The sequence below is a fragment of the Quercus robur genome, chromosome 4 (assembly GCF_932294415.1).
Source record: "Quercus robur chromosome 4, dhQueRobu3.1, whole genome shotgun sequence".
NCBI classification, from domain to species: domain Eukaryota; kingdom Viridiplantae; phylum Streptophyta; class Magnoliopsida; order Fagales; family Fagaceae; genus Quercus; species Quercus robur.
This window is the reverse complement of record NC_065537.1, coordinates 68,548,099-68,620,187: the sequence shown is the minus strand read 5'-3', so window position 1 is coordinate 68,620,187 and position 72,089 is coordinate 68,548,099. Positions and strand designations below refer to the sequence as shown.

Here is a 72,089-nt window from a genome sequence, read left to right as displayed (position 1 = left end):
AAACCACTTTTAGTCTTTTTACTTCAAATGTTGCTCTCTTTGAATGACTTGCCATTAACGACAAGATAGATACTTTGCTTCTTATACTCTCTAGAAATAGAGTCCTTCCTCTTTCCCTTTCTAAGTTAGCAAGATTTGAATTTATTCTCTAATTAGATTGCGCATGCCTCATAATTTAAGTTGATTCTAGATACATACTTGTCATGAGGACATTGTTTTAGTGTTATGTAAATGTAAGTTATAATTTGCCTTTTCGAGTCTTGTATTAGAGTTAGTAAAAGCATTGTTATTGTTAAGCTATTTCTTGAATATATATATTTCAAACAAGTAATAAATAAATAAAAATAATCAATAAATAGTTATCAATATATGAAGTTAATAAATCAATCTACGAATAAGATATTCAAACAAATTATTCTAATACTTGAAAATGAATGGAAAATGAATAAATTTAAAAGTATTAACAATATGATTATACACATGAAAATTTAAAATATTCTATGCATGTCTTGATTATTTCTTAAAAATATCATTGTTTGTAAGTTGATTGCGAAAGAACTTAAAAAGTACATAGCATTGTAATAGTTTTTTTTTTTGTTTTTGTTTTACAATATATAAAATTAGGCATATTGGTTAGGAGATATTGCGATAATATACTATGTTAAGATTTATTTATTATATCTTGACTACATTAAGAGAGAAAAAAGCTATTTTCAATTAAGTAATTTTGATTTTCGAATGTTAAAAAGAATTGAAATATATGTTTTATTTAAATAATGTGTAGCGGAGGGGGCCTTGGATGGGGTCAATCGGGGCACAATTCCCCTCCAATTATCTACCAAACTCAAATAATTCCATAATTAGAGGAGAGGGATTTTAATTATGGATGTTTCCATTAGGAACACTAAGAGGGGTAAGTTGAATTACAAGCTTTTTAGCACCAGTTGCTTTTTATAACTGGAGAATGTTCGTAAAATACAAAGGTTCTGATCCTCTTTATTTGATTCTTGACAAAGTACAAATGCTGTCGCCTTTGCTTTGCATGAAGGAAAATAAAAGGGAAGCATAACAGTTGTTACAATATTCTTCCAAAATACTTCACGGCTTGATCAATTATTCGCCTAAGCTCTAGCTTTTCTGTGGCTCTTAGATTGTTCCTTTCGCCAATTAGGAAGGAATGATCTAAGGAATCCTGTTTGGCGTTGCGCAGAAGATTATTTTTAAGCATTTCTTTAGAGAACTCTCTTTACCCTTGTCGGTTAAAGCTTATCCAGATAGACAGACCCTCACCCTCCCTTCAACCATCCGTATCTCAGTAGAAGTGTCTCTAATCATCACAAACTCTGATCTGATCCGTGCTGCAGATCAGTTGTGGCTTCTTTGGTCCATCTATCAGTGTTGCTACATGCTGTTTGTGAACACAGCTCATATTCTCTGCACGCTGCTGGAGATATTCAGAGCATTGATTGGTGAAAAACGAATTCAATAATTTCAAGGCCTTATCACTCCTCTCGGTAAGTTTTTCTATGCAATTTTTTTGTTTTTTTGTTTTTTTTTTTGTTTGGGGGGAGGGACTTTGCTTTTGGGTACATGAAGAAACTCACCGCATGGTGCATCTGTATGGTGAACATCTTTGTTGGACAAAAATAATACAACTTTGGCCAAGTAGAAAACAAGAAAATAAAAACAAAACAAAACAAACATAAGGGGTCGCATGCTTAAAACACCCCAGCTACTTTGGGAAATTTATGCTAGCAAGTGTTGAACGAAAGTGGAACACAAGTTTATAAATCAAAATTAAGACTTGTGAAGCTTTTTGCCAAAGACATGTTCATCGCTTCTCTTCCACTTTGTAGAACATTTCTAAATTGAGTCCCACAACATTATGTTACGTACTATAGACCCTCTAAGGTTCTAATATTTATGAGAAAAAAGCTGCATGACACTGGTTATGGTGTGGGATATGAGGGGTTGTATTTGTAATGCTACTCCTTTTCGCTTCTGCTTATTAATAATCCCATTTATACGATAAACAAATTTCTTTCTTTTGCTAATATTATTTTTCTGACTTATATCATAGATCAGTGGCTCTTTAAGACGATTTTCCAATAGTATTCCTTTATGGAATGTGGATTTTCTATCATGTTGTCATTGAGCATGGCCTTACGGCTTACACCTTCTGTTTTGAGCAGTCCAAAGGAAATAAATAAGACTCTGATTCTAAGCCACAACCATCCATTGGTGCATTAAAAGGAAAATTACCATGACATTAAATACATAACTAATCATAGATGATTTTTGCAATTTGAAAGAATAACTACAAGTTCAATTTTGATATATCATGTATGATTGAGTAAAATTTATTAAAAAATAATTATTTTATATTTTGTTAATATTACCAGTTTTATTTCTTATATTAATTTAGTTTGGAATTTTAGTATATTTCTTAATCTTGAATATTCGATTTAAAAAAAAAAAAATATATATATATATATATGTAAGGACTCAATTTATAACGACCCAAAATGATACTGGGTTCGCACGTAAAAAGACCCAAACAATATCATTTGTAGAGCATAGGTTTGAAAAGCTAGACCTTGGTCACCGGACAGTGGTTAGTCGTGATGTTTATACAGAATTAAACCGTGCTCGCTCGAGGAGTCCTTCTCCTTGAGGTGGTCTGGGAGGCCCTGGTTCTTGGCCTTTTTTCCCAGCCCCTTTTTTTTTCGGATTGCTTGCTTTTCCTTTTATATTAGCCTATATCCCTTATTCTACGTCCACGTGTAGGTTCGGCTTTCCAGGACTGATACTTGTCCCATCAGCCCATACCCAAAGTGGTTGGGGGTGGTTGTAAAAGCTGAAGAGCATGGCTCTATCAGGTGCAGAGTATTCAATGGCAGTAATGGCAGCTTTCCCTTTGTCTTTGGTCGTTATACTATCCAGTGTCCCTTTCCCTATCAACATAGATATTTTAGGCTTTTCCCAAAACTGTTCCTATACCGCTCTTACTCTTTCTTTCAGGGGGACCTCGGATATGTCGAGGACAGAATTGTCCTCGGTTATGTCTTAGGACTACTTGGATTTTTATTATACGTCCTCGGCTATACCCCTCTTCGGCTCGGGCCTTGGGCCCCAATGTAAAAACGGGCCAGGGCCACAACTTCTTGGGCCCTACAATATATATATATATATATATATATGGCCTTGAAATGCAAAGCCGACTAGGTTAATAACTAACCTTAACATTATGAATAAAACAACACCTAGATTGACACTATCAGTGGCAGAGTCAAGATTTCAATTTAAGGGGCGACCAGATTAAAAAATACTATTGAAATCAAAATTAAGTTAAAAATATTAATAGTACTAACAAAATAAAGAAACAGTGGTTAATCAAAGTAATCAATTATGTGTTTCATATCGTTAATATAACAATCGAATAAGTGATTAATCTGGGTTGCGCTGGTGGGTGGATGTTAGTTTTGGGTCGATTTCTTCGCTTCTTCTTGGGTTGATTTCTCCGCAATCTAAGTTTGATGAATTTGATGATTTACATGGATTTGTAATTTTGTATATGAGTTTAATGAGTTTGCGATCTTAGACTAGAATGGGTTTGATGAATTTGATGATTTGTATGGATTTTTAGAGAGAGAAGAAGACATGTTGCTAGGATTCAAGAGGAGATAAAGAAAGAAGAGAGACTCGGGGGGGGGGGGGGGAGAATCTAATGAGAGAAAGAAATATTAAAATAATAAAATACAATGTTACAGTAGCTATATATATTTAACAACAATGTAAATTTACACACTTTTAGATTGATTGATATGAGTGACTTTGGGCTTAATTCACCACTTATACTATTTTACACAAACTAATGAAAGTGCTTTATGTGTCCCTTTGTTTAAAGGCAAAAGTTTTTGTTTTTTTTGCTTTTTTTTTTTTTTTTTTGTCTTTTGTCTCAAGTTTTTCTTTTTTATTATAAATAATCTAATTTTTAGCTTTTTTAAAATAAAATAAAAAATAACTTTTAGCTTTTGTCACACACTTAATATAAAAATTATCAAAAACTATACATTTTGATAAAAATTATGGAAATAAGATACCATAGGGTACCTAAGATTGTAAAAAGGATTAGTTGTACCCTTTGACAAAGCAATTGTAAGACTCCCAAATAAAACAAGGTCTCATAGTTTTGGCCATATAGTACAATACTATGCTTATGTAGCAACTTAAAATTAAGGAAAAATTACAGTAAACCCACTTATAATTTGGTTCAAAATCACTTTACCTACCCGTGATTTAAAAAAATGTTATTTTACCCATCTGAGATTTACTCCGTTTTTCTCCTGTAACCCACTTCTGTTAAAAAAAAAGGAGTAAATATGTATTTTTACTTCCCTTTTATGTTTTTAAATATGTATTTTTACTTCCTTTTTATGTCTTCCTCCTCTAAAAAAAGAGCAAAAAAAAAAAAAAAAAAATACAAAGATAAGTGAACAAGATAAAAATTAAATAAAAAAAAAGTGTTTCTGGTAAGAAATTGAAGAGGAACAAAAAATTAATCCAAAATTCCTATCAAAATAGGAAATTTGTCAAACACATTTAACCAAGTATTTAGATTTTTAACTACATATTCATTCTAGTACGTATTCTACCAAAAATTCTATATAACACCACAAATACTTTCAAATGATACATTCTAAACCATGAATCTTCAAAACTTTTTACCCACCAAATCAACCAAAAACTAAAAACTAAACCAAAAAATCAGAATAATGAGTATCCCCACACTTTGACACAGTGGCAATATCACTATAATTTGTTATTACAGAAAAATCAGTATAATAGTAATTGGTTTGTTGCACTGTTGAAATCCTAAACTCAGTTTTGGAGAAGGTTCGTCAACGAAAGTTGGGGATTTAAAAAAGTGAGTAGTTTAGTTTTGGTTTATACTTAAGTACATATTAGTCAATGTATTTATGCATGGTTTGTGTGTGGCAGATCTATTGCCATAAACAACATGCCTTTTCTTGATGATAATGGCGATGGTGGTTGTAAGGGAGGTTGTGTTAAAACATCAAGCACTGCCTCTCTCTCTTTCTCTAGAAATTTCTAGGCATCACTTTGTAGAGCCACAATTTGACTATTGTTCTAGAAGTTGTTTTGGACAAGAAATAAATAAGCTTGAACCTAGAAGATTGAAGAACCAAAACTATAGAGAGGAAGAAGAGGGACAAAATGGGCTTCTGCCCTTTTCAGTCAAATTAATTAGCCTTTTGCTTTTCTTCCCAAACTAAATAGGGAAATGCCCCTCTTTTGAAACTCGACTTTCTCAAAATCGAGTTAAAAAAAAAAAAAAAAAATTCTGGAGCCCTATAGTGATGTTTTTAAGGACCTATAGTGACGTTTTAAGAACCTATAGTGACTTTATATCAAGTTACAAAACGCCACTATAGGTCCTTAAAAACGTCACTATAAGTCCTTAAAAACGTCACTATAGGGCTTAACTCGATTTTGAAAAAGTCGAGTTTCAAAAGAGAGGCATTTTCCTATTTAGTTTGGGAAGAAGGGGAAAAAGCTAATTAATTTGGCTGAAAAGGGCAGAAGCCCATTTTGTCCGGAAGAAGAGTCTAGAAGGATGGTACTTACTGTTAGTAAAAAGAATGGTCTAAGATTTCAAAGTCAGTTTGCTAACCGACATAAATCTAGTATAAATAGATGTGATGGTGCCCATGCCGTGTGGTGTGTGTCATAAGCCAGGTGTGAAGTGTGGTGTATGTCATAAGCCAAGTGTGAAGTGTGGTGTGAAGCAAAGTTGAAAATAAGTCTTGGCTGGTGTCAGTATCTAGGTGTCTAGAAGTGAGGTGTGTGCAGGTATATTTATGTGTGTTGATATGTCTTGTAAAAGGTCAAGTGGTGGAGAAGTGCAAAGGCAAAAATAAAGTGCCGTGTGTGCACTGGTGTAATAGAAGTGCTTGTAAAGTGTTGTGTTTTCTTTAAAAGAGTTATTTTCTAAAGTATTTTGTGCTTCTCATTGCGTGTTTTGTTCAATAATTTGGTATTAGAGCTTCCGCTAACCCGACAAGTTGACTTAGGAATGGCAAAATTTGTCCAACCCGTGGGTACTCAACCCGACTCTAATGGGGCGAGTTTTACCCAATCCATGAAGCAAATGGGGCGGGTGTGGGTGTTAGTATTCCCCCCTCCCCCCCGGAACCTGACCCTTATACATATATAATATTAGAAAAATTTTAAAAATCCTAATTTCCTAAGTATAAATATCTAAACTTTCTCTCCATTTTCATTTTTCCTAACCCTAACTCAGCTACCCTCTCCCTATCCATCTCTCAGCTCTCACTCACAATGCCACAAGCACAACTCTCTCATCTCCGGTTCTTCCTCGCCCATCTCGCTCAACCCATATCCCTCACCCATCTTGCACCAATACCCACCCTTCTCTCTTTTTTTCTCTCGCACCATCCCTTGGGTTTGATTGATGAGCAGCAATCATAGGGTTTTGGTGGCTACTCTAATCTCACCTATGCTGGGTTTTGGTGGTTCTTTATTTGGGTTTTTTTTTTTTTTTTTGGGTTTCTTGTCTCGCCTTTGCTAGGTTTTAGTGGTCCTTTATTCAGGGTGTTTTTTGGGTTTTTGATCTAGGTTCGTGGAGGTTTATTTTGGCTTTTAGATCTATATTTTTGGTTGTTAGTGGTCGTTTGGTTGGTGGTGGCTAGTGGTGTTTTGGAGGGGTAGGGCCGGGGGGGGGGGGGGGCATACGGGCGAGTATGAGGGCAAAAATCCCCCCCCCCCCCCCGTTTTGTAAATGTTATGGGTGCGGATTACGTGGGGTGGGGGGTGGAAATAAGAATACTTGCCCCAAACCCTTCTTGTAACCATTCCTAGTTTTACAAGCATAAACTATTTTAAAAACCTTTTTATAGAAAAATGAAAAAGTGATTAAATTTTTTGACAACCTTTTCAATTTCTCATAAAAATTCTCAAAAATAGATAATTAATGTATACATTAACGAGGATCCATTAAATATATCAGATATTTATATACTATTCTTTTAAGTGTTTTCTTTTAAAGTCCATTTGGTTGGAGAAGTGGAAAAGTGGGAGGATAGAAAAGTGAGGGGAATAGAAAAGATTTGGTTTTTCTTCGTGTGTTTGGTTGGAGGGGAGGAAAAGTGGGAGGGTGGAAAACTTTTTTGTTTGGTTGGAGAGAAAAAGGAGAAGATGGAAAATGTAATTTATATAAATTGACTATTATGTTCTTTTTATATAATAGTGGGAGAGTGAGAGGGGTAGGTGAGTGTAATAAAGTGAGGGTATTTATGTAAAATGCATTTCTCATCACTTTTCCCTCTTTATTTTCCTCTCAATTTGGGAGGATAAAAAAGTGGGTCCAAGAGGGAAAACTTTCTCCCCTATTTTCTGTCTCTTCTATTTTCTTTCCTCAACCAAACAGTGGAAAACAGCATTTTTCACCTTATTTTCCTCTCTCTATTTTCCATCCTCTCTGTTTTCACCCCAACCAAACACACCCTTAAACTCTAAGGGGTTGGTTTGGTGGTTCCCAAGGCTTTATGATATTCATGAGATTTTGAGTTTGAAACATTTTGCCAACATCCAGGTCACCCACTTGGGATTCCTCATTTGTCAAAAAATAAAAAATGTTTGTGTTTACCTAAAAATAAGAAACCCATTTACAATGTTTTTTTTCTTATTTCTCACATGAAAAATTATTTCAGCATCTATCGAGAAAATAGTCTTTTCATATTCCCATCAAACAACACTTCTCAGCCTCACTTCCAAAATAACTCTAGCTACTTATCGTCAATCCATGCATATTCTCTCTCTCTAAAAAGTAAAACTATTTCTTGATAATCAATCACCATATTATAATTTTATAACTCATATTGGTGGTATCTATTATTCCAAGATCTAAAAATTTTAAGAAAAAGTTTTATGAATAGAACAAAATTCCAATTGACATATTAAATTATATATAAATTTTAAAAAAAAATTCTTTTTCAAATGCATGTACCCTTTGACAATATCTGTTAGGGTTTCTTTTAGAAAGAAGTTTTTCAAAATGAAACTTGATAAAATTCTACTTAAAATATATTATGTCACAAGAAAGATAAGAGGATTAATCATGTTTTTCAATTAAAAATGAGGTGTTAAAAAAACTTAAATACAAAATTAAATTGGAAATTTTACAAGTAAGTTATACAAAATAAATACAAAATAAAAAAATTACTATAATTTAGAATAAGTAAGTTAAATAAATACTATTTAATTAATATCTAAATAAAAAACGTTAAAGATACTAAATGTTTTACTACATAAAGTTTAAAAGTTTATAAATTGATGTGACAATGAATGAATGTGATTAGTGGGTTTCAACTAATGCATAAATAAATAATTAAATCATTTATTTATAATTAGTGATCCACCAGTTTATAAGTTCAACATAGGGTGAGTTTGGTTCAGCTTTTTGAATTTGGCTTTTTGAAAAAGTGGAGTTTTCAAAAAGTGTAATATGAAAAAGTGATTTTTCAAAAAGCTGAGTGTTTAGTAAAAACTGTTCAAAAGTGCTTTTTGAAAAAGCTGAGTGTATGGCTAGAACTTTTAAAAGTAGCGGTTTGAGTTGTAAATTACCAAAAATGACAATATATATATAAGGGAGTTTATTTCATACTTAAATCAACTACTTAATAATACTTACTAAAAAAAACTACTCAATAATAATAATAATAATAATAAAAACAATAATAATTTATTGTTAACTAAAATTTGTTGTAAAAATATTTTTATGATATTTTCACACATGGTAAGTTGTTACTGATTTTAATTTGAACACACCACTTAATTTTTTTTTCACTAGTATTAGCTAGTAATTACTAACCACTTAAGATTTATTGTAAAAATATTATAGTAGCATTTCTTAGTTTTAATTTTTAATTTTTAATTTTATTTTTCTCTTTATCTCTTTTTCTTTCATCCACACGTTTATTTATATATTTTTTCATCTTTTTTTCTCCTCCACACACGTATTATTTACTTCTCCCTATCTTCACTTTTGACTTTTCTTTATACTTTTCTTCTTCACCAGAACACACCAGAAGATCAAGTTTCTAGAATTCGTCCACTCTCATTCCAGAACATACCATTTCTCCACTTTTTCTACTTTCTCTACCAGAACATACCATTCCAGAACATACCAGAAGATCACGGCTGCTCTCTACTTTTCTTTATACTTTCTCTATTTTCTCATTCCAGAACATACCATTTCTTTATACTTTCTCTACTTTCCTCCACACATTCAACCACACAGCCCACACCCACGCACTTCTTCATCTTGATCTTCACAGGTAATTTCTCTTAATTTTACCAAAAATCTTCAATACCTCTCTCAGCCCACACCCACGCAAAGTGATCAGTGACTCCATGATTCTCATCAAGAATCAAGACGCAATTCATTTCGGCAGTACCCACTGTAGCAGAGAGATGAGATCTAGTTCTAGAACTGAGAACTGCAGATAGCGTGATCTGCCTTTTGAAACACAGTGGGCAATTTGGGAAGAAGACGAAGAAGAAAGAAGAAGAAGACGAGGAAGATCGGTCTGGATTGGTAACTGAGAACATCTTTTGATTTATCAAAGGGTAAAGTTAGATTTTTAGTAAAATGTGAAGGGTAATTTGGTAATTTCCCAAGATCGTCCAACGGATATATGACAACGCGCATGGACTTTGTTCAAAATGGACCTCTGAGCTCCTTTTATGGCTTGCACATTCTCTTCACAAACCCAAAACGCAACTTTTTCCAAAAAGTTGCATTTTATACTAACCAAACGGGTTTTGGACATTTGCTTTTTTCAAAACAGGCTTTTTGGACTGGAAAAGTTGAAACAAACGGGCACATGGTAAAATTCACAATTTTTTTTTTTTTTTTTGAGAAAATAATAAAACTTATAGTAATTGTAGCAGTGCTAAAAAAATATACATCACTTAAAAGTTATAGCCCTAAACTGTACGTTATTGCTAAAAACTTTTAGCAATACACACCCATGGTAAAGCTCAATTTAACATTTGTTGCTAATATAGCAATTTTCGGGGGTAATGCTAATGATCCAAAGCTGACTATGTTAGTCAAATGTGACAATAGAGTCCAGCATAATTCTCGGCTGTCTTCTCACTTGTCTGCATCTTTCCATTTCACATTGTTCAGTTAACCGTGTCTTCATCTATGGATCCATCTCGACAACCCAATCCTGAAGAAATCTCGACCATTGAGAACATCATCAACATCTTATCCTCCTCGTCTAGTCTTCTCTCTCAAGTCATGGTCACTGCCTCTAAAAGAAGCATCAGGAACAACAGCACTGACAACAATAGTGGCAGTAGTAATTCCAACAACAATGATCATGAATATCTTTTAACTCACAAGCAATTGGATAAGATATGGAGAGATCTCAAACAAATTATAGTGGCTTTCAACAAACTCAGGGAAATTAAAGATGATGCAGTTGGACCAAGTAAGAGCCTTAATAGCAGCCTTGATTACATCCGCGAGGTAGTTGCAGGACCTTCTACGGATTTCTCAATCAAGAAAGTTCAAGCCAATCTTAGCACACTTAAGGATGATGCCATGAAGTTGAAGTCGAACATTCCACTGTGGCAACCCAAAAAGTCTAATAAAAATTCTGGTGTTATTCGATATTCAATATCGAAGTTGAGGAATGAGATCATTATTGAAGTTGATGACTTTTCAAGCTTACGCATGTATGGGCCGTCTAGTCTTAGATGGGTTTTCTCTGAATATCAGGAGTTATTTGAGGAGCTTAGTATTGGGTCGAAACTTTGCTGCTTGTCCTTCACTGTATTTCCGGCGAATGTGGTATTAAAGGGGAGGCTTCTGATAGATTGGTGGGTTGGAGAGCGTTTAGTGGATTTGCAAGATTCTGGTAACGTTCTTACAGAACTTGTGGTGAAGGGATTTATTGAGCCAGTTAAAGAAAGCCACAAACTGGTCGCGGACAGGTTTAAGATGCAGCCTCTAATGCACCATGAGGTTCTAATGTTTGCCACGGCTGAGTTCTCTGTTAAACATTTGAATGGCATTCAAACTGTAAATTCTATACGGTGTAACAGGGCATTTTTAGTGGAGACCGACTATGGAAATTTGGAATTAAGTCAATTAACAAAGGAACTTCATGATTTAGATCAGGAAGAACTGCAAACTATATTTAATATTAATGATCCTTTTCCTGATCAAAGATTTGAGTTGTTTGCAAAGAGGAAAAATGTCAACATTGTGGATTGGTTTTCAAAGATGAAAAATGTCAATGCTCTTTATTTGGGAAGGTGGCAAAGCCAGCATCACATTGAAGTACAAAGCACTGAGTTCTTAAAAGGGTTGAAGAATATGGGCTGTTTAAGGCTTTTAAGCCTACAAGGAATCTCTAGAATCAATGAGCTTCCTAATTCCATTGGCAAGCTAAAAAATTTGAGGATCTTAGATCTCAAAGCCTGCCACAATCTGGAGGTACTTCCGGATGAGATAGTTTCACTCAAGAAGCTGTTACGCTTGGATATTTCAGAATGCTACTTGCTAGATGACATGCCCAAGGGTCTAGCTTCTCTTTCAGAACTCCAAGTCCTTAAGGGGTTATTGGTGATTCGAAAAGCAGAAACTCATGTACTCTTGAAGATTTGGTGGGATTGAAGCAGTTGAGCAAGTTGAGCATTAATACAAGCAGCAAGGCTTTCCCCAGAGAAAAAGAGCTACGTGCTTTAGGAGAGATGAAGGCACTACGGAAGCTAGCAATAGCATGGGGTGGCAAAACTACGGAGAAAGAAAATGCTGAGTTAACTTCAGTGGGTATCATAAAGTCAGATAACATAGGAGATAACAAAAGCCAACACAGCAGTGAAGAAAAATCAACAAGAGGATCAAACCGACTCAGCAGAAAACTGACAATGAATCCTGACGCAGCGGGGCTTCCCACAGGACTAGAGAAACTTGAACTACAGTGCTTTCCTTGCAGTAATATACCCAATTGGCTGATACACGAAAATCTGAAGAGCCTAAAGAAGCTTCACATTAAAGGAGGAAAAAAACTAGAAAATTTAGGTCCTAATGTATGGACAGTAGAGATTTTACGTTTGAAGTACTTACGTAAATTTTATATGTTCCGGGATGAACTTCAGATATCATTCCCAAATTTGCGTTTGTTGGAGAATGTTGAGTGCCCTGAACTCTCTTCCTGCCCACAAGGAGTGTGGCTGAATGAGGAGTGTAAGCTATTCGATATGGATTCACCGCTTTGTTGTTAATTCCCTTTCAGTTTGTTCCTGTGCAATCATGTCTGTATTTTATTGGATTTTACTGAACTATTATTATCTTGCATAGCCTTCTTTACTCCATCTATAATGAGCTATTCAGTTAGTTTGCATCCAACCTATCATCTATGTGATACTCTTTTCAAGTTAATTGCACTATTCAAAGTACAGAGCACAGTATTTTCCCCGCATCTTATTGGCACTAACAAATTGTTGTTCTTAATTTGTCTAGTTTACTGATCCATAAAAAGGTTACATACGAATGAATGAGTGTTTTAATTAAGAAGTAAAGAAAAGAATGATATTGAGAATTGACTAGTGTTGGGAAATTTAGACCCCGGTTGATAGAATTAACAAGTATTAAACCGAAGTTGTTAACTAGATTTATTATGAATAAACCTTGTTAAAATAAATTAACATCAATATCATGTCAATATCATGCACAGCGGAAAAGTAAATAAGACAATATATGATGACATAGGAAAACCAATGAAACAAACTAGTTTCACAGTAAAAAACTTAGGGGGAAACCTTCCAGAAAAGCAATCTACTATAATAAAGAGAAGTTTCAAATCTAGTACAAAACTTTTGTCCCTAGACTCTACAATCCTCGTAGATGAACTTACAGTATAAATCTTTTACCATTTTAGAACTTTTGAACTTTTCAATATATGAACACCACCTTTTTGCGTGGATTATAGTACGTGACTAACTAAAGATGCACGGCTCTCAGTACGTGACTAACTCACCAACTTGAAGAAGATATTATTGGCTGCAAAGTTCTTCACTTCATCAACAATGAAGATCAAGAATCACTTGGGTACAAAATCCTAAGGCGAAAAGACGCAATAGCTTCTTTCAAAGAGAATAAGGCACTTAGTCACTTTTTGCATGTGTTCTCCTTGTATTCTCTTATTTGACGGCCTTTAAAATAAGCCTTATATATGTTTAGGGTTGGAAGAAAAGAAACCCTACACATACATGTCAACATGGGCAAAAAATCAGATCTGAAAATTTTGATTTCATAGATCTCGATAAATATATCTGTCGAGCTTCTGTTGAGATTCATCATTGTTAGGGTACTTTTTTTTTTACACCTAATTTTATTTGAGTACCACCTATTTATTTTCAAACACTACTAATAAGTTATTGAGTTTTCCCAAATATTTTTTGCTCTATTATTATGTTAATCACAAATGTTTCATATCTCATTATCTAAATTAGGTTATGATATAAACTATCAGAAAAAGCCTCAAAACTCATATTTTATCCAATTTTATTATCATATTCTATTTAAAGCCCAAGAATACTTATGCTTGGCAATATTTGAGAAGCCCATGATTCAAGTCCATGGCAAAACAATTTTATCAATGGAATTCAAATCCATGATCACAACCCATGATTTAAACCCATGGCAATTTATTTATCCAAAGCCCAATTTTCATTGGTAACATCAAAACCCAATTCTCATTGGCAATATCAAAACCCAATTTTCATTGGCAACATCAAAACCCAATTCTCATTAGCAATATCAGAAGCCCAACTTACGTTGGCACAATTTAAAACCCAATTTTCATTGGCAATATCAAAGCCTAATTCTCATTGGCAACATCAAAAGCCCAACTTATGTTGGCACTATTTAAAACCCAATTCTCATTGGTAATATCAAAGCCCAATTCTTATTGGAAATATCAAAAGCCCAACTTGCGTTGGTACTATTAAAAACCCAAGCTAACTACTTGGCACTATTCTATCAAAAGCCCGAGGTTATTAAATACTTGGCAAAATACTATATCATAATTATTTCACTTAAAAATCCAATAATAAACAATACTTTAAATTCTTAGACATATTATTACAATATTACAAGCTCATGGAATTTAAGAATTATCTATTCTCAAAACCCATGGCAATCATCTTGTAAAGGCCCATGGAAAGTTATGATTGTTAGACCCATGACATATATTTATTGTTATAAACCCATGAAATACATGGACATCATTTGCATCGTGACATCCATAATATACGCCTTCGACACTCATGGTAAACATTCAAACCCACAAGCTCATCATTTAAGTTATGATGAGATTATTAGAAACCATGAACATTATTGCAACATGGAATTCATCAAAGTAAGTAGTATTTACAAAAGTATTTTGAAACTTGTCGTATTGTTTCAAACATTACAACTAATTGCTCAAAGGCCCATTGCAAGTATTTATAAAAAAACCCAAAAATATTTACTAATAAAATCCATGAGGAATGAAAGTCCATGGCAACATGTGCACACAACCCAGCCCATGTGAGCAAGCCAAGCAAAAAATACAAGTAACTAACCAAAAGGCAACTAGAGACTCATACAAGAGAACCAAGCCTTTGAGAATGGACTAAGGGCTGTCCCATCAATTTTCTGCCACTCTCTGCCTGACGTGAACAGTGCTCAAGGGCTGTCATATCAGCTAAAGTCAAAAGGATGAAGAGACTCCATGATCTTCCTCAAGACTGCACCTCCAGCGAAAGGGGAGCTGAAACCAAATTATCCAAATTTCAACAAATTGATGCTATAAATGTTAAAAACGATCAAGACATGATTCATCTACCAAGCCTATGAATTCTAAAAGGGAAAATTTGGGAACATGTGGTTTGAAGGGTATAAAGGGATCTCCAGTGGAACCCCTTGAAGTAGACTAGAACTTGACACCTGGCTTGGGGTGTTGAAATCTTACTTCTTGGGAGACCAAATCTCAGTTTACAGCATTAGGATTCACTCTTGATACACAATAATTAAGCTCAGCCCCGAAAATCTTGGCATTTAATGCAAAAAGCTCTAAAATCCCATCATTACCCAAAGAAGCAAGACAACCCCTCAAAGTGGATTTTCCTACTTCTGATAAAAAATCTCATGAAAGTTAAACCTTGATTTCGTCACCCCTGATGAGTCATGCATTTTTGGATTCTTGTCAATCAATGCTTCTCTAAAGCTCCATTATAAAAACATACACACCTCAGTCCACTGGAGGAGGAGGAAGCCTCTCTAAGAACTTCTGTCATTGACTACATTCTGCGGAATTTCAACTCCTATTAAGCTTTCTTTAAGCTCCCCAAGCTCTTTTGAGCTCACTCACAATTTTTCTCAGTCTATAGTCACCATAACACCAACATTCACCACCTTGCTTACACCTTCCTACTCCATAAACGTCCCATAACTGACCAGGACAACCACTCCCTCTGAAACCATTGGTTTATTTACTACTTTGCTCGTGGTTTAGCTTTCCTTAAGCTCGCCACTCATTATCTTCAGCCTACACTCATCTAATCCCAGATATTCTTCCCACCCCTTTACACAACTATAGCTCAAAAATGTCCTCCAACTAGACACAAACAGCCCATTACTCACAAAAAGCTTCAATCTCAGTGTTAATCTCATCTCACTCACTCAAACTAGCCCACATTCACCTCATTTATGCCTTATAATTATACACTCACCAAAATCTTAGTTTAACACTTGCTGCACTAAGCTGGGGATCTTTTTCTCCCTTCATTCCATCCTATTTTTCCTCTTTTATTTGTAATTATGGAGACTTTAATCATTATTTATTATTATTATGATGAAGGATATAATGTATTTGTAACAGTTGAAATTTTCCCTCACATTGATGTAATGATGGTTGAAAGTACTATAATTTCCCTTGACCAAGACACGCAAGGACCCCCAAGAGTGAACATTTTCCTAAATTTATTTAATCATTGACTGCTGGACTCTAAGTATAATTTCACCCCTACCGCTAGAGATAATATCGTACTGTTAGAGGACTGATTTGAACTATGACGTCGTAAAAAGACTAATAATATAACAAACTAACAATATTAACGTGTTTATTGGGCTTTATTATTGTCTTGCTGTTAGGGTGCAGCCTCTATCTCTTGCTTGGGTGGACTTACACCACACCGATAGCTTTTGCGCTTTATTTCAAGGGCTCATCGTTGAGTTTTGGCTTGGCTACCCCATATTCTATTTGGGAACATCAGAAATTTTCCCCTCAACAATCATTAAACCTCGATAGATATATCTGTCGAGAATCTGTCTAGCTTCTATCCAGCTTCTGTCCAGCTTTAATAAACAGTTTTTCTTCACTTGTTTCTTGGTTCAGTCTTCATGGCTTCATTACTTGGCTTTGAACTCTTGTTCCTTAAAGTATTAAACACATCCTAAATCTACCAAATTACAAGTAAAGTGCATTTTGTCAAAAGATTAGCCAATTCTAAATGACATATGTCCTAACAATCTCCCCCTTTGGCAATCCGTGACAAAACCACAACAAACAAATGAAGTATGAGAGAAGTCATAAATCACTAAACTCATAATCACTTGTTGAATACAATAAAATCTAACCTTAACACATACTCTTGAAAAACTTTGCAAGAAGAGAGTTCATGGCATGGAAGATTTTGACAACCTGTATTTTTGAAACACTTTAAAAAAAAATAAAAAATAAAAAACTCATCAAAGCATTTTAGTGTGATACAGAAATAAAAGATTGTATACATAAAGAAATATGTGTATAAAGATAAAAAAAAAAACAACACATGTCGAGGTAGGTGAAGAAGACATACATCATATATATATATATATCAAAGAAAGTCACAATGTATATGAAAATGGTCACAAGACCGGTGTACAAGAAGTTAAAAGAAGCTTATAAAACAACAAGGAGGTAAACACTCCCCCTTACAAGATGAAACACAACTCCCCCGTACAAAGGCATGTATTTCTCCCCCTAACATGTAGAATCTTAAAAAGAAATCACATTTTCTCTCCCTTTTTGTCATGATTGACAAAGGGTACAAGAAACTATAAAGCTTCACTTGAGAAACAAAAAGATGATCCATAGGGCATAAGGAATCCATAAGAATGCATGAATAATGAAACAAGATACTATGGATGACAAGATAAAAGAAAAATGCAAAACATGTGAAAAGTAATGCATGCAAGAGGGTCTCGACAGATCGAGAAGCTGTCGAGCTGCTATCGAGCAGAAGCCAGCCTCAATGGATCGAGAATCTATTGAGAATCTATCGGCCAGACAGAAAGTTTCTCAATGGTTAGAGAAGCTATCAAGAAGCTATCGAGACAAAGTCTAGAAAGCTCGATGGATTGAGATTGCGTCAACTTCTGTCAAGACAAGAAGAAAGAGGGGCTCGATAGAAGTGAATCTGTCGAGGATCTATTGAAAAGCTAGAGCTTGAAGAAAACAGGATTTTCAAAGAGAGGAAAAACACGTAGAGAGGAATGCAACAAGTGAGCTACTCAACCATAGATCCAATTAACATATTAAGTTCTCAAAACATCTCTCAACAACAAAATGCAAAGCATTCAAGATCCAAAACACACACATACACTAAACAAGTCTAACCAATTTTATATTTTAAAAACAAGTCAAGACAGTTTAGTGAGCATACATTAACACATGTATTTCTTGTGATGGCCAAATCACATTATACCTGTACATGTATCAAAAGCAACAAAGAATTTGCGTGTTGTATGTGAAAACATTTGCAAGAGTGCATAAATGTCTCATGTTATGACGATTTGAGATATGAAAAAATCAATTTAACTCACACACAATCATAACTGCTTGATGGGGACTATCACTTTTGAGGTACATCCTATAACTCCCATATCTCCTAGAAACACGCTTGCAACCATATTTAAAAGCATTTTGATTCTTTTTGCTTTTGATTTTTCTTTGTATTTTTTTTTCTTTTGAGAACATCATGTATAGGCATATAAGAGAGAGAGAGAGAGAAGAAGAAGAAATACCCAATTATGTTAAGCTAAAATATCACAATTTTTCTATGTCGAAGCATACAGATGTTATTCATGATTAGTAGGCTTTAGTGGTGAAATGGTTATTTATGCCTTACTCTTAAGATTTTCTAGTCCTTCTCATCAAAAAGAGTGATATGAGTGTTAAGTGTAAAAGATTACTTAATCGTATACATCACAAACATGAGCCACAAAACTTACTCACTTAGTTATGCATTGAGATGCTTATCTAAGCTACAAAAGATATAAAGTTTAGAAAGTTTTGTTTCAATGGCCATCCAAGGTACACAAGTACCAATGTATACAAAATACACACTGTTTTGTGTTTTTCTGATTTTTTTTTTTTTTTTTTTTTTTTTTTTTGTTATTTGAAAACAAAACATAATAAAGACTAAACAACTAAACAAAAACAAACAAACAACATGAAAGCATGAAAGAAAGATACAGATGCATGAAAGCATGATTCCAAAAACAAATAAGAAATCAAGCAAGAAAGTCCTATTATAGATAGAAAGAATTAAAGTAGAGGACAAACAGAAAAGACAATTAAATCTTAGGCTCCTTTTTCACCCACACAGCAAGAGTCTTTGGCCGTAAAGATGAAAAGGCACGTGTCCTGGTATGTCTACTAAAGGACATAGAAGAATTAGAATTCTCCTAAAATTAAGTTAAAAAACTCAAAACTTTTAAGAAATCTCCAAACAAAGGTATAGGTCCTTGAGAGGAAACATGTGACCGTTTGAACACTTGTTTTAAAGGATACAACTTAAAGAAATTAGGACGAATGTGTCCAGAAACACCACAATGGTGACAAACATGAGATCTAACAAAGGATTTGGAATTAGTCATATCAGTTTTGGATTTCATATCTTTATCATATTTCTCAGATTGGGGAACAAAGACAGTCTTTGATCCAGAAGCCGTGGGAGAGGAGGGGCCGAAGGAAACAACATATCCTAAGCCAGTCTTATCAAAACTAGGCTTTTGAGCACTCAATACCTCATCAAGCTTTGCACTAGACATCCTCTCTATTTAAGTTCTAGCTTGACTAAGTTCTACCTCAAGATTCTTGACCTTCTCTTCTAATGAGGTGTTCTCCATAACAAGAGTCTCAACTAACCTTGTAGTCTCATCTAGTTTTATTAACAATTCAGCTTTTTCAGTTTTTACCTCATTAGGCTCTTTTCTACAAAGATGAGAAGTCTTTTCAGATTTTATAAATTCAGTGCATAGCTTATCATAGGCTTCCTGAAGGGTCAACTTCTTGAGTATTTCATCATCAGAAGAATCCTCACTGTCACTAGCACTCTCCACAATCACCTTATCGGTTGTGGCAGCAAAACCTATAAAGTGACTAAATTCATTTGCATACTCATCAGAAGAGTCATTCTCAGTATCACTCCAGGTAGCAAGCAACCCTTTATCTTTTGACATCTTGGTCTTTTCCTTCATAAGGTAGTTTGGGCACTCTATCCTCATATGACCAAAACCTTTACAATCATGGCACTAGATAAGGGGCTTCTCACTCTTACCCTTCCTAGAGGATTTATATTTCCTATGAGGTTTGTCCTTATTCTTTTTCCTAAATTGAAGGAGCTTAATAATCTCATTAGCTATGAAGTTTAGATCTTCATCCTCATCATCATTATCATCTTCATCTTCATCTTAAGAGTCATCAATCTCTTCCCCTATACCCTTAAGAGCCAAGTTTCAACTCTTTCCACCTTTTCCTATTAAACCTAATCCCATCTCATAGGTTTGAAGGTTCCCTACAAGCTCAGTCAAAGGAATTTTATCAATGTCCTTCACTTCTTCAATGGCAGTGAACTTGGCATGGAATCTTTCAGGTAAAGACCTAAGGATTTTGGATTCTACTATAGATTCTCCAAGGTTGAAGGCAGATTTCACAACATCCTTGAGTTTAGCATAAAACTCATCAAAGGTCTCATCCTCCTCCATCCTTATTTCTTCAAAACTACTAGTGAGTCATTGAAGCTTCATAGTCTTTACTGCCTTGGTACCTTTATAGGTGGTCTCAAGAATGGTCCATGCTTCCTTGGCAACTTATGATTCGGTTGGACTGAGACAATTCAAGAACACATGATAACCTAGATTAATAAAAGACAATTAAAATCAATAATGTAAATACCGGGGCATCAGGGTGTTTCCCTATATCGATATGAAATTCTTTGTGATCTAAGAAATTATATATTTCATAATTGATTGTTCTTATACAATTAAATACTTATGATTCGGTTGAACTGAGACAATTCAAGAACGCATGATAACCTAGATTAATAATGTGGTTAGAAAAGTTTTTAGAAAAACTTATTCACTTTAGAACCTGATTTCTATTTGAAACTATTAAAAATTCATCTAAATAATAAGAAAAAAATGATTGAACTTATTGAAATCATGGAAGAACTAATACAACAAAATAAATCTAATTGAACAATCAAATATATTGTTGATAAAATCTTAGAAAGAATCACATTGAATATTCATACCGTATAGAAGAAATATAATCCCTAGCCTTTGCAAAGAGTTTAGGTTGCCATTAGAGAAAAGAAAATACAATGTTTTCTCTGCCAAAATTCGTTCTACCAGCCTCCCTTCCAAAACCCTAACGTCTAAGTGTCCAAAGAAAATAAAACTTTTACTATTTTAATTTTCGTCCAGGTTTATAGCAGTAAATTGTGAGTTAATTTCGGCCTTTGAAAATTGAGAATTTTGAAAACTCAAAAATGGAAAGTTGTAGATATTTATGTCACGGTTCCAACCCATCGGCCTTATGTCAATTGGATTTTTGAGGAGAGAGATACGCCCAAAATACTGATCAGTGTTCAAATCAGATTTTTCCTTTTCAAATTCTACCTCTTTGATTTCTTTCCTTATTTAAAGCTTCCAATCATGGTAGACTATCCAAGTACTCCAGCTGCAGCTCCTTAGACATTTAATTCTAGTTTAATTCTAGTTTGGCCTCCATTCTTTCACAAATTCCTGCAAACTCATTTTTCTCACATGATTTCCTGAAAGTAGAAAATTACACACAATGAATGGCATCTTATTCAAGAAATTACGTAAAGATAAATAATAGGGACTAATGCAAATCATGGCTTAATTATACAAATTAAGCATAATAATAAAGAGATAACACCCACATAAATATATAACAAGTATACATTTTAAGGCATTATCAGTACACGAATAACAAAAGACCCTCTAAGCCTAGTATACGCCATGTACTTGAGCCCTCCAAGCTCCTGCTACTAACTGACTTTGCCAAGCCTTGTCTTCTCTATCTCTCCAGATCACGCAATTCAACCCGATTGCATCCACGAAACAAATGGCTTCTTCCAATACTTCCCAGCAACACCAAAACCTCATTTTACACTCGGAATGGGTGTGGTAAGTGTTTGGGCTATCAACCTCTCAAGAATTTGGAAATGGAGAGGTAGGAGTTGAGGAAAACCATAATAGATTATGTAGAGGATTGTGAGTATAATAATCTCTAACTCTCAAGGGTTGTGGCTAGGATTTTCTCTCAGAAAGTACTCCTCACAATATGTGGGTAATATATGTATATATAGTGTGTGTAGAGACCTAATGTATCAGATATGACCAATTGGCAAAACAGAATGTTTCGCGAGTATCTCGCAGGAAGGCCTTACCTACGAGACACTCGCGAAAACTAGCCGTCACCATCTGTAATGCCCCTTTGCATTCCAGTCATGTGCTGAGTATATGCTTCACTTCGTAGGAAGGCTTCTCGTGAGCTACCCACGAAAACTGCTTTACTCTTCACTTTGCCTTGAGTCTTCATACTCTCTCTCACACACAACCCTTACAAAGAAATCTCACATAAAATACATGATACATAAGATTGAACAAAATTACAATCAAATTTGGCACGGAATTAAAGCCAACATAAAATAGTTGTAAATCACAACTTTACAATCTCCCCCTTTGGCTATTCCGTGACAAAACCCCTAAAACAGACTCTAGACTTAAACCTGAGTTTTGGAACAGTGGTAAAACTCACTCACACCTAATCTAGAAGCTATGAAGCACTTGCATGTTGATACCTGTAACCTGAAACACTCATACACAAACAAAACTTTCATTAAGCTTATGACAAGTTGAATACACGGTACGTATATAAGCAAATAAAGTGCAATCAAGGTAATAAATAGTATATAACAATTAAGCATATCTTTATCTCTTTTCGAGATTTGACATTTGTTGAGCTATAATGCAAAAACATAAAAGAATAGTGGGAAGATATATAGGCACAAGTTTATGCAAGTATCAAAACCATCATGACTATTGATCAATCATTCATGACAAGCTTGAAGATCGATTTACAGCAGTCACACATAAATTTTAAGATTTTTCCCACAAAAATAGATGTGCATACATAACAAGCTAAGCTCGTAAATGCACTATGCCATTAGTACGAAGGTACTAGGCCAAACTCACATGTGATATACACAACACAAGTAATCAAAATTTTTGGAGATTTTTCAATTTTTATGGGTTTTTGAATTTGTCAACACACTAAAAAACAGAACATGTAAAGTAAGATCAACACAAAAACAGCAAGTACAAAACAAACTTGAAAAGAAACATGCTAAAAAGTGAAACATAAACAAACAACCAGTCAAAGTCACAACATATAGGAAGAATTGATGCATGGACATGGTCTAATGTTTATGCATGTGTACCCCTCTTCACCCACATGGCACGTGCGTTTGGGGTGATATCCCTAGAGGATTGGATACTCGAGTTGTGATTTTCAAACCTTTGACTGAAGCTTGCCAAACAAGAAGTGATGGTATCAATTATCTTTATCACATCACTAAAGCCGGAATCAGCTTCTCACCCCTTTGTTTGCTTGGCGTTCCAATTCCCCTTTCCTTGTCCTCTTAGCCTTTGAGAATCCGCTTTCTTCAATGCATGAAGTTTATAATAGTTAGGTCTTGTGGTTCCCAAACTCCACAATGGTGGCAAAAGTGTTGAACTTGAGGACCTCTTTAAGACTTTGGGAGAGACTTCCCTTTAGCCTTAGGTTTGACCACAAATGGATTTTGAGGTTTTGTCAAAACCTTTTGAGCAATTCCATTTGGCATCTTCTCCACTTTTGCATTCTCAACACTTGGAGTTGCTACCATTGGTTCCTTAGCTTTAACAAATTTCATCTCCTTGGACACGTTGGCACATGAACTACTCTCTCTGGAATATCCTAAGCCACTTTTGTCAGAAAAATGCTTTTAATGTGCAAGCACTTTGTCAAGTTTCTTGGAGGCAACACGCTCCACCTTGGCATTAGCTCGAATCACTTCAAGCTCAAGAAACTTGATCTTGGAGTAAGCCTCAGTTAGTTCTCCATTCAGCACCTCAACTTCACAGTTTGTTTCTTTGTACCTCATAAGTATGCTCTTGTAGTCTTGCTCAGCTCTTTTTATTTCCCTGATGGCTGCTTTAGCCACTCTAGCATACTCTCCCGTCTTCTCAAGAAGAGAGTTATAGGATTCTTGCAATCCCTTGGTTTTTTCATCTTCATCATCGGATTCTTCCCCAATTCCCATAGACTCTACTTCGGTGTGCTCACCGAGTTCTTCCACTAGAAGGCTCAAATCTTCTGATGAGTCCACAGGTGCAATGGCTATAAATGGGGGGTAATTTCCTTCTCCGTCACAGCTTTCTCCCGAATCGGAATTGGAACCATCCTAGTCACTAAGCGTAGTTGCAAAGACTTTACCCTTTGCCTTCAAATAAGTGGGGCATTCTTTCTTCACATGCCCATGCCCTTTGCACTCAAAGCACGTGACCATTTCAGCCAATGAGGAGTCTCTTGAATCCTTCTTCTTGAAGTCTTTCTTGAACTTTGAGAATTCGCCCTTCTCAAAAGACTTTCCATCTCTTTTGAACTTTAGGAAATTACGAAAGTTCTTAGCAAGGTACGCCACATCCTTTTCAACTTCATCCTCATCTTAGGAGTCTTGAGCTTCCAATCTCTCATTGATGGTCTTGAAAGTAAGAGATTTGCTCTTCCTTTGAGATGGTAGAGACTGCTCATAGGTTTAAAGAGAACCGATGAGTTTTTGAATTTTAATCTCATCAAAATCTTTGCTCTCTTCGATGGCAGTAACCTTTGCATGGAAACTCTCTAGCAATGATCTTAGAATCTTGGAGTCCTCTGTATTTTCTCCCAAGTTGAATTTCCTAATCACCACTTCATTTATCTTTCACTCATCTTTAGCTCCTCGAAGCGTGTGGTAAGCATTTGCAACTTGGTATCCTTCACCTTTTTGGTGCCTTCATAGGTCGTCTCCAAGATTTGCCACGCCTCCTTGGCAATTGTAACATGAGAGATCCTGTGAAATTCATCAGGAGAAACACCACTGGAAATTGTATTTAAAGCCTTGCTATTAGCATTAGCTGTCCCAAGGGCTGCCTTATCCCATGAGGATTTGGCTTCCTCCGATATAGTCCATCCTATCTCGATAACGTCCCAAACACTATCATCAATAGAACATAGGAATGCCCTTATACGGACTTTCCAAAAAGCATAATTGGTCCCATCAAAGTATGGAGCAGCATTAAGCGATTGAGATCGATCCATCTCAAAAAGGGTCTAGGATTACACTTAGGTAATGAAACCACAACAAGTGTACCCGCTCTGATACCAATTGAAAGCTCAAATTTGTGTGAAAACACAAGAGTTGTTTAGACCCCCAAATTAAAATAACGGGTCGGTTGATTTTGTTCTAACGTAAACTAAGTGCGGAATAGAGTAAATACAAGCGGATAAACAAAATAACTACTCTAAGCCATATTCATCAAATCACAGTAGTAAAATGAAAGCTAAAAGATTAGGGAAGAAGAATGCAAACACAAGATAACACGCCGATGTCTTATCGAAGAGGAAACTGAAGAACTCGATGAAAAACCTCTCCGCCGCCCTCCAAGTGGTAAATCGATCCACTAGAAAATAAGTTGGAGTACACGAATAACAAAAGACCTTCCAAGCCTAGTTTACCCTATGTACTCGAGCCCTCTAAGCTCCTACTACTAACTGGCTTTGCCAAGCCTTGTCTTCCCTAGCTCTCTGGATCACGCAATTCAGCCCGATTGCATCCACCAAACAAATGGCTTCTTTCAATGCTTCCCAGCAGCACCAAAACCTCACTTTACACTCAGAATGGGTGTGGTAAGTGTTTGGGCTATCAACCTCTCAAGGATTTGAAAATTGAGAGGTAGGAGTTGAGGAAAACCACAATGGATTGTGTAAAAGATTGTGGGTATAACAATCTCTAACTCTCAAGGGTTGTGGCTAGGGCTTTCTCTCAGAAAGCACTCCTCACAATATGTGGGTAATGTGCGTATATATAATGTGTGTAGAGACCTGGTGTATCAAATATGACAAATTAACAAAACAGAATGTTTCGCGGGTATCTCGTAGGAAGGTCTTACCCACGAGACACTCGTGAAAACCAACTATCATCATCTGCCATGACTCGTCGCATTCCAGTCATGTGTTGAGCATTTCACTTCGCGAAAAGGCTTCTCACAAGCTACTCGCGAAAACTTCTTTACTCTTCACTTTGCCTTGAGTCTTCACACTCTCTCTCACACACAACCCTTACAAAGAAATCCCACATAAAATACATGGTACATAAGATTGAACAAAATTACAATCAAATTAGGCACAGAATTAAAGCCAGCACAAAATAGTTGTAAATCACAACTTTACAAAGTAAATACATGAAATTTTACAATTTTCTTCTATGAGTTTTCAAATTTTGAATTATTGCATGATTGTTTCATTATTAGAGAAGAGGAAAATTTATCCATAGTACTAGCAAATGAATAAAGCAAGTTCTTTCAACATATTCAACTTAGATATTCAACCGTTACATTTATCATGTTCAATAAATATATCACATAAATCCAACAAATTTAGCTAAACACTAAAGTAAGCACTAATAAAATAATAATTAAAATATACCAAATAAATTAAATAATACTACCAAACCACTAACAGTTAAAACACTAATAGATCCCACATGACCCGCTAAGTTCCATTTTTCTTAAAATATACCAAGTTGTATTGTTTTGTTGTTGCATAAAAAAAAATAAAATAAAAAAAGAGAATTGAAATAGTGAAAATTACACTTTGCTTTGGTTGGAGAATGTTGAATGCCCTGAACTCTCCTCCTGCCCACGAGGAGTGTGGCAGAAGCATTGAGGAGTGTCAGCAATACAATATGAAATCACCGGGTTGTTTCTCTTTCAAAGATTGACAATATCAAAATGATATATGTTTGTAGTTAAATTCTCTTTCAGTTTGTTGCTGCGCAATTATGTCTGTATTTTAATTTTTATTGGATTTTAATGAACTATTATTTTCTTGCATAACCAGGATAGCCTTCTTTACTCATCTAGAATGAGCTATACGCCTATACAGTTAGGTAGTTTGCATCGAACCTATTATCCATGTGACTATCTTTTCAAGTTAATTGCACCATTCGGATCGGAGTACAGAGCACAGTTTTTTCCCCACATTTTATTGGCACTACAAATCGTTGTTTCCAAGTTGTCTTGTTTACTGATCCATAAAAGGTTATAAACTTATAATACGAATGAAATGTGTTTCTATAAAGAAGTAAAGAAAAGGATGATACTGAAAAACAGAGAATGGAACGTGATGAAATTCGCTTTGTTCATTGAAATGATGCTACTAATAGCCTAGCATGTATTTAGAACTCCATAATCTATTTTAACGGGTTAATCACTTTCAAACTAAACTACCAATTAGTCTAAACTCTAATGAAAGTGATTAGTCAAGTTTCATATTGCAAGCATAAACAACTAAGAAGTAAAGCATATAAAGAAGCAATATGGAAATACGGAAAGGAAAGCAAATCATGGCTAAATACAAGAGTTTAGGAAGAAAAAAACTCAAGCATCTGGGCGGAAAAACCTCTCCTTTGACCACACCGTTGGAAAATCTCCACTAGATGAATAATTGTAATACAAGAGAAACTATGAACCTTTTAAGCCTATATCCCCCTATGTTACTTATGCCATCCAAGCTCCTACTAGCAACTGATTTCTTGGAGTCTTTTCTTCAATTAGCTTGCAAGAAATACCACCGTTAAGCCACCAATGAAAAGCCACCAATGAGATTGGATTTGAGATGGCACCCTAATGGCCTATTTGGATGTTAAAAAAAGGAGAGGGAGGGGGAGTAATTCAATTACCTTGTTTGGAAGTTTTTTAAGGAATGAGGGGGAGGGGTTTCAACTACCTCTAACCCCTCATTTTTAATTTCCCCAAATTGGAGAAATTTGGAGAGAGAGTAGAGTAGATAAATTATTAACCAAATGAATTTCTCAATTTACCATTTCTAAATTAACAAAATTATAAACCAATTATATAAAATAAATTAATTATAGACCAATATTGCAAGTCCATTTTAAAATAGGGGTAAATTTGTCTATTTAAATCATTTTCTCTCCCCTCTCTCCTAATTTTTAAAACATCCAAACAAGAAGAATGACTAATTAATCCTTTCCCCCTTACTAATTTTAAAAACATCTAAACAAGATAGATGATAACCATTCTCTTCTACTTTCCTCCCCACCACTCTCCTCTCCTCTACTCTCCTCTCTCTCTAAACTTCCAAACATGCCATAAGTTTCCAAACCTTTAACTCATATCTCACAACTCTCCGTTGTAGGTGAACAAGGTGAAGGTAATAAAATTTCTCTCAAAATAATGACAATGGTGAGAGAAACGTAGAAGAGAGGATGAGAATGTATTTAGCTCTTAGGCAAGGGCTCTCTCTTTCTCTACAAGATGAATAGATGAAAATGAGGTTTTCATAATGTAAATATTCAGATCCAAGTCCTCAGGCCACGTCTAGTCAAGTTGGCTATTGGAAAAGGTTGAAAAAGCATATAAGGATAAAACATGACATTTTGTCTGCATGCTATTTGCGACCTAATCAAGTCAAAGAGGTCGAGACATGCCTTGTCACAGCCATCTAGATTTTCTGCCATGTGTAAAATAAAATCTCTGGACTCTCTCTCTAAATAGAAACTGAATTTTATTGATTTTTTTTTTTTTTTGTTTAAAGGAAATATTAATAAACTAGGCAGCCAAAATGGCTAATTTAGCAGCAACATGCCTACTGAATTTTATTGATTATGAATGAATGAAAATATCTAATGCGAATCCTACCTTTATATACAATCTGATACCAAACCAGAAAAATAACTACCTCCCTAGTTTTCAGGGAAGTTTGTTACAAAACAGAAACTACCTACTAATACACGTGTACACTAATTACATCATCACTTGAATTGCATTGATCATCTGATCGTGATGTGGCATTGACTCTATCAGGTCTTCTACACCTCACTTTTACACCTTGTTGTAATTGCATCTTGATTGCTCTGTTGATGATGCAATGCACCCTGAAATGGACTGGATTGCAGCTGCCCCTGATATAGTGATGCATTCTGTGCTGCACCTTACCCTGATGATGTACATCACTCTTCACTGCACACAATTGCAGCTTTTCCCGATGACCAGTGCATGCTGCCTGCTTACCACTTAGCTGTTGTAGAGAACATATATCTTCAACACCACGTGTCACTCGCAAGTTGTGTAGTTCGTATGCAGGTGGCAATAAGGTCGCACATGCAGCTTTGACCACTAATTGACTAAGCTCAAGTATTTTTTACCCAAAAAAAACACATTAAAATGAGAGAAAAAATACATAAAACTTTGTCATTGAATAAATCCAACAAAAATATGGACTTAACATTCCTAATTGAATGAATAACCTTATACAGGAGTACAATCTCCATATATACACAAGAATTGACCAGCTCATGTGGCTCTGAGTGTACTAGATTAATAGCTAGCACGTGAGACTTTTATCCAACTCACCTACAAAATAATCTTGCAAGTTGCAAGTAATCATAACAAATTGCAGTTAAATTAGGATAAAGTTTGGCTATAAATTTAACTGTAGCCAATGACTACAATTTCATTCAATATCTTCTTAATTAGATATGAATTTTGACAAATCTATCATTAAATTACATTTATTCTTATATACTTCATGCTTACAAAATTCTCAGAAAATCAAAGATCAATAGCTATATCATGAATCAAATGTTTAAATTTCATGTTTTTGTAGTCTAAAATTATACATAAAAAATAATTTTATGGATCTAATAGTAAATAACATTTGTTTGACACAAAATTTAACATACGTGTTAAAAATATAAAGAACATACAATCCAACAATTAGATTTCCAAACCATTGAATGTTTTTTCACTCGGTGACGCATGTTTGGTGCAAAAATGAAAAAAGTGTGTGCACATGTGTACAACACTAAGGTGGGTTATGTGCGAGTGAATTTCCTTATTTATATTCATTTTTAGAAGTCACCACCAACCATTGGAATTCTAAGGTGTGATTGGTCACCTATGTCTAATCAATTTTATTTCCTAAATTAACTAAGAAAACCCTAAGGGCTCCTAAGCTAAACTAGAAAATAAAAAGAATATGTCTTGAACCAGAAATCGAAGATTCAGAAGTTCGATTACGTGTGGGGAATATGTTAGGCACCCCACAACACCTATCCAAGAGGATAGTATCTTGTTTCAAATTTAACTTAAATTTCATCATTTAAAGAATAACTTAAAATATTTGACATTTGGTTTTAAAAGAATGATATGCATGTGCATGTGCGTGTGAAATGAAACAATAATCAAACTTATCCTAGGATGACATGTGAGTAATGAATGCCATGTAATCTATCCTAGAATGACAATGACATGTATAATTTATCCTAGGATGACATGTAAAAATGACATGTATCTATCCTAAGATGACATGTGAGAAGTGGCACGTATCTATCCTAAGATGGCATATGAGAAATGACATGTATCTATCCTAGGATGACATTTATAACCTACCCTAAGGTGACATGTGACTTCATGACATGTATAATCTACCTTAGGATGACATGTGAGCATGTAGGCATGTGCAAAATGCATGGACATGTGAACAATTTATTTTAGAAAGTAAGATAAAACAAACATAAACATGTGATTGCATGGCATTTACTAGGAAAGAAATTGCACATTACTTTTAATGAAAGCTTACCTCATTGCATAACATAGCCTAACAAATGCAAACTTGGAAATTCCTTTTTCCAGAGAATTTTATCTCATGTAAAAGAGACACAGAAATACAAAGGTTAAATTTCTATAAAGTCTAATAAAAATGTGGTTTGAAAATTTTATTATTTTAAAAGAAAATATTTTATTTTGGCACAAAATGAGATTGAAAATGCATTTTTGTGGCATAAAGGGTCTATGTGAAAATTTTTAACTTTTAGGGGTAATTTTGGAAAATTTTAGGGGTCAAAAGAGTGATTTGGAAAAGTTTTGGGGTTGAGTTGTAATTTTGCAAAAGCTGAGGAACCAAGATGTGATTTTGGAAAGTTTGGGTTTGAAAATGTAATTTGAAAAAGGTTTGGGTCAAAAATGTAATTTTGGAAAACCAATGACTACTCATTTAAATCATGCCATTAACACCTCTCTCACCCATCTCCCTTCCACGGACCAACAGCAACTGCCACAGCACCGTTGCTCCAATTTCCCCCATCATTCTGGCAACGGCAACCCATGGACCAGACGGCGAAACTAGTACAACTTCAGAGATGCCTGAATGAGAGGAGACCCAAAAAATTCCTTAAAATGTACGAACCACCAACAAGTATCGCTACTCCGCTTTCCCCCTCATTCCGGCAACAACAACTCACGGATCCAACAGATGAGACCCAAAAATTTCCTCCCCACGACAACTAAAACTCACAGATCTAAAGATCCTAAATTTCTCTTTTTCCTTTTCACATCTTCCACTTCCCACACCCCTCTTCTACTCTCTTAAGTCGGCATATAGGAAAAACAACAAACAGTTATGAAGAAAAATGAGTAATTATATTTCATAGCGAATGTGAATTTCTCTTGAATCATCCATCATTACAATAAATCAGATCCACACCAACAAATCTTATAAAAAGAAACCACCAAAACAATCTTAAAAAGTTATTCTCTGTATGTTTTTCTACACTTCGTCAAACGGTGGCTCTGCCTTTTTTCTACACTCTAGTGATATCTCTAGCAGTCATAGGTTGAAGCATTTGGTTCTCAGTTGTGTGTGGAAGCTAAGGCTTTTGGATTTTTGTGAAATTGGGTTTTAGGAAGAATGATTGTGCATGACAGATTTATTTCATTGTCCAGTGAAATGCTGATGTGGCTTTTTATTATTAGAGGGTGGAAAGTGTGAGATTTAAGAAATATTATAAGATCCACATGGTGGATAAATGATGTGGTCCATCATTCTACTAAAAAACTTCCACTTGTTTAAAATTGTTAGTCAGAAAATTTTTTTTAAACAGAAATTAATTACTGACTCAGCAATTTTAAACAAGTGGAAGTTTTTTAGTGGAATGGTGGACAAGTGACGTAGTCCACCAGAGGACTCTATAATTTCTCGAGATTTAGGCCAAGACTGGACAGAATATTTTCTCTTATTTTTATTTGAAGGAAAAAAAGATTCATTTCCATCCAGAACCATTGACAAACTATAACCGAAAAGAAAAACATTTCTATATAAAGAGCATCAAATCCCCTACAAAGGCAACCCATTTAGGCTCTCCAAATGGTTGTTCAAAAAATGCATGAAAAATACCATTAGACCCAATAAAACCAATTTCAATTGACAATTAAAAAAAATAACAAACCTTTATTTATTCTTTATTACTGTTTTCTCAACATCCAAACAAAACAGTTGCATATAACATCTCTTGTTTTTTGGCAAAAACATTAAAAAAAATACAAAACGAAACAAGAGGGTTGCATTACCCCAAGCCCAACCCCAACACCACCAACCCAAAATTGCAAATTTATTTCCACAAGAACCCTCGAACAAATAATTCAAATTGAGAAAGAAGAAAAGAAAAGGCCAAAGCTGATAAAGTACCTGTAGATTTCCTTAAAAGACTGTATTTTCAACAAACAAGTAACACCCATGAGAAATTTTGTAAGATTTTCATACCACATTGGTTTGAGTTGGAGTCTGATAAGCTTGATTTAAAGAACCGAAGATGAGAGAGAGTAAAGGGAGGGCGGTGCCAGTAAGGGACTTGGGGGTGAAAGGTTAAGGGATTGAGGTGGGTGGGAGTAGACATGGCAAAACGGGTCAAAATTTTCTGACCCGACCCGATTGACCCGCAACCCGATTGACTCGCAAACCCGATTGACTCGACCCTCCCGTTTTGCCACGTCTACCAACGTTGAGTAGATTGAGATTGAAGTGTAATTCTTATAAAATATTTACTTATTCTTTTTTACTTAATATGTTATGTGCTCCATTATAGTTTGTCATTCTTTACTTGCCACCTTCATTTTCTCTTCCTACTTTAAACAGATCGAAGATTATACCAAGATTAGCTTCTAAAAAGCTGGAACAAGAGTTGCACCAAATTTGGGTATCAAGTGTTTAGTGGTAATTGGTAAGTGGTAACAGTATCACCAGTGAGAATCTAATCACAATTAAGGAACTCATAAACCATTGAAAGATTGCATTTATTTAAAAAAAAAAATTTGAAAAATACGGGTCAACTCGACCCGCAACCCGTTTGACCCGACTCGAACTTGACCCCACCTGACCCGCCCATTTTGCTACGTCTAGGTGGGAGTGAGAGAGAGAGAGTGAAGGTGAAATTTTGGGAAATTTTGGCTTTTAATTTTTAGGGGAGGGAAGAAACTGAGACTATGAGTCTGAGAGAGAGAGAGAGAGAGAGAGAGAGAGAGAGAGAGATATGATATATATGTATATACACACACATATAAGCTCGATATATTAGGTCAATTATCAACACTCAGCTTTGTGCTGAAACGGGTCTCAAGCCAAATTGGGCCATCAATAGCCAAACAAAAGTAAGAAGCTCACCACCTCTACTTAGTTGTTGGACATGGGCATTTCCTCTGCTACGACTAGCAGCATATGACAGCAATTCCACCCACACTTTGCTCGTTACCTTCCATTTTGCAGAGTCCAATTTTTCAATCTCTTTTGCCAACATGCTTGCATCAAATAGTACAGACTTAGATTGATTTCCCTTCACATAAACAGGTTTGAGTTGTGTTATCACGCCAAGAATCTCTTCATAGAGCTTTCTCTTTTCATTCAGTTCATGTTGGCTAAAGAATCTTTCCGCTTCGGCCCAGTATCCCTGAACCGTTGTTTCGAAATGCCTGACACCTCTGACATCAAACTTGGTTGCTGATATAAAAGATATAACATGTAATCTGATAGGTACTTACTCAACTCACGATCATCACAATTGTCACTAAGATCAGTACTGTTGTAGCAGAGTTCAGTAGCAATGTGCCACAATAGAAGGCTTTCATCATAAGCAACATCCGTGACATAAGGCAATATTGATCCAATTATGCAACCCAAGTTATCGATGAAGACACATTGCCCTAGAACCCATTCACCTCTAGCTGAGCTTATTCTCTTAACATTTTCTGGATCATGCGCATCTTTAGATTTCTCTAACAGCTCGTTGAATATAACTTCCCATAGGCTCTTAGTTAATGGCTTAGCCGACGAGTATTTCGCCTGAATACAGCAATCATTTTTTATCTGATCTATAAAATCCTTAATGTGAAAATATTTAAGCATGCTTGTGTTCATACTTCTGCTTTTTACTTCATATATCCCTTTTGACCTTTCTTCCCAACAATAATCTACGAACACTACAAGAAATTTGGTCTTTTGTGACCAATGTTTTAGCGACGACCAAAAAGTCGTCACTATCACGCATACATTAGCGACGAAAATATATGGTCATCGCTAATAAGTTTATTGTAGCAACGACACTAGGGTAGTCGCTAATAAATCGTCGCTAACGCCATGGAGGGAATTTTATTTACTTTTGGAAAAGGGAGGGAAACTTTTAGCAACAACAATAAATTTTGTTGCGACGACATTTACGTCGCTAAAATAAGGTCTATTTTAACGACGACATCTATCATTGCTAATAATCATATTTAGTGACGACCTTATGTTTCGTCACAGATATGTGGCCAAAAATATATAGTAAATATATTATATATATGCTTTATTTATCAGTGATGACACATTGGTGGTCACTATTAGAAGGTTATTAGCGATGACACAACATGTCGTCGCAAATATATCTACCTAAATATAATGGAGGGTAAAATTTTCACTCTCAAAAAGTGGTGGGAATTATTGGAGGGAAGCAGATTTTATATTAGCAACGAATTAGGTCGTCGCTATAAGGGATCTTTTAATGAAGACAAAGATTGTCGTCACTAATACGTGGCCAAAACAATTTTGATATAATATGATTTTTTTTTCTTTTTTTTTTATCAAATCCTCCAAATGCCTCTTAAAATATTTAAAATGACATAAATTCCTTTAAAATGTTTGAAATGATTAAAATACCATTAACCTCGTCAAAATGACCAAAATACCCCTAAACTTATATAATGACCAAAATAAACTTGAAGCCTCCAAAGTAATTTAAAACTTTCAAATCTGTTAAAAAAAAAAAAAAAAAAGAAGAAAATATGAGACAACGGAGGGCTTGCTTCAAAATACTCTCAAATCATAATGTTACCCACTTGAAACTTGAAATCAATAAAATAATAAAAATTGAGAAAGTTCTGATTCCACTCAAAATACTGACTAATTCTCATAGTTATCAAAATGTGAATCGTATCGTGAATCAATTTTTGATTTTTCTGTATCATGTGTCATAAGAAAGGTATTAGTCAATATTTACCAAACTAATAAATTCATTATAAATATATGAAAGGTATACTCATTATAAATTCATAATATATTCAACTAATAACCAATTCAATCATCAATTATATAATGATATTTACCAAAAGTAAGTAAATAAATAAAATTAAAATATATTTATAACATACATATTCAAATTAATTAAAATCAGAAGTGAAAATACATGATATATGAGCCAAAATAATAAATTTTTCATCATTTTGCCTATTCAATTTTATTTAAGTCAATGTTAATAAGATGTTCACCATCTTTCAAAATTATTTCCTTATTAACATTTGCTAACAACTACTCCAATACCCAATAACCCACTAAAAACCTTCCCACAAAACCAAATTTCACAAAGTCTAGTGGTTTCGAGACCATCTATTAAGTTTAATCGGGTTTGACCAACTTTAACTAAACTTTAACTATGCCTTTCTATAAATCAAATAGTTTGATTGTGACCATAATTTACAAGAATTAAACTTTCATTACACTATTCAAGTCCAACGGTTAGATTTCAAATCTAACTATGGCGTGAGATAGATATGTGTTGTGTATTTGTATGGCTATTTTCTCTCAATCTGACAATTCAATTGGTCTCAAATTTCACCAACACCAATATGTCACCATACTCTTCAATCCTAATGATCAAGATTTGAATATAAATTTCACCAAGTCTAGTGGTCACAGGACTATCTATTAAGTTTAACCGGGTTTGACCAACTTTAACCAAACTTTCACCGCAGATTTCTCTAAATCCAACCATTTGATTGTGAACATAATTTACTAGAATTAACCTTTCATTGCACTCTTCGAATCCAACGGTTAGATTTCAAATCTAAGGATGGCGCGTGATGGACATGTGTTGTGTACCTGTATGGCTATGTTCTCTCAATCTGACCATCCAATTGTTCTCAAATTTCACCAACACCAATATGTCACCATACTCTTCAATCCCAATGATCAAAATTCGAATATGAATTTCACCAAGTCCAGTGGTCTCGGGACCATCTATTAAGTTTGACCAGGTTTGACCAACTTTAACTAAACTTTGACCGCGCTTTTCTCTAAATCCGACCGTTTGATTGTGACCATAATTTACTAGAATTAACCTTTCATTGCACTCTTCGAATCCAACAGTTAGATTTCAAATCTAAGGATGGCACGGGATGGACATGTGTTGTGTACCTGTATGGCTATGTTCTCTCAATCTGACCATCCAATTGTTCTCAAATTTCACCAACACCAATATGTCACCATACTCTTCAATCCCAATGATCAAGATTCGAATATGAATTTCACCAAGTCCAGTGGTCTTGGACCCATCTATTAAGTTTGACCGGGTTTGACCAACTTTAACTAAACTTTGACCGCGCCTTTCTCTAAATCCGACCGTTTGATTGTGACCATAATTTACTAGAATTAACCTTTCATTGCACTCTTCGAATCCAACAGTTAGATTTCAAATCTAAGGATGGCACATGATGGATATGTGTTGTGTACCTATATGGCTATGTTCTCTCAATCTGACTATCCAATTGTTCTCAAATTTCATCAACACCAATATGTCACCATACTCTTCAATCCCAATGATCAATATTCAAATATGAATTTCACCAAGTCCAGTGGTCTTGGACCCATCTATTAAGTTTGACCGGGTTTGACCAACTTTAACTAAACTTTGACCACGCCTTTCTCAAAATCCAACCGTTTGATTGTGACCAATATTTATAAGAATTAACCATTCTTTCCACTCTTTGAATCCAACGGTTAGATTTCAAATCTAATGATGGCACAAGATGGACATATGTTATGTACCTATATGGCTATGTTCTCTCAATCTGACCATCCAATTGTTCTCAAATTTCACCAACACCAATACGTCACCATACTCTTCAATCCCAATGATCAAGATTCGAATATGAATTTCACGAAGTCTAGTGGTCTCGGGACCCTCTATTAAGTTTGACCGGGTTTGACCAACTTTAACTAAACTTTGACCGCGCCTTTCTCTAAATCCAACCGTTTGATTGTGACCATAATTTACTAGAATTAACCTTTTATTCCACTCTTCGAATCCAACAGTTAGATTTCAAATCTAAGGATGGCACGAGATGGACATATGTTGTGTACCTATATGGCTATGTTCTCTCAATCTGACCATCCAATTGTTCTCAAATTTCACCAACACCAATACGTCACCATACTCTTCAATCCCAATGATCAAGATTCGAATATGAATTTCACTAAGTCTAGTGGTCTCGGGACCATCTATTAAGTTTGACCGGGTTTGACAAACTTTAACTAAACTTTGACCACGCCTTTCTCTAAATCCAACCGTTTGATTGTAACCATAATTTACTAGAATTAACCTTTTATTCCACTCTTCGAATCCAACAGTTAGATTTCAAATCTAAGGATGGCGCGTGATGGACATAAGTTGTGTACCTGTATAGCTGTGGTCACTCAATTTGACCATCCAATTGTTTTCAAATTTCACTAACAACAATATGTCACCATACTCTTCAATCCCAATGATCAAGGTTTGAATATGAATTTCACCAAGTACAGTGGTCTCGGGACCATTTATTAAGTTTGACCGGGTTTGACCAACTTTAACTAAACTTTGATCGCGCCTTTCTCTAAATCCAACCGTTTGATTGTGACCATAATTTACTAGAATTAACCTTTCATTCTACTCTTCGAATCCAACGGTTAGATTTCAAATCTAAGGATGGCACGAGATGGACATATGTTGTGTACCTATATGGCTATGTTCTCTCAATCTGACCATCCAATTGTTCTCAAATTTCACCAACACCAATACGTCACCATACTCTTCAATCCCAATGATCAAGATTCGAATATGAATTTCACTAAGTCTAGTGGTCTCGGGACCATCTATTAAGTTTGACCGGGTTTGACAAACTTTAACTAAACTTTGACCACGCCTTTCTCTAAATCCAACCGTTTGATTGTAACCATAATTTACTAGAATTAACCTTTTATTCCACTCTTCGAATCCAACAGTTAGATTTCAAATCTAAGGATGGCGCGTGATGGACATAAGTTGTGTACCTGTATAGCTGTGGTCACTCAATTTGACCATCCAATTGTTTTCAAATTTCACTAACAACAATATGTCACCATACTCTTCAATCCCAATGATCAAGATTTGAATATGAATTTCACCAAGTACAGTGGTCTCAGGACTATCTATTAAGTTTGACCGGGTTTGACCAACTTTAACTAAACTTTGACCGTGCCTTTCTCTAAATCCAACCGTTTGATTGTAACCATAATTTACTAGAATTAACCTTTCATTCCACTCTTCGAATCCAACGGTTAGATTTCAAATCTAAGGATGGCACGAGATGGACATATGTTGTGTACCTATATGACTATATTCTCTCAATCTGACCATCCAATTGTTCTAAAATTTCACCAACACCAATATGTCACCATACTCTTCAATCCCAATGATCAAGATTCGAATATGAATTTCACCAAGTCTAATGGTCTCGGGACCATCTATTAAGTTTGACTGGGTTTGACAAACTTTAACTAAACTTTGACCACGCCTTTCTCTAAATCCAACCGTTTGATTGTAACCATAATTTACTAGAATTAACCTTTCATTCCACTCTTCGAATCCAACGGTTAGATTTCAAATCTAAGGATGGCACGAGATGGACATATGTTGTGTACCTATATGGCTATATTCTCTCAATCTGACCATCCAATTGTTCTAAAATTTCACCAACACCAATATGTCACCATACTCTTCAATCCCAATGATCAAGATTCGAATATGAATTTCACTAAGTCTAATGGTCTCGGGACCATCTATTAAGTTTGACTAACTTTAACTAAACTTTGACCGCACATTTGTCTAAATCCAATCGTTTGATTGTTTCCATAATTTACTAGAATTAACCTTTCATTGCACTCTACGAATCCAGTGATTAGATTTCAAATCTAAGGATGTCGCGTGGTGGATATGTGTTGTGTACCTGTATAGCTATGTTCTCTCAATCTGACCATCCAATTGTTCTCAAATTTCACCACCACCAATATGTCACCATACTCTTCAATCCCAATGATTAAGATTCGAATATGAATTTCACCAAGTTCAGTGGTCTCGGGGCCATCTATTAAGTTTGACCGGGTTTGACCAACTTTAACTAAATTTTGACCGCTCCTTTCTCTAAATCGAACCGTTTGATTGTGACCATAATTTACTAGAATTAACCTTTCATTGCACTTTTCAAAACCGACAGTTAGATTTCAAATCGAAGGATGACGTGTGATGGACATGTGTTTTTTACCTGTATGGATATGTTCTCTCCAATGTTATGAATACCGTTTCGGTTTGTCCAGTAGGAAGAAATATTTCAATACTAGCCAATTTCGGTGTACCATTTCAGGATGTTCCGAATTTCAAATCTATGTTAGTCTTGTGCAAATTCTTTGGAATTTTTATGTAATTTAAAATTTATCAAATTTTCCTATATTTTAGGAATGAGTTTATCCATTAATTCTTCCCTAAAAAATTCACTAGTTTTTAAATTTTTATCTGTTAATTATGAATATTCATTAACTTATCATTTTCTCTTTCTATTTATTTTAATAAAAATACACTATCTAATCTTAATTTAAGATATTATTATTCTAATTCATTAAATTCTTGTTTTGAGGAACATTTTAGTAATTAGTATTTTTTTTAATAAAGCAAAAGTATATCATTAATTATTAATAAAAGACAAACTTATCAAGTTATAATCATTTAGTATACATGTTTCTTTCATAATTAAAAAAAAAAAAAAAAGAGTTCAAAATAAGTCCCATTTTAGTCACAATAAAGCCCCCACTCACCACTTCAAAATTTTCAGCCTCCCACTTAATTTTTTTTTTCAGATTTCCCACTTCTTTTTAGTCTCATTTTCTGCCTCCACCCATATTTTCCTTTCACTCACTCTCTCTCTCTCTCTCTCTTTGCCACAGATATCCCTCACCCGATCTCACCGCCGACATCCACCATCCACACTGCAGCTGTCAGCAACGACGTGGTGGCTTCCCTTCTTCCTTTACCAGCCTTCCCCTTCACCCATCTCCTCTCCAGCTCTTCTTCTTTACTCAAATCTCATCCTCTCTCCTCCAAAATTTCAAACCCCAAACCCCAGCCTCTAGCCAAATTTAGGTAAGTCTCTCTAGCTTTCTTTCTGATTTTGTAGTTATTTTGTGTAGATATTTGTAGTTAAAATTTGTGGTTTTTTATTTTTGATTTTGGTTAAAGTTTGGTTTGGATTATGTGTACTGTAAAAGTTTAATTTGGATTATGGTTTTGGTTTGGATTAAAATTTGATTTGGATTTTGGTTGAGCCTTATAGACATGGAGGCGTGTTCATTGCTAAGGGTAAAGAAGATGCTATTGTTACTAAGAATTTGGTCCCTGGTGAAGCTTTCTACAACGAGAAAAGGATCTCTATCCAGGTCAATTTCTATGTGCTTGATATTTATTTTTTGTGTTCATAGTGTTAAACATCAAGCACTGCCTCTCTCTCTCTTTCTCCAGAAATTTCTAAAATTTCTCACGCAATCTCTTTATCTCCGGAATTCTTTAGAGCTTCCTTGCAAAAGTTAATCTCAGCCGTAACTTTACAAGATGTCTAGAAGGTTGGAGAAAGAGATATTTTTACTATTAGTCAAAGAAAATAAAAGAATGTGCTAGAGAATTCAAGTCGGTGAGGTAACCGACTTTAAGCATGTATAAATATGTAGAATTGGTGCTCAGTTGTGTGAGAGACGTGTAAGGTGAGGTGTGTGAGGTGAAGAGAAGTAAGTGAAGTGAAGAAAGAAATGTCAAGAGTGGTTGTGTCTTATGTCAGTAGGTGTCTAAAGAAGTCAAGTTGTGAGCTAGTGTATTTAAGGATAGTGTGTGTGAATGTAAATTAAAAGAGAAGTGAAGCAAAGTCAACAAAGGAGAGCTAAGTGTCAGTAGGTGTGCATGTGTACGTATTTGGTGAGTGGGTGTTATCTACAAGAATGTCCGTTTGCTAATTTGGCCCCAGATGTCTAGATGTCCTAAACTCATTTATCTATTGACTAATAGGCACCTTGTAATGTACCATAATTATGAAGTAGGTTTTGTCTTTTAAATATTAACTCCTATGCTTTTTTAGTTGATAATCAATTTAACTCCCTGTATTTACTGGTTCGCATTCAATATGGGAGGTTACATTTTACAAATGTTTATTATACCATTGTGATTCTTCATATTTACTTTGAAAATGTTTTGCCTTCTCTTCTTGATGTGAAATGTTCAGAATCTTAAATTGCAAACGAACAACTGGTGCAGGTTTAGCTGGACTTCGTGTGGTATATGGAGCATTTCCTTTGAGTATTATTGAGTATCTTTGGAGAGCAAAGCAACCTTATAATGTTTCAGTTGCTGCTGAAATTTCTGCTTGTCCAGGTTTGCAGAATCCCACATATCTTGAGGTTAATTCTTTTTTTTTTTTTTTTGATAGGTTGAGGTTAATTCTTGTCCTATTGGGATTGTCCATATTTATACTAATAATTTATGTTTAGGCTTGATAAATTAGTATTAATTCCATTCAATGCCATATCTGATATGAATCAACAATCTCTTAACAGAAAGTGAAAGATACGTTAGTACAAGAAAGGGATAGGCTATATAATCTTCCTAAGGAAGTGCCATTTCTCAATCCATATCCGAGCTATTCTAATTTCATTCTTTGTGAGGTTGCATCTGGAATGGATGCTAAGGTGATAAAGGTATGCAATTTTCTCACTTACATCATGAATTTACACTGTTAGATGACTATTGGTTCTGCATCTAATATTTGCCTTGTATTGATAGAGACAGTCCAACACACATACGTCTCTGTGACAAATTATGTGTTTGTGTGTATAGTCTTTCTTCTCTATAGTTTTACATATGATTGTTTGGTTTAGTTGTCAAGATAATGCTCTCTCTCTCTCTCTCTCTCTCTCTCTCTCTCTCTCTATATATATATATATATAGGTTGCAATTAATTTAGGATGAAATTTAGCCAAAAAAAAAAATTTATTTTAGGATGAAGTCACTTTAAGTGTCTGATGTTGCTATTTAGGTTGCAAATTAATTTAGGATGAAGTGCTCTAATTAGAATTATGAGTTGACTTCATAGGAGCTGGGTAGGAAAATGGACTGAAATGTTGATTATGGAGTTTTGGGTTTTTATTTTTTATTTTTTATTTTTTATTTTATAATTTATTAGATGCAATTTTGGTACACGTGTGTGCTAAGATGAAGCACTTCAAGGTCTTTAGTAGAATGCCTTTCCGCAGTCTTTAAACATCTTCATTGAACCATTATCCTGAATTTTGTTCTGTTCTAGCCTGAATGGCCCAAAAATACTGTACTGGTAAGCAAACCCAAATGAGATACCTCCTTGTTCCATCTCGGGAAAAATTTTGGGCCATTCCGGGTAGTTTTGGTTGATTTTGGCGAATACTGGCTGTTATTCAAATTTCAGTTGGTATGGAATTGGTTCCTCTTCTTCCTCTTGTTCAGTTTTTCTGGGTTACTCAGTAGTGGCCCACTTCAATAAAACTATTTAACCCCCATAGCCACTCAAATAGAGTTAATCATATAGCTTTCTTTTTGCTTTTTCATTTTGCTTAACACTTACTTACGTTGTACAGCTAACCCAGTTTTGAGACTACACTCTATAATCATCTAAACATCATTCTAAAATTCGAAATGTATAAAATTTTCAGTCAATATAGGCCTCAAATCACATAGTCCACCTTATTTTCCTTAAAGACAAAGTACTGAGCTAGAACTGATGCTTCACAGGTCTTATTTTCCTTTCCACCGCTCTTGCTTTTTTACATTATCTTTAATTGTATGTCTATTTGTAATTGTTATCACAAATAGTTTGATCTTTGGCATATGTGGGTGTGAGTGTGGTGTTAACTATAAATTTGTGCAAGTAATGTGAGCATGTGTCTTTTGCTTACCAAGTGTTTGATAAATTGTCTTTATGAGTTATGAGTTTTGGTTTCTTAATTTGTTGTTGTGGTTATTGTTTATATGAGATTAAGGGTTTCATTCCTTGTTTTTAATATGCTTTAACACATGGTTTTAATGTGAATAAAGTCTCAAAGCATTTGGGCTAGTATTAAAACTATAGCAATTTTCTTTTGGGATCCTAAATCTATCATGGACAGACTTGAGTCAGCTGCAATACGTGATTTTTAATAAATTATAGAAAAATTATTTTGGACTAAATTTTTTGTTGTGCCTTGTATACATATAGGGCCATGTTCCCTTAAAATTTCAAATCAATCAGACAATGTTTCATGGACCAAACTATTTTTACAAGATGGCTGACCTGCTATGTAGTGAAACTGAAAGTACAACAACCCCTCTCACCTTTGTTTCACTTTGAGTTAATTTTGTGGTTTTTATTTTTGATTTTGGTTAAATTACATTCTAAAGTTTTAATTATTACTATACAGATATATGAGCTTAAAGTGCTTGAATTTGTCAAAATAAATGCAAGCCTTTGAAATTCCTTCTATTTGAATAAAGAATGCCTATTATGAGGCATACAAATTTTATGATGGTAAAGATGTTTAAATTTTGATTCTTAACAAACATGAATGTCCTTATATGTGGATTAACTTGCATGCAGTACAAGTTCTATGTTGATGGAAAATGGGGATATGATGAATTTGAACATCATGTGACTGGTGATTATGAGATTGTGAACACGCTACATCTGTCGACGGATGACATGGATGTTGATAATGATGCCTTTTCAGCATTTGGTGAGTTAGATATACCATATGCTTGAAGTCATGATTACCATGATACTTTGGCCCTTCTTGTTGTCTTTTATATTTTGTTATGATTTTGATGGAAGTCATAATTTTTAGCGATATCTATATGTCTCTATGGGCTTGACTTGAGGAGTTCTTTGAACTTTAGTGTTCTTAATAACCAGCCAAGCTTTGCTCATTTGAAACCTATGAGCCTATGAAGCAAGTTTTTATTTGGTATCTACTTCTTTTTCATTATATTACATTATAATTTCATGTGTTGTATATATTTAATTAGTGTATTAATAAATTTCTTATAAATTAAACTCATCTTTTACAGGCTAAGCATTCTTTGCTGGTGGTGAGTTTTGATTTTTTTTGAAGAGCCGTGTGTTTGGCTTGAGCATAGTAAGTGCTTTCTATTTAAATACTTGTAAAATTCTAATGTGGTTTACATTAGTTTTTCATAACTATTTTGTGGTGGGTTGTTGAGTGTGAGCAAGCGGGTGGCTTGCATGGTATAAGGTGCTTTACATTGATATTAGGAGTGTTGATTGTTTTGTGTATTTTTGAATGACTATTTTGCGCAATTTTGCTTAATAAGCAAGTGTAGAAAAAATGAAAATATTTGGTTCTAAGATCCTTTTTTTGGTTTCCCCCCCTGTTTTGATTTTGTTTATGATATCAAGGCGTCTTGGTTTTTTTGGCTTTAGTTGTTTTACTAGCAAGATCACATACGTTTTGGATTAGTGATATTCCTGTCTTTTCTATCTATTATTTGATAATGCTACATGTTTTATTTAATTATCATGTTCACAGTATTCACCTGCTAGTTCTTTAAAATTGATATATTAAATATGCTAATAGTATATATAATGTTTAAATTTGATGGTGGTGTTGTAGGCTGTTGAAGTGATAAGCATAGTGAATTCACAGTATTTATAACCAGCTAGATCTTTAAAGAAAAATGCTAGTACCACAAATATGCTAATAGAATGCTAGTACCACATTGCTCTTTTTGTCATACTAATCTACTAAATATGCTAATAGAATAATGTTTAAATTTGATGTAGTGCAGTACGCTGTTGAAGTGACAAATAAAGTGAACTCATAGGTTGAAAAGACATGCATTTAACTATATCGGTATATGTTCATTAAAACTGCAGACCACTTTCATTAGAGTATTTCAATAATTTCCTTTGTGGCCAAAATGTACCAAGGGGAAGAGAGTAGTTTAATTTCTTAAATCTTGTGGGGGGGGAGGGGGGGGGGGGGTGAACAATTAAAAAACACAGCTTACTCGAAAAAAGTGGATTAGTTTTATTCTTTCACTCTTGAGTTCTAAATGTAACCACTTCCCATGTCACTCCTCTCTCACAATATTTCCATCTATTTTAGTATGAGTGTGTAGAACTAATAGAGAATTACTTTGAGGTTCTTGTCAATTTCTCCATTTGTAGGTAAAAATATGGTATAGAATCTAATTTTATATTATTTCTTGCTTTTTCGGACATATCTAACTCATGTAATAATTTATTACATTTTTTTGTAGCATTCTATGAACAATAAAGGACTTAAATTGTATATTGAATTGTGTATTGTACATGGTAGGGAAAAAACATTAATTATCTCTCATTTTTTTTGTTTGGGATGTTGGGACTCAACATGTCTATTGTCTCTCTGTTATTCTCCAAAAGAAAGATTCTCCTATGATGCTAGACTATTATCTTTTTGGTTTGGGGAGTAGAAGAAATAATTAGTTTTTTTTTTTTTTCCTATTTATTTTTTGTTTTATTAAAAATCTGTTTGTGTCTCCATTTAAATTCTTTTGCTTTAAGTTCATGATATGGTTCTTAGATGAGTAATATTTTGTATGTATTAATGATTTTTCATTTGCTTTAAATTCTTTTACTTTGATTTCTTTACAAATATCTTTTGATATGTTCTTTGTTATGATTGTTAATTTGGACTTATTTCTTTTGGAGAATGAGTCTTGATGTAGATTAAGTTTTGTTAAATGCATAAAGTTTTCATATCTTCTTAGTTATGTATTTTTGAAAAATATAAATGTTAAAATTTTACTTGGATGTTAAAACTATTTAGTAAGCATTTTTGTCATCTATTTTAGTTGACCTTTACATTGGTTTATGCTCTTTATTTCAGGTCAAAATGTCGCATGCCTTGGGTTATAGATGATGTCTTGGGTTATAGATGATGTCGAGGGGAGATATATTTCTTTGCAACAAGTTTTAGCTTGGTTGCATATCTTCATGAGAAATTCGTTATCATTTGATTAGTATTTGAGTGAATAGATTCGAACTTATATTATGTATATGATATTGAACTTGGGTATTATTTTCCCTCATTAGCAGTTATTGATTGAGTAGCTGTTATGCTTATATGAGTATTTGTGATTGAAAATTTGTGATGTGTATAGGATTGTGGTTTGTTATTTCCTAACAGGTACCCATGTAAAATTCAAAATGTTAATTTTAAAGAAAAAAAAAATGTAAAATGTTATTAGCGACGACAATGTCATCGCTAATAATTTATCATATCATTAGTGATGACAAACAATATCATCGCTAATATGCAATTTTTAGTGATGACATGTTTGTGGTCACTAATATATCATTATCTATAACGACAACAAGCATCATCGCTAGTAATGACATATTAGCGACAATAAAAATGTCGTCGTTAATAATAATCTACTAGCGATGACAAAAAAATTTGTCACTACTAATGAGATAGTAGCGACAACATTTCGTCTTGGGGTCTTGAGTTATTTATGACGACAATTGTCACCATTAGTGACAACTTTGTTGTTGTTAATAGTATTGTATTTGCGACGACATTAATATCGTCACTAAAAAACTTTTTTGTAACCAAATTCATTTAACGAAAGTTAGCGATGACATTTTTCGTCGCCAATATAATTAGCGACGATATTTAAAGCATTAGCGACGACTATATGTCATCGCTAAAGACCAAATTTCTTGTAGTGGAAGTTATATTGTGAGACAGTGAGAGAGTTTTAGACCACCTTTTAAATATTATTGGCGTTGGCCACTGTGGTTGGGAGCGATCATGGCTTCCACCTTGGCTTTTACCTTTTAAAAAGCGGCTGTAGAACCAGTTTATTGTAGTTTCAGCAGTTTGCTTCGACCTGAATTTGGATAGGACGATGAATCTGGATAGTAGGGAATTTTTCTCATACTTTCTAAGTGAAGCAATAGCCCAATCAGAGAACAACCATCAGAGGAGAGTTACCATATGCAGGCCTGAAATACCAAAGAACATGCAAGGTGTAGGTCACTTTAACATCGAACCTCTGAAACCCATGCTTCTCTTCTTTGTAGAAAAGTGAAAAGGCTGAGAAAACTAACCCAATGGATATACACCGAGATATTATTCCTATCTTGGAGGTTGACACTACGATCTCGATATGGATAATATCATAAAAGAAGTTGAGTGTGATCTCTAATATACTCAATGTATCTTCTGCAGTTATTTTAGAGAAGAAGTCTAGACTCTCCTTATGCACACGGGAGCTCAACATGAGATTGACAATGAGTCCCTTGTACATATTTGTGAAATGATAAGCATACTCCACCAAACTACGGCTGTCCAATTTGCCTTCGTTGACTGTATAATTGAATTTGCCGACCTGGGACTCTTTGTCTTCGAGATATTCAAATCTTGTAGGAAGACCGTTATCTATAAAGTTGGAGTATGTTCTCATTAATTTCTCATAGTTTGGACCAGGGTTAGGTTTTGTAAGGATATTCCAAAACTATTCGAACTTGTAAGATACAATGCAGCCGTCCGCTCAGCATACTTGATGATTCCAGCAATCAACAAGAGAAGTGTTGGCAACCATAGTCTGTTTGGATGAAGTGATTGAATAAACACATAACCAGTGGTGAAGACTTGGAGAATGAGTCAAATCAATTGCCTAAGCCACAACTCATTGTCCTCAATGGCGAAAGAAGTTATCCTGTCCTGGCAACCAACGAGTAATAAAAGAAAAGGTGTCCACAACACCATAAGAAGGCCAGTATCATCCACGGTGCCAGGCTCCGAAGTATATGTCATTTCACTGTTAAAGACTAGTCCAATTGCAAATCTCGCAGCCCAGTCCGCAAGAAGGTAAGCTGACCAGATAGTGAAGATTACCAATTTGTTTGCCGTTTTCTTTCTAAGGGATGCAGTAAAAAGCAAAAAAATCTGAAGCAAGAGGCTAAAGAGAATAAAGCCCCTAATATTCCATTCATTCCATACTTTCTTGATGCCTTCAGGGATAAGGACTATCATATTCTCGGCTTGGTTTGTTTTCCTGTAAAGCAATTGTTCAGTCCAGCCCATGATAGGAGAAGTTTAAAGATTTCTCTATTTGTATCAAAATTCCACATCGACTAGAATAATAATGAGGTTCACTAATCATATTAGAAAGGGGGGGTCTCACAATGAAAAGGAAAAAAAAGTATGGAGGCGTACAATCCTCAACGTAGTGGTGTACCTTTGTTGAAGGTGAGTGAGTTAGAAAATCAAGTTTTGTCTTGTACGAGAGTCAAAGAGTAGTCTAGTACCGTATTTCAGTTAGGGGAGATCGACCACCCCTGATGGCAACATGCGTTTGTTCCTTGAACATGCTCTGTTTTATGATTTAATTTGTGGAGTGACTATCAATCATTGGGATTCTAAAGTGTGATTAACCACCAATATCTAATTGATTTTAATTACAAACGTAGGTCAAGGAAATATCATGAAACTTCCTGTCCTAATTAAGTTTGGGTCAAAACCATGTCTCAAACTAAATACATAAATTTGGAAATTTGGTTATACATAGGAAAGGTGTTACCCACCCCACGACTCCCTTCTAACGTTAGCACCTCTTTTTGGCTGACTCTTAGTATTTAGTCAATTGAAAATAAATAAGAAGATTGGCTTCCGATTTCTAGGATGAAAATGGGTTTTGCAAATAGATTTTTAAATTAAAGTACTATAAATATTTTAACATGTTTCAGGACACTTTCCATGCAAGGACGGACCCAAGATTTCAAGCTTGGGGCCGGGGCCGAAGATGAGCGAAAAAAAAAGAATTTCAAATATACATCCATATAGTATTAATAAACTATCAACCAAGACAAATACCCAAAAATTATTGTTTCTTAATATATTAAAATACAATCATCTATCAATAAAAACAAAAGACACAAAACACTATTGTTTCTTAATACAATCATTTAGGAAAAGGGAACTTGACGCTCTTTCAAATCTTCAAAATCATCTATGATTGATTGAATAAGAGGGATAATAACAAGAAAGTATCAACCTAAATAAATAGAAAAATTCTTAAATTACAGCTCTTATTAGAAACAGAAATAAAAGCTGCTACCTGGAAACTACAAAATTTTCAATTTACTTAAAACCCATCACAGTTCAAATGAAAATTAGCAGTAAATATTGATGGAATGATTAAAAAAAAACCATTGTTGAAATGTCATAAGTGCACACTAACAAGTGAAAAACCACTGCTAGACAAAGGTGCATCTCAATTGTTTCAAAACTTGTTTAACTATACTAACTGCAACTTTATCACACCCTTTTTTTTCTCAAAAAAATAAATACATACATACATATATAGATATATATATATATATATATATATACACTACCAATTTACCATACATTATTAAATAAAAAAATAAATTGAAAAAGAAAAACATGACTAATAGAAGGTGGCAAGTACTAGCACAGACCTGTTTGGTTTAAAAGCACAACCAACCAAACTTTTGTGCTTTGATTGGCAAGAAACATAACAGACAGTCATCTGTCACAAGTCTCCTAAGCCCAAAGGCTTAAGCAACTTACAGCAAACTTATAATTGCCAACACAGAGTCACCAAACAAAGAGTAAGAAAGTTCAAACAAAGACTATCATTAAGAATTAAGAACTTGCTATCCAAAATGGGCTCTTGAGTCTTAACTGGGCTGGCCGGCTGGGATAGGGGGGCCCCAAGTCATTTTGATAGGGGGGCCTAAGTCTTTTTTTTTTTTGAAAATTTTAGTTACTATTTTTTTTTTTTTTTTTGGGCCTAGGGCCCCTTAGGCCCCCACCTGGGTCCATCCCTATTTGCATGGATCCATGGCTTAAGCCACTTATGCATGCCAAAAAAAAAAAAAAAAACCTGTCGTCTTGATGCTTTGATCAGATTAGAATTTACCATGTGTGGTGTTTAGGATGATCACAAGGATATTCTAGCCATTTTGATGAAATTTGGGGTCAATTTGATAGTTTCAAGCTTCTAAGGGTATTTTGATAATTTTTCTAGAGTTTAGACGTATATTTGTAATTTCTTTAAGGTTTGAGGGTGTTTTCATAATTTTTCTACATTTTGGGTTTATTTTTTGTAATTTTTCTAGGGTTTGAGTGTATTTCATAATTTTACTAGGGTTTGGGGGTGTTTTAATGATTTGCCTAGGGTTCAGAGGTGTTTTTGTAATTTACCTAGGGTTTGGTAAAAGTGTACGGAAGATGGGTTTTATTTTTCATCACTTCAATTCAAACTAGGAAGTTGCAGTGAGGAAACTACACACAAGCTTTTTATTTTTAAAAGGTGTACGGATGATGGGTTTATTTTATGTTTGGTATTTTATTTTAGAGTAGGCCAATGGGTTTAGTGTATGGGTCAATACTTTCGGGTTGGGCACTACGAAAAGGTAAATGCTAAAGAAATAAAGATATTACAATTAAGATTTTGTTGATGAATGCCCAGTGATTATAAAATAGGAAAAAAAAAAAAAAACAAATACAAAAACCTCACAGTTTAGCTAATTAAGCCTAAAATTCACCTATAAATTATGTAAAGTTTTGTAAAAATATATTGTTGTTACAGTAACTGTGTAAATTTACACTAATACTATTTAATTTGCATTTAGTTTTTTTTTTTTTTTACGTATTTTGAGGATAAAGGAAGAGAGTGAATTGTAATTGTTGTGTATATATATATATATATATATATAAAGAAACAATTAAAAAAAAGTCAAGAAAATTTGATATTTTAATTAAATGTTGTGTAAAATAGATAATTTAATGTAAGATGTTTTGAAAAATGAGTATGTAAAATTTTTTTTTTAAAAAAAGTTCTTATACTAAAATTAAAAAAATTGCACGAGCTAATGTGAATACTCAAGAGTAGTGATTAAGATGCATTTAAAGTTTTGTTAAATACTTAATACTTTTATACATTTTTCAAAAAGTAAAGTCAAACTATACACATATATCCAAAAAAAAGAAAAAAACACATACACACACACAACCACAACGAAATTGTGCTTGTAAGATAATATATCATTAACATGTGTAATTTTTTTTTTTTTTTTAAATGTGCATTACAACTCATAATTGAGTATTTATGAATATTTAACATGTGCCCTTAAAACATTCATTAACAAAACCCTAAAATTTTACTAGCTACATTATTTTTACAAACTAATGTACTACTGAATGTGATTTATAACTTCTCTTTTTTTTCTTTGTGGGGTGCCCCAAAAGTATGAAAATGTTATACACTAAAATTTGTAGTTATATCATAACATCCCTCAACATGCATAGGGACAGTGGAAGGAGTTTGATTGGGCGGCGAAAGTAAAAATAACAAAAAAAATTCATGAAAATTCAATTGATATTCATTTAGTATTAACAAATAATTAATTTAAATCTCGGAAATCATCAATAATAGAATTCATACTAAATGCGGTAATATTTCCCTTTCAATGTATAAAATTAAAGAGTCCTTGAAAAACTCCTAATGTTAAAGAGAAATGACAAATGAACAAATAAAAAGATTCGCATACGCACAAAACATGTACTATGCACACAACACAACATTGCTCTATTACTCCCACAACACTACGACCAACTAATTGTATCAAATTTCTACAACTACGTAAAGATTCAAACCTACTCAGGTTTAAAAGGCACCAAGCACTGTTATCCAAAACAATAAAATAAGACAAGCTACTACATCAAGTTACTAACAAACAACTATCTGTTTTTTAGCTACTCAATTGATAACGATTCTCAAAAAAAAAAAAAAAAAAAGTTGATAATTTTTCTTGTTGGACTTTTTTCCTTTTGTTTAAGAGGGACAAGGATGTTAAGGGAGGGGCCAAGTTTAATTTTATTGGGCCAAACTTCTGAAATCAACCTAGCAATATATACTACTAATTTTTTTTGAAAATAATTTGAGGGGCCCATGCCCCCCAAGACCTATATATAGCTACATCCCACATGCGGTTTAAATGTTGAGTTTTTGTGTTGTGTTTGAACTTCGAACCAAATTTTTTTATTTTTTTATTTTTGAGAAACAACTTTGAACCAGTCAACCAAACAAAACCCAACCGTGTTTGTATATTATAAGTTTTTACATATGCAAAAAAATTTGACAACGACTAAAATTGTAACTAAAACTATAAGTTATTATTGATAGATAAAAAAGAAATATCAATAATAGACTCAAATGAAAACTAGTGAAAACTTGTCAATTCAACTTTTGGAAAAAAAAAAAAGTTTTCATCTATCAAAAATCAATGAGTTATTTTAGTGCTACAATTTTTACCACACCCTTTACCACCACAATTATTCTATGTAGTAAACTATGACGGGTTCTCTATGAAGGAGATCCAATATAAGATAGTTGTGAAATAAAGGGTGTGTGAAGGAGTGTGGTCCTAGAATTATTGGAAATCAAATCTTTCACCCAATAGAAATGCATGCATTTCTTAGAGCATTTTCAATAGAAGAGCTAAAATCAAAATCATAGGCAAAGTAGAAAGTGAAAGCCTTAAAAATCAGCTCCAGAAGTACTTGCAAAATAGGCAATTTCTTTTGCTCATCTACTATCACTCTCTTTGTCTAAAGAGTATTGTAGATGAGCAAAACAAATTTACTGGAAAAAAATATTGAACCACCCAATTTTTTGTTTAATTTTTTTCACTCTCATCCCCCACTCATCTCTCTCTCTTCATCACAGATCTTTGTTTGTTAAATTCTAGACAAAAGAGATTTGAGTGTTGTTGATTGATGAAAATGTAGAAGTGGGGGTTTCTTGGTTGATAAAATGTAGGCAAAATTACTATCTTGAAAAAAAAAATCTCAATTTTAATTGAAAAAAAAAATTACTTTTTCAATTGAAACAATAAAAATAATTTGTAGTAACTTTCCCAACTTTTGTTACAATTCCTTGACAACCAAACACAACATCACAAAAATCAAATCTACCAATCTAATTTCAGCAGACACAAAAATCAACCTAAAACTACTTTACTTAATCAAAAATCCTTTGAATCCCTAAAATCTTAGATCAAAACACTCTCTCTCTCTCTCCGTCTAAACCCATGGTTGAAAACCCAAATCAGTAGTGACTGGGATTTTGAGCGTTGATGAACACAATATAATCGCAACATCAGTGGGGGTAGGTCGTTGGCTGAGTTTGTTGTTGGTGTGGCTCACAGTGGTTGGCTAGGTTTGTTGTTGTTGTGACTTGTGAGTGACAGTGGTCGGCTAGGTTTGTTAGGTCTATTTGCACTTTGATTTGTTACGGTGGTCTGATCTATTGCAGTGGTAGGTTGGATTTATTCTTTGAGATTTATGGGTTTTTTGAGTTTTTGGGTTCCTAGATTTGCTTTTTGATATTTATAAGCTTTTTGAGATTTATGTATTTTTGTATGTTTGGTTGTTAAGAAAATGCAAGAAAAAAAAAATCAAATCATGATTTTTTTTTTCTAGGCAACCAAGCATGTTCTTTGGAAAAAGAACATGAAAAACTTGAATAGTAACGAGGAAGAACACGAAGAACATGAACACAAGCATGTTCTTTTGTTCTTCCAAAAAACTAATTAAAAAAAAAATTGATTAGATTTTTTTATAAAAATTATTTGTTAATAATTTTGTTGTTTAACGTGGCTTTTTTTACTTATGTGAATTTGATGAAGCATTTTTTTACTGTTGTAGATCTGACGTAGATGTGGGGCTGATGACACGTAGAATTAGTTATTTATTTTTTTAATTACAAAGCCTGCCAGCAAAGTATTCTGTCTGCCACGTAGAATTTTTTTTATTAGTGAAATGATAGTAGGGACAAAAATGGCCCAAAATAGATCAAAATGGAAATTAGCCCAAACTGTAGGATCAAAATTGCATTTTTGCCTAAAATGTTTTAGATTTCGGGAAAAATAATAAAAGAAAAGTAAATAAATAATATTTAAATAAAGATAGAAAAATGATGAAGTGTTGGTTGAAAAATATAGGCAAAAATACCATTTTGGTCGGTATATTTTAAGGTCGCAATTAATTTAGTTTTTACATTTTGGTAGTAGTCAATTTAGTTCATATTATTTTCAACTTACAATCAATTTGGTCCTAGAGGTACTACGTCCACAATATTTTCACAATAGATTATAGGTGGTTAGTTATTATTGATTCAAATTTAAACCTAACACTAAGATTAAACCCAACAATAACAACCAGTAACAACCTGCCACTTAAGATTTGTTATAAAAATGTTGTAAACATAGCATTTATCGTTTGGTCCTTACCGTTAACTACTAACAAAAAATGCTTACATGTCGTGTACATTATTATCACATTTCATGCTTATGTGGCTTATAAAATAATATTAATTTTTGTAATTAACATAAAAAAAATTAATTTCATATAAATGTAGATGTGGCAATTTTTTTTATGTTAATTAAAAAAAATTAATATTATGAAATTGCCACATCTACATTTATATGAAATTACAATTTTTTTTAACCCAAAAAAAAAAAAAAATTACAATTTTTTATAAGGAAAAAATAATAAATGAAATGAATAAAAAAATCTGTAAGAATCACACTTCTTTTCTTTTCTTTTTTTTTTTCTTGGCAACCAAACACAATACAAACATTAAAAAATCTCAATACAACCGTTCTGTGGTGGGTTTATTTTTCAATTAAAATGGTTGGGTTTAATTTTTATTCAAATCCATATTCTTCTATCTCTCTTGGAAATATAGAAAACCAAACTAAAAGAGAAGAAACCAAAAACAAGTCCCAAAACTTAAATCATATTGACGACAAATCAAGTAAATGTCCAGATCAGAAATAGCCCAAAAAAAAAAAAAGCTAACTCTTTGTGCTATATAATCATGAGTACAAACAAAGTTCATTATAAACTCTTACTGTGACCAGCGATTTAGGTTAATTAGGGCCGAATTTTTTTATTTTCATTTTCTCACGATTTCTCAGAAACCAAACGGTGGGGTAAGCTTCAACCACCTGTTCCTCTCTCTACCTTGCCGCCGCTCCAACCTAGCCACCATAGAGACCCAAACCTCCATTGTAATGCAGCCCCATTCGCCACCGATTAGCTATCGCATGACCCAAACACCCAACAAGAACTGCAAAAGTCGTTGCCATTGAGGAGTCTCTTCAGGTCGACAGAGATGTGCTGCTGTAGGGGTTGGAGTCCATTGCCACTGCTACTGCTGGGGTTGGTGAAGGCAAAAGAGATGAGTTTCATTTTGGTGATGGTTTGTCTGCTACTGGTGATGGGTTTTGTTTTGGGTTGGAGATGGGTTGTGGCTGCTATTGGTGATGGTTTGGGAACTGGGAATGTTGGTGGGGTTGGATGACTTGTTTGAGTTGTGGCTGCTACTGGTGATGGATTTTGTTTTGAGTCTCAACTTTCAATACATAAATTTGGACGTGGTTTTGTTTTTCTGAGTTGTTTGTGGTTTTACCAGGAGGGAATAGCGTTTGGTTACCCGGAAAATGGAAGAAAAGAAAAGAAAGTTAGAGTGATTTTTAAAAAAATAAATAAGGAATTCATTTTGTCTTTAATTTTTTTTTTTTTTTGGGTGATTTTTTTTAATGCTGATGTAGCAATTCTTTTATGTTAATTAGAATGTGTTATTTCCCGTTACTGGGTTAAAAATAGAAAGTAAATTATGACCGCAGCCAAAATGTAAAAACTAAATTAACTATTACCAATATATAAGAATTAAATTGATTGTCATTCTAAAATATACTAATCAAATGAGACTTGTCACATCACCATCCATTCTGTTTGTTCTTGAGTGTGTGTGGGGTGAGTCCAAATCTTGCTGTTGCATCTTTCTTATTTCACCTCATGCTTTACCAATAAAAATTTGCAATATGTATACCAATTTAATTCAAATTTAATTTTCAACCTTTTATTATTTAGTTTCCTAAAATAAATAAAAAAAAAAAAAAAAAAAAAAAAAGAAAAAGCCAAGCCATCCCACTAGCCACCATCACAATTCTGCCACTACCACCACCAACTTTCGTCGGTGTCACCAAGAGGAGATCACTGACGTCATCAACGATCGACCATTCTTGCCAGCCAACCACCCACCACCACCAGTTGTCAGTTGCCAAAAATTAATTAAAAAAAAAAAAAAAAAAACCAACGCACCACCACCAATCCACCACACTTGTCTGGCACCGCCTAGTAGAGATGGTGACACCATCAACACCGCATCGGCGTCATGTCTAGGTTCCAACAATGGATTTGAAAAAGAAAGGTAGTCATGGCCCATGTGTCACGCCCCAAACCCCAAAGGGTCCAAAGCATGAGAGAGACGTCTCAAGTACCTGTAAATTTTTCCTTTTTGACAATTCAATCCACCAAATTTTTATCAAGTGCCAACAACAAGAATTATCATAATAATCCCATAGAATATACTTTCAGAGTAAGTCAGAGCTCTAAGCATTAATTACAAAGATCATAGGCCACAAAAGAATAGAGGTCTGAATAAAACTATTACATAACAACAGCTTGTCCCATCAGTGGAAATACAGTCATAACCACTATAATATACAAAAGAATGAGTCAGGCCTAGTCTAAGATGTACACCATCTAATATATCCATTACAAAAATTCAGCCTCCATCAGTAGTTAGTCTAACTACTATTAGCCACCAAAAAAGTTGTCTCAAAAGATTGTTGCCTACTCTGAAAAGTTTATAAAAATAATGGAATGAGACAAAGCCCAGTAAGTAGCACAATAATGGGGGTGGGGGAAATGTAAGTTTCATCTTCAATAATAATAATATGACAAGAATGATTACATAATGAAGCACAAAGTTTTTCAAAGTAAATACCTTGAAACTATATACCATAATCTGTGAGTATCAACAATATAATTTCTAAAACCATAATATCTAACATAAGATAAATTATCACAAATCTACCACACTACCACATAGACCGGTCAGGGGATCCACCCATTCACAACTGGCATGATATTATCCTATCTGGTATGCAAACTCTTGGCCCCATGGACAGCAGCCTCACCCACACACAATCAAGGAACCTCTTCCCCCCATGGACAGCAGGGAAGAACGCGTCATCCAAAGTGAAAGGGCACTGACCTAAATTTGATTCCATTGTCACAAAGACTACGGAAATCAAATCGGGTGATCACCGGGAAATCACACATGGCATAGGGCTAAAATCACATAAACTCACAGGTTACCTTACTTTGAAACACATAGTTCATATCCAAATAGTTTCAGAAAACCTTAAATAATCTAACTTCTACAAAGTTTGTAAGGTTTTCAAACTTCATTCTTGTTAAAAGATTTTCTAACAATTTCTCAAATAATACAAGACAAGATAAGAATCTTTAACTTTTCAATACACCATAAAATCAATGATTTTCTTATCAAAGATTAAATAAAAGATGCTCATTTTTCCATATCAACAATTCATGCATTTCCCCAAATGTAATATCAAATATGATGCATTTTTCATATATAGTAAGGGTCACAACACAATACTTTTAAGAAAGCATATATCCATATATATCATTTTCCAAAATGTGTTTGACTCAAAAACAATATTTATAAGATATGGTTATTTTCCAAAAATACCCATTAAAAAGCTACTTACCTCGCAACCGCAAAATCCTAATTCTCCAAGCTCCAAGGGGAGATTAGCTAGAACCTAAACAATGTCAAGCAAATCTATCACAATGAGCACAAAGCTTGAAATTGTATCTAACTACAAATTAGGAATTGCCAAGTAAGAACTCAATTAGGCAAGCCTAGTATTCAACCTCACATGTAATGTATTTTACTTCCAAAATTTCTCAAAACACTTTAATTTGCAAGGCATAGACTCCCATTTATACTCATAAATCTTTTAAGGTGTCATATCTAACATCAAAACCTCCACACTTTACAAGTGCTTCCCACAAGATTTTTATAACATCATCAAGTGACCCATGACACCAAAATCATAATTTTCTCCAAGACAAACAATTTAAATCTTTAACTAGCTCCAAATAATCAATAAAAATTATATTCATCATCTATCATATATTATAACTCAAAACCTCTAAATTTTCACCACAACAAGCCTTAGATAACTATCATTGTAAAAATCATGAACCGACTCATCAAATACATCCACCAAGACCAAAATCCATACATATAAACACATGAATATCATTTCCAAAGTTCTTAAATCACATGAATAACATTATTAAAGCTTGAGTAAAATAACCTCAAACAAGAACATAATACTCATCAAAAAAGATTTGAACTTTTACCTCAAATAAAATGATGAAGATGCTTTGGAGTTCCTAAGTATTTTTCTGGTGATCTTGCCGGAAAAATGATGGTGATATAGTGTGTTTTAGGGTGGAGGCTGGTGGGTGGGTGTGTGTGTGTGTTTCAGTAAAATGAAAAGAAAGAAAATGAAAGAAAGAAAGGAGAGAGCCGACCAAAAGAGAGAAGAGATGTGGGTGAAATTGAGTGGATGAGAATGATGGGTAGTGGGGTTAGGTGGGGGCACATGTGGTCCACAAAAATTCTGACTTACTTTTTTTTTTTTTTTTTTTTTTTTTTTAACTCACGGGATGTTACACCATCGGTACCCACAAACAAGATGTCACAAAACTAATATCAATCATGGATTTGAAGACAAGGAGGTGGTGGTGGATGGCCGTTGATGTCACTGGAGATCTCTTTCTAGTGGTACCGATGAAGGTTGGTGGTGGAGGCTGGTGTGGGTGTGTCAGGTTATTTTTATTTTCTATTTTTTGGGTAATTGACAACCTGTAGTGGTAGGTGGCTAGCCTGCAAGGGTGGGTGGTCGTTGATGACATCAGCCATCTCCTCTTGGTGGCACCAACGAAGGTTGTTGGTGGTGGTGAAGGAATTGTGATGGTGGCTGGTGGGGATGGTTTGGGTTTTTTTATTTATTTTAGGAAACTAAATAATAAAAGGCTTAAAATTATATTTGAATTAAATTGGTGTACATATGGCAAATTTTTATTGGTGAAGTATGGGATGGAACAAGAAAGATAGGACAGAAGATTGGGACTTGTGTGGGGTACGGTGATATGCGTTTATGACCATTAACAGAGGTAATGTGCAAAATAGCAATGCAAAGGAATTGTATATAGTTAGTTAGGCAACGTTTGAAACAATAAAGGAAAGTAGCATCTCGAGTTTTAGAAACTCGAGATCCATACTAGAAAAAGGCCCCATAGATCTCGAGTCTTTAAGACTCGAGTTTCATGCGAAAAAAATTTCACCTATAGTGGCGTTTTTAAGCCTTTCAGTGACATTTTAAAGCTCTATAACGGCGTTTTCCTGGAAAATTTTTTTTCTTAAGTACAGATTTATAAAGTCCTATAGTGGCGTTTTTAAGCCCTATAGTGACGTTTTATAGACCTATAGCGGCGTTTTTATTCAATTTATGGAAATCGAGTCTTTAAAACTCGATTTTCAGCTTAATTTTTTCCCACTTTAAACTAATCCACATACAAATCGAGACTTAAAAACTCGATTTTTATCTTGGAACTCGAGTTTTAGACACTCGAGATGCTAGTTTTCAATATTGTTTTGAAATATGACAATTAATTAAATTTTTTAATATTTATTGTTATTTAGAAAAAAAATTCCCATTAACATGTGTGTTTTATAAAAACATGATAATAAGCACATATACAAAGAGAGAAATGATTAATTTGAGTGTTACCTGGCTTCCTTGCTTTTGTAGCCTTATCCTTGCACCCTTCTCTTATCTTCACGCTTCACTCTTCACTCTTCACTCTTCACTCTTCACTTACTGGTGTTGTTCTATGCTTTCCTTAATTCATTTTGGTCCTGCTTCTGTTGGGTGTTGTGTTGTTGTTGAGTTGGCTATTGTTTCCCACTGTTTGTTCATTCTTTGCTAGCAGTGATATTGGATCTACTTCTTCTCTTTCCTATTTCGGGTTGCTACTTCTTTGTTGTCATTTAATTTTCTAATTTTGGTGTTTTTATTGTTTGCTACTTCTAGCTATGGTGGCTGGAGATGTGGATGATGGTGGTCATGATGTTCCTGTGTATTAATTATTAATGCAATAGGGTTTCGGATGGAAGAGAGAGAGAGAGAGAGAGAGAGATTTCTAGGGTTTTTAGATTTTTGGGTAGATAAGAGAAAGGGAAAGAGGTAACAGCTCGGGGGGTGTTTGGTTTGTTATGTTTTCATCACTTATCACTTAATTTCTATTACTCATCACTTAAATTTCATAGACCCCAACTTTACAAGTGATGTTTTTCTTGATTCTCATCGCTCTAACTCCACATAAATATTTATAAGCCTTGAGGGTAACCTTGTTAATACTTTCCTTGTAATCGTCATCTAATGATGCTTGCACAAAGAATATTAATTCTTCAGGTGAAAGCAATTAATATTACAAAGCCATGCTTATCGGCAAAAGGTAACATGCACAACTTTGGCAATTGTTCCTTCCTTCATGGATGGCGTGAGTGGTTCAAGGTTCTTTTCTTCTTATGCTACCGTTAATTTATTCCAATTCCATTAAATTCTCATCCATTTTTTGTGATCCCTAAGATTATTGGGAAGTAAATCAAGTAAGGAATCAAGTAATGCCTAAGATTAAGTTGAACCATCTAAGGTATTTTTGTTGTTTTCACCGTTTTTAATCATGTTTTTCCTTCTTAATAATAGTGGGCTGTTAAATTAGCTAATGAAAGGGAATAGTAGAAATTTTTGGAAGGGAAAAACTAACTTATTGTGTAGCCAGGATTGTTGGTTGATAAAAAAATGGTGAATGGTGGGATCTATAAAGCAATTACTCCATGTGGGATGCAAGTACTTAAGGCCTTCTATGTAAATATATAAAATATATATAATCCTAGGCAGAGCAAGTAGAAATGCTGAATTAATAGATAGTATAAAGCAAGAATTAAATTAACCAACGTATGAAAGTTCACTTTGGCTTTTGCTATATTCAATTTGAAGGCTTCTTAGGATGGACTTCCATAGGTCTTGAAAAACTCCAATAATCTGTAGTTAGGATTAGTTAGGATTTTGCTTATTTTCAATAGCTTATTTGTATAGTGTTAATATATGATTTTATTTTCAATTTAGTTCTTTTGTCTAGTTCTATCAGATCCAAGGTTATTAAACCCGGACCGAACCGTACGGTCCGACCGGAAAACCTAGGAACCGTTCAGATTCACGGTCCATTTAAGGTAAGGAACCGTTCCATGCGAAAAAAGCATGGAACCGTCCGGACCGCAGTCCGACCGTCCGAGTCTGTGAACCGTGACCGGTTCACACGGTTCGGACGGTTCCCTAATTTCAGCCCTTTTTTTTTTTTTTTTTTTTTTAACCCTCTCTCAAAAATCACTCTTAGCCTCACTCTGAAACCCTCTCTCAATCACTCTCAATCCTCACTCTCTCAAGTCTCAATCACTCTCTCGTCTCTGCCTCTCCCTCGTCACCGTCGCACTGTCACAGCTCAGCCCAGATTTCTTCCTCAATCCTCACTCTCTCAATCACTCTCTCCCTCGTCGCCGTCGCACTGTTGCAGCTCAGCCCAGATCTCTTCCTCACTCTCTCAAAGTCTCAATCACTCTCTCGTCTCTACCTCTCTCCCTCGTTGCCGTCGCAGCTCAACCCAGATCGCAGCTCACTCTCTCACGCTCATCTCTGCCTCTCTCCCTCGTCCCTGTCGCAGCTCACTCTGTGCCTCGTCGCCGTTGCCGTCATTGGTACTTTAATCTGTTTTTTCTTTGTTAATATTTGCAAGTTGATTGTGGATGATGATATAGATTTGAAGTGTTGGTGTGTAAATTGATTTGGGTCAATTGAAAATTGATTGTGGATGATGATATAGATCTGAAGTGTTGGTGTATGTGAAGACAAGGCTTGTGATATTATTGTAATTGTGAAAATTGATTTGGGTCAATTGGTGTTTCTGTCTGCCAAAATTACTTTGTTGTGTCTGCAACTTCTTGCTGCATGTTTTTTTTTTTTTTTGTATTTTTTATTGCTGTTGGTTTCAATAATATTTACATTATTCTCAAATCATTTGCCCCATTACTAAAAGCAATCTCAACATAATTGAAATCCCATAATTAACATAGCATCTGAATATGCTAGATTTCAAATTTACTTAACTACAGCTATCAGACCACATATTAATAAAAAAATAAAAAGAGAAGAAGAAAAATGACCCTCAAGTATAGAACAGGTGGACCATGGACCTGTTTCAAAATGAGTTCAGTGATAGAACAGGCAGACGCCTTATAGTATCTTAACTAGCTTTTTCTTATGATGGTGTCCTGAAAACAATTGGCCCTAATGTCTCACATACTTGACAAGCACAATGAAGAAGAAATGACTAATCAAAATGTGAAACAAAAGTAAGCTAATAGCTAGTCAAAGTGAGAAGAAGCAAAAACAGTGTGAAACAAAAGTAAGCTAATAGCTAGTCAAAGTGAGAAGAAGCAAAAACAGTAATACAAGTACCAATGACTTGCAGAAACCCTGTACTTTCCCAGATAAGAAGACATTATTCTCAGAAACCCTATGCTTTCCCAGCAATACAAGTTAATTATTTAGTTTTTTTTTTTTTTTTTTTTTTTTGGGTCTGTTGCATAATGAGTAGGTTCTGTGGAAAGTTGAAAAGGAAAAGTGAATGTGGGATTAGGATGTTTTAGGGATCAGTTTTTGTATTATGGTTCAATTAACTTGTGGAAAGGATGTTACATTTGAAAAGTTTTTTTGTCTAGTGACTTGTTTCTTTCATGCATTTTTGATGGGAAGGAGTTTTTTTTGTCTAGTGTGTAACAATGTGTAATTGTGTACTGTATTTTTGTAAGTTTTATGTATTTTTTAGAAATAAGCTTTTCTAAATGAATTAGGCTATTTTAGTTAATTTTTCTATTTTTTTATTAATTTAATGTTTTTATATATATTTAAAATAATTATTAAATTAATTATGACGTCATCACGGTTCGAGCTCGGTCCAACCTCAAAACCCTTGAACCTCTCCCTTTTACGGTTCAATGAACGATCCGGGTCTGAAAACCTTGATCAGATCCATACCGTTAAGTTCATCAAAATAACCAAAATTTTCAATTTATTTATTTATTTATTTTTTATTTCAAATCTCATCCAATATATATATATATATATATATATTTGTTGGTAAATGCTGAATTAACAGATAGTATAAAGCAAGAACCAACGTCTCTATCTAGAATGAATTAAAGTAACCAACATATGAAAGTTCACTTTGGCTTTTGCTATATTGAATTTGAAGGCTTCTTAGTTGTTAGGATGGACTCCCATAGGTCTTGAAAAATTCTAATAATCTGTAGATCTGTAGTTAGGGGTATGTTTGGATTTTGCTTCTTTTCGATTGCTTATTTGTATAATGTTAAGATATGGTTTTTGATCACTTTTATGTTAATTGTGTTATAAAAAAGTTAAAAGGTTTGTTTGGTTTTTTTTTTTTTTTTAAAAAAAGCTAAAGACAAAAGGCAAAAGTATTTTAATGAATTATCTTATTGTGTAGCCAGGATTGTTGGTCGATAAAAAAATTGGTGAATATGGTGGGATCTATAAAGCAAGTAATCCATGTGGGGTTCAAGTACTTAAGGCCTTCTATGTAAATGTATAAAATATATAATCCTAGGCAAAGCAACTGGAAATGCGGAATTAACAGATAGAATAAAGCAAGAACCAACGTATGTATCAAGAATTAATGAATTAATATATAATCCTAGGCAAAGCAAGTGAAAGTTCACTTTGGCTTTTGCTGTACTGAATTTGAAGGCTTCTTAGGATGGACTTTCCTTGTAATTGTCTTCTAATGATGCTTGTGTAGGGAATTTAACCGAATTCCCAACCTGTGAGAAACAAAAAAAAAATAGAGAAAACACACGTCAAAGAAAAACAATCTCACGCACAAGACAATATTTACGTGGTTCGGCAATTTTGCCTACGTCTACGGAGTTGCAGGGATTTCACTATTATCAAGGAAGAATACAGAATACAAAATTGCAGCTACAATCTTTTCTCTCTATATAAAACACGGCAACACAACCTCCTTAAAACCCTAATCACCAAAGTTGGTTTCTACATATACATAATGGGCCAAAAAAAATTTCCCAGGGGCTCTGGCTTGGGCCTATCAGCCCAAGCCTCCGCTCCATGGACTAAGCCTTAGTAAATCTCCCATTAAAAACTACGCAATATTATTCGGGTCAGGTCGGTTCATTGAACCGGATCAAACAAAATTAGGCTCCACAAAACCCAACAGCTTGCGCAAATAATATTACAAAGCCATGCATACTTCTCCTCCGCAAAAGGCAACAACAACAACTTTGTCAATTGTTCCTTCCTTCACAGGTTGCGTGAGTGGTTCGAGGTTCTTTTCTTCATAGGGTGGCTTGATTTTATTCCATATTATTCTCCTCCATTTTTGTGTGGTTCTTAAGATCTGAAAGCATACCAACTTACCAAGTAATACCTCTAGATACGTTGCAATGTTGCAACCTCTTATAGGTATTTTTATTGCATTCCCCATTTTTTATATTATGTTTGTGGGGCCAGGGGCTCAGGGCCCGTGCCGAGGAGGTCGTGTGCCGAGGACGAATGATCACAGGCTGAGGTGTCAAGGGGAACAGCGGAGGATGACCCTATCCTCGGCACTCCCAGATTTCAATGGGAAGAATGACGTCTCGATGAAGGCTATCCCCGAACAGCCCCCTGAAGGGGATGTGAGTGGAATGGGGCCCACGTGGAGGTACAGTGCAAAATTGGATCAAGGAAAATACGTCCCCTCCGCATTAAATGCACCCGCCAGCGTCCTGGTCATGTTAATGAGAAAAGACGCTTGGACGATATGACTTCGATTATCGCAACTAACAGAAAGTAAGAGGGAACAGCTGATGGGACGAGTACAAAAGTAAAGTACCTGCCTGACCAACAAGTGTAGGGCTAAGATCAACCAAGAGGGACTATATAATGTAAAAGTTAGGGCGCCAAGAGAGGCTGGGGAAAAATGGCCAAAAACCAGAGCCTCCCAGCCCGCCTCCAGGAGAAGGACTCCTAGGGCGAAAACGATTTAACCATGTATGACTACCACGAAAAGCCCACCGTCCGGTGACCAAGGCCTAGCCTTTCAAACCCACGCTCTACAAATGATGTTGTTTGGGCCTTTTTACGTGCGAACCCAATACTGTTACGGGTCGTTACAAATCGCGTCCTTACAATTGGCGCTGTCTGTGGGAAAGGCTTGTGTGTTGGCATAGACGGTAGGTCGAGACAGTTTCCTTGTCATTTCTAATGGCTGGTTGTAGTATTCTAGTGTAAAGTTCCACTAGGGGCTATGTTTCTTTACAAGGGGCTGCGCTTTGTAACGTCAGCCGCACAGATGGTTCTAGGGGCTTGGCCGAGGAACTAATTCCCCTAAAAACCAAGGTCTCATGCCGTAGCCGAGGGGTTAATTCCCCCAACTACTTAGAAAAAACTGAGTTTTGGACAGAACCAAGGTATTGCATGGTCCTCGGACTCAAACCTATGGGGAAACCAACTACTTGGAAGGAAAACTGAGTTTTGGACAGAACCAAGGTATTGCATGGTCCTCGGACTCAAACCTATGGGGAAACCAACTACTTGGAAGGAAAACTGAGTTTTGGACAGAACCAAGGTATTGCATGGTCCTCGGACTCAAACCTATGGGGAAACCAACTACTTGGAAGGAAAACTGAGTTTTGGACAGAACCAAGGTATTGCATGGTCCTCGGACTCAAACCTATGGGGAAACCAACTACTTGGAAGGAAAACTGAGTTTTTGACAGAACCAAGGTATTGCATGGTCCACGGACTCAAGCCTATGGGGAAACCAACTACTAAGGGAAATCTGGATACCAATTTGGCCCTAACAACACACAGAACATCTGGGATGATGCCTATATCTCCACTGAAGTAGGTTCAGACACAAATTCAACATTCTATAGGTGTGGGTAAGTTAGAATTCTGGGATATGATCCCAAATATCTCATATGCACAACCATTCATATATGTTAAAGATAACTAGTTCAAGAATCAGGAGATTCGCAACAACAGTATGCATTAGCAAGGGCAGCTAACATGTAATTTAAAGAAAGAAAAGAATTCCATATATATGGTTAATGAGTTCAACTACCATCAAACTACAAATTTTTCAAAACAAAAGGAAAACAAGTTTAGTAATCAAACGGGAAACAAATACGAAGGTCGGCCAGGGCTGCTACTTCTTCAATATCGTCTTGACCACGTCCTCGGAAGGCAGAGCAGGACTAGTCTCAGGGCCTAGGGAGACATCCCCTTCTTGGGAAGGCTGAGCGGGGTCGGTTTCGATGCTCTTGGCGACCTCGGTTTCGATGCTCTTGGCGACCTCAGTAAGCGTAATTGCCTGTAGGGGCTGAGCAAGAATGGCCGGCTCCTCGGCAACAGTAGTCTGCGCTCCAATCGCAGGCTCGGCAACCTCCTTGGGCATCTCGGGATTAATACCTCCAAGTGCTTCTATCGCATCATGAGGCTCTTCCCCCTCAAGCGACTCGCCAGGAGGGACGCTGATCTGTGCAGCTTCCGACTGAGTAACCCCTGCCTCGTGTTGATCGCTCACAGCCTCGGAGCTGGCGGAGGCGGTCTCACGGATGGCAGGAGGATAAAATATGCTCTCCACCTTCCACAAATCAGACGAAGCATCCACCCCAGCTCGTTTTAAGGCCTCTTCCCAAACCTGAGAGCAGTATAGCCGGCACACTCCAGGAATTTGAGCTTTAAGGACAGTTTGGGTCTCAGCTACCCCCGCATTGTAACCATCATCCTCAGTCATTTTCTTGGCAGCCTCAGCCTCGTTTCTGGCAAACTCGGCCTCCTGCTTGGCCCTTAGGGCTTCGTCACGAGCATACTCCGCCACGCCTTTGTCATGCTCTGCCGCGGCCAGCTTTTTATTCAAATCCTTGATCAGTTCTTTAGCTATTTGCAACTAATCCTCGGCTTCTAGTAGACGTTTTGTTTGGTCCGCGGCCTGTTTTTGGGCGCTAGCTAAGCCCGCCGAGGCGCTATCCCTTTCGCGAATAGCAACTGTTAGGTCAGCCTTGGCCTTGATGAGGTCCTCCTCAGAAGTTTGGAGAGTCTTCGCGGCCGTTAAGCGCTTGGTGCGTTCATTCTCGGCCGCCTTACTCTTATTGTTCACCTCTTCCTCCATCCTATAGGTGGCCTGGAGAGCCTGGCAAGGGAAATAAATGCATAGTTAATGACAAACCAGAAGCGAGAGTTAATAAAGCTTTAGGTTTCGAGAAACCTTACCATGCCCAAGTACCTCTTAGTACTGAGGAAGACCTCCTGCATCCTCATTTTCCTCAATCCATCCATGTCAGTGGGAAGCAGCATGGTTCTCCCTAGTGCGTCTGCCACGTAGCCACCCTCGCCATCCCCAAGGTCCCTCATGGACGCAGTTTCTAGCATTGGACCCCCGTGAAGCATTGGGGCAGGAAGCCAGGCGCTTGGAGAGGACTGGGCCTCGACCCCCTTTCCCTTGCCTTGGGAGGATTGGACTTCAGTCTCTTTACCCTTGCTTTGGTGCCCAATCTTCATTTGTTTTGTACGCGGAGCTTCCTCATTCTCCTTAGAAGGTTGCGATTTTCCCCCGTCCATGGGTTCCTTGCCCTTGGGGCTCCTCTTTCTCTTTGAATCAGTGCCTTCCGGCCGAGGAGGCAGAGATGGTTGGGAGGAAGCAGGAAGTTTGGGGCGGGGGGATTGTGGCTGTGACTTGGTGGAAGATGACCTAGTCTGGACAGTCTGGGGCTGAGGTGGTAGGGAAGGAGCATTGGGTTGTGGCGTTCCCTACGAATCCTTCCTAGGCTGACCCTCGAGGAGTTCGAGTAGGGGGGTCAGGGGCATTCTCTTGAGTCCCATCTCGGCTTGAGAAGAGGTGCCTACCGACGAAAATTCCGCCTCGGACAAGGCTGGATCACCTATGTCACCAGAAGGATCCTCGGGTTGGTGGGCTAGGTCAAATACCCCAAAACCTTCCTCGGGCTGGTCTAGCTCACCTTCATCCTCGGCTACGTGATGAGACGAGGAGGGGCCCACCGGTGGGATGTTCTCAGGGACAGATGGTTTCCGGGAGATTAAAAATCCTTTCTCGACCACGGTAATTTTTGGAAGCCAAGGACGGCTGGCGCTGATCACGTGCCTTGCATCTGCAAATGACTTCTGAACAGAAGGGTACCCTAGTATTTTGTGAGCGGCTCGGACTTGACCATTTCCGTCATTTACGAAAACTGCCGCTCGTAGAACAGTCTCCAAGTCCGCCCGGTTGACTAAGGAAAAATGCCGTTGATAGGCGTGTGGATCTACAAAAAGAAAAACACGTATGCATGGTTAGTTACCGAACAACATCAGTTTAGAATGGCGTAAAGGGTCATCGCCCTTCCATTCCCAGTGCCCCACCTGGTTCTCCTTCTACTACGGGGCACGGATCGCCATTGTGCCATTCACCAGAGACGATAAGGAAGTCCTTGTTTAATCCCTTGTTGGAATCAGGGAGGCACTGGATTAGTCGAACCCTCTCGTCTCTCGTCTTCATATAGTAGGTTTTCCCTTTCAAATTTTGGAGATTATAGCACCAATTCACGTCATGGTGGGTTAGTCTTAGCCCCATCTTTTCATTTAAAGCATCCACGCAACCCAAAATCCTAAACACGTTGCCGGCGCACTGGGTGGGGGCTAATCGGAAGTGCCTGAGGTAACCCCTCGTCACCGGCCCCATAGGGATTCTCATACCCCCCTCTACAAAGGCGAAGACAGAAATTACTACCTCGCCTGTTTCCCTCTTATAGTGCCACTCCCCCATCTTACAATGCCTCAGACTTACATTGGGAGGAATTTTGTAATCGGCGATGAACTTGTTCATTGCCTCCTCACTATCGACTAATTTCCTCAGTCTCGATTTAACCATTTCTATGATTTACTCAACAAACTCAACCAGCAACGGGAGGAGGAAGGGAACCAGAGAAAAATAAACCCAGAAAAGAAAAAGCACGAGTTAATGGAGGCAGGAAACTTACATAAAAGAGGAAAGGCGCTTCGGATAGGCTTTTTGTGCTGGAGATAGACGTGAGTTTGGACGAAAGTTCAGATGAACCCAGAATATACGCGCTAGAACTCTTATGTGCAAAACTGAAGGGACAGATCCGTTCCAAAAAATCTCTTATACTTTCTAGGGTAACTGCACAAATTTTCCCGCCCATAAAGACCAAGGGATCACCACCATTCGAACTTCATCATACCGTAGAACGTGGGAAACACAAAGCCGCCTATATTTAATGAGGCCACGTTTCGCCTTCCAAGGGCTCTAGGAACGTGTTTAGGGCAGATAAAAAGTCTCGGAAACCGATAGGTGACAAGGATTGACAGGTATTGGCAGAAATCTGATGTCATCAAAACCCTCCTATCCGTCCGAGGAGTCAGATAGCAGGATTTTGAGGGGCTATTGTGGGGCCAGGGGCTCAGGGCCCGTGCCGAGGAGGTCCTGTGCCGAGGACGAATGATCACAGGCCGAGGTGTCAAGGGGAACAGCGGAGGACGACCCTATCCTCGGCACTCCCGGATTTCAATGGGAAGAATGACGTCTCGATGAAGGCTATCCCCGAACAGCCCCCTGAAGGGGATGTGAGTGGAATGGGGCCCACGTGGAGGTACAGTGCAAAATTGGATCAAGGAAAATACGTCCCCTCCGCATTAAATGCACCCGCCAGCGTCCTGGTCATGTTAATGAGAAAAGACGCTTGGACGATATGACTTCGATTATCGCAACTAACAGAAAGTAAGAGGGAACAGCTGATGGGACGGGTACAAAAGTAAAGTACCTGCCTGACCAACAAGTGGAGGGCTAAGATCAACCAAGAGGGACTATATAATGTAAAAGTTAGGGCGCCAAGAGAGGCTGGGGAAAAATGGCCAAAAACCAGAGCCTCCCAGCCCGCCTCCAGGAGAAGGACTCCTAGGGCGAAAACGATTTAACCATGTATGACCACCACGAAAAGCCCACCGTCCGGTGACCAAGGCCTAACCTTTCAAACCCACGCTCTACAAATGATGTTGTTTGGGCCTTTTTACGTGCGAACCCAATACTGTTACGGGTCGTTACAAATCGCGTCCTTACAATGTTGTTTCTTTTTAATAATAATGAAATATTGGTTTACTAATGAAAGGGAAGGATAAATTATGATTGGATAGCAATTTGGAAGGGGATGTGTAGCCCAGGATTGTTGGTTGATAGAATAAAAAAAAAAATACAATAAATAAACAAGTAATTACAAGTTTTCATTGTACTAGCAATATAAATCTTACAATTCCTCAAAGAAAGGAAGGTTATCACATTAGCCCCGGTTAATTCCACTTGCTATACTTATCGAAAAATAAATAAATAAAATTCCAGCCTAGGATTATACATCTACATAGAAGGCCTAAAGTAATCCTTTATTTTTTTTCTTGAAATATAATAAGTAAATTATAATCTTATAATATTAGATCATGTTTGTATCAAATTACTTGTAACCCGTATGGAAAACTTTATACTCCTCCCATTCACCATTTATTTATTTATTTTTTTTTTTTTTTTGTGTTTGTTTAGGAAAATTCTTAATTTACATTATACTAGCTGTAAGGACGCAATTCGTAACAACCCGTAACAGTGTTGGGTTCGCACGTAAAAAGGCCCAAACAATATGATTTGTAGAGCGTGGGTGTAAAGAACTAGGTTAACTCTTGGATAATAAAAAGATTTACTCCCACGTATACTGAAAATCTTAATTTGGTACAACGATCGTTCCCTCTGGTAATCAGTACAGTTCCTTTTCTCTCTTTTTGCTCTTCTTCTTTTTTGCCTGTGTTCTTCTTGCTTTTCTTTTCTTTTTGTTCGATTCCCCTCTGGCGTGTTCTTCTTTCAGTTTATATACCCCCCTTTGTGTTCCATCCTCACCGCACACGTGTAGGTTGGGTTTGGAGTATTTCTTTCTGTCCCATCTAGCACCTCCTGGAACTTCCTACGGGTAGCGGTAAGGCTGCTTCCTTACTGTTCAGGTATCACCTCCACATTAATGCGGCCAGAGAGTTGGTTGAGAGGTCATTAATGCGGAGGCAGCTGTAGTTATAGATATTTGTTTGTCTTATCTCTTTCATCCTTGGTCGGTTATCCTATCTGTAGTGGTGATTTAGTTCTGAGGTTTGGTTGCAACAAGACCGCGTCCTGATCGTCCTCGGACGCGTACTGCCGAGGAGTATGACGTCCTCGGAAAAATACAGATCTCCACCCTTATGATATTGACTACCAACCCCTTCAGTAATTGCCTTATGACCTGACTTGGCCTCCTCGGTCGGATATGCATCCTCGAATGGGCCATAGGTCCAACGATCCTGAGCTTAATGGGCCTATTGATTGAACGGCCCCCACAATAGCCCCTCAAAATCCTATTTTTCGACTCCTCGGGAGAGAAGGTGGATTTTGACGTCATAAGCCCGTACCTATGCGTGTTTTGGGGCATCCCCCTGACGCTTCAGCATCCCGATTTTGGCAGCATTAAATTTTGACAACACCCTTGTCTCCCACATTCGACGGTTAGATCTAAATCCAACGGCAGGAGGCCTCCTTCGTTTCGTGAGCGGGAATTTTACAGCTCACAATCCTCATATGACTATAAAGGCGCTTTCTAATTGACCCTGTACTTTGCCTTTGATGATTGCGTGGTTCCAGAGCTCATACATTGAACCTGCCTTTCTT

The 72,089-nt window shown here is 35.7% G+C and overlaps 2 protein-coding genes and 1 long non-coding RNA gene across 5 annotated transcripts; 2 read left to right on the top strand and 1 right to left on the bottom strand.

Annotated features, from left to right (window-relative positions):
• The first annotated feature begins 10,255 nt into the window (after positions 1-10,255).
• LOC126722459 (disease resistance RPP13-like protein 4) lies at positions 10,256-12,345 on the top strand. Its single transcript, XM_050425617.1, has 2 exons — positions 10,256-11,683; positions 11,740-12,345. The coding sequence occupies exons 1-2, from the start codon at positions 10,256-10,258 to the stop codon at positions 12,343-12,345; spliced, it is 2,034 nt and encodes a 677-aa protein (XP_050281574.1).
• A 27,667-nt stretch (positions 12,346-40,012) lies between these two features.
• On the top strand, positions 40,013-46,256 carry LOC126723493 (histidinol-phosphate aminotransferase, chloroplastic-like). Of its 3 annotated transcripts, XM_050426959.1 has the most exons (7): positions 40,015-40,296; positions 40,487-40,589; positions 41,423-41,597; positions 41,754-41,894; positions 43,802-43,937; positions 44,269-44,336; positions 46,092-46,256. In XM_050426959.1, exons 2-6 carry the CDS (start codon positions 40,489-40,491, stop codon positions 44,271-44,273), a joined length of 558 nt encoding a protein of 185 aa, XP_050282916.1. In that variant the 5' UTR covers positions 40,015-40,296; positions 40,487-40,488; the 3' UTR covers positions 44,274-44,336; positions 46,092-46,256. The 3 variants fall into 3 exon arrangements, 2 of the variants coding, with proteins under 2 accessions (XP_050282917.1, XP_050282916.1); XM_050426960.1 differs by lacking the exon at positions 43,802-43,937 and having other exon boundaries at positions 40,013-40,296; XR_007654332.1 differs by lacking the exon at positions 40,487-40,589 and having other exon boundaries at positions 40,019-40,296; positions 41,455-41,597.
• Positions 46,257-56,628: 10,372 nt separating this feature from the next.
• Positions 56,629-58,765, bottom strand: LOC126723492 (uncharacterized). The gene is made up of 2 exons (XR_007654331.1): positions 58,551-58,765; positions 56,629-57,943 (listed from the first exon to the last, which is right to left on the bottom strand). It is a non-coding gene; the product is annotated as an uncharacterized LOC126723492 (long non-coding RNA).
• Positions 58,766-72,089: the final 13,324 nt, after the last annotated feature.

Bases quoted from the DNA above. Each gene is read 5' to 3' on its own strand.
- LOC126723493 (XM_050426959.1), top strand. From the start codon at position 40,489: ATGGAGGCGTGTTCATTGCTAAGGGTAAAGAAGATGCTATTGTTACTA. The intron at 41,598-41,753 runs GTTAATTCTTTT...ATCTCTTAACAG, and splicing joins AGAATCCCACATATCTTGAG to AAAGTGAAAGATACGTTAGT. The intron at 41,895-43,801 runs GTATGCAATTTT...ACTTGCATGCAG, and splicing joins TGGATGCTAAGGTGATAAAG to TACAAGTTCTATGTTGATGG.
- LOC126722459 (XM_050425617.1), top strand. From the start codon at position 10,256: ATGGATCCATCTCGACAACCCAATCCTGAAGAAATCTCGACCATTGAG. The intron at 11,684-11,739 runs GTGATTCGAAAA...GGATTGAAGCAG, and splicing joins AAGTCCTTAAGGGGTTATTG to TTGAGCAAGTTGAGCATTAA.